At 40.7% G+C, this 72089-nt stretch overlaps 3 protein-coding genes across 7 annotated transcripts in view; 1 reads left to right on the forward strand and 2 right to left on the reverse strand.

The window, feature by feature from the left end:
• The first annotated feature begins 10669 nt into the window (after positions 1–10669).
• COMTD1 (catechol-O-methyltransferase domain containing 1) lies at positions 10670–18710 on the forward strand. The gene is made up of 7 exons (XM_048059991.2): positions 10670–10933; positions 11715–11848; positions 13324–13429; positions 14340–14458; positions 14736–14790; positions 16242–16375; positions 17134–18710. Exons 1-7 carry the CDS (start codon positions 10852–10854, stop codon positions 17284–17286), a joined length of 783 nt encoding a protein of 260 aa, XP_047915948.1. The 5' UTR covers positions 10670–10851; the 3' UTR covers positions 17287–18710.
• Positions 18711–32710: 14000 nt separating this feature from the next.
• On the reverse strand, positions 32711–47817 carry VDAC2 (voltage dependent anion channel 2). 3 transcript variants are annotated; one of them, XM_048059981.2, is made up of 10 exons: positions 43432–43572; positions 42918–42972; positions 39568–39639; positions 38427–38476; positions 37093–37245; positions 36957–37009; positions 36294–36521; positions 34982–35132; positions 34093–34150; positions 32711–33260 (listed from the first exon to the last, which is right to left on the reverse strand). In XM_048059981.2, the coding sequence occupies exons 2-10, from the start codon at positions 42949–42951 to the stop codon at positions 33169–33171; spliced, it is 891 nt and encodes a 296-aa protein (XP_047915938.1). In that variant the 5' UTR covers positions 42952–42972; positions 43432–43572; the 3' UTR covers positions 32711–33168. The 3 variants fall into 3 exon arrangements, with proteins under 3 accessions (XP_047915938.1, XP_013031609.1, XP_047915939.1); XM_013176155.3 differs by lacking the exons at positions 42918–42972; positions 43432–43572 and adding an exon at positions 47706–47817; XM_048059982.2 differs by lacking the exon at positions 42918–42972 and having other exon boundaries at positions 43432–43611.
• Positions 47818–62891: 15074 nt separating this feature from the next.
• SAMD8 (sterile alpha motif domain containing 8) overlaps positions 62892–72089 on the reverse strand; it is a 14809-nt gene continuing 5611 nt past the window's right edge. For all 3 annotated transcript variants that reach the window (XM_048060111.2, XM_013176303.3, XM_013176296.3), the window contains exons 2-6: positions 71384–71991; positions 69436–69531; positions 69071–69188; positions 68110–68260; positions 62892–67035 (exon numbers count right to left, since the gene is read on the reverse strand). In XM_048060111.2, coding sequence (XP_047916068.1) covers positions 66731–67035; positions 68110–68260; positions 69071–69188; positions 69436–69531; positions 71384–71961 — 1248 coding nt within the window. In that variant the 5' untranslated portion in view covers positions 71962–71991 and the 3' untranslated portion in view covers positions 62892–66730. The remainder of the gene's footprint in view (positions 67036–68109; positions 68261–69070; positions 69189–69435; positions 69532–71383; positions 71992–72089) is intronic.

Consider the following 72089-nt stretch of genomic DNA (forward strand, 5'->3'; position numbering starts at 1 on the left):
ACAATGCTGACGCTGTGCACTGACTTAACAGATTAAATTCCTTTATAACGGAGGAAAGTAGCAAGGGGAAACATTTTTCACTTCTCTTCCTACCATTACTACTTATATTGCTCAGATTCTGGCTTGTGCTGGGGATACACGCAATACTTCACTCAGAGAAACTACTGTCCTTTAGAATGGACTCCCAAGAATGATTTTGCTACCTCAGGGATTCAAGGCTCTAAAAATCTCTGTTACACTTCAGAGAACAGAAGCAAAGGTTGACTGGTTGTAATTCTACCAAACGCTGGAAAGGGAAAGGAGTGGCTTTGTTTGGGTTTGATGTACTTTAAAGAACGAAACCAGAAAAACGTTTGGCGTTATCCTGAAACACCAGCAAGCAGTAGGCTTTGCCAATGGTTCAGGAATATCCAACATGTCGCGTCAAGTGCTTTCTGTGTCTTGATGCCTAACAGGAGCTCTTGGCATCCTGCAGACAGAACCAAACTTCCCAAGGCTTCAGAGAATCCCCAAGTACTCCTAGATTCCCAAATGCCATCAGAGTCTACATGGAGACAAAGAAAGCAGTTCTCAAATTCTTGCACGCCTTACAGCCTTGTAGCTTTCTCCTGTAAGCTCTTTCACATGTGGCCTCAGGGAGGGGAGGAAAAAAAAAATAAAAACTTCTTTTGAAGTATCTAAACTGCTCCTCTGTTTTCTCTGACTGTATTCATCTGTCCATTAAGAGCAGATGAGTTGGCACTTTTGTGCTTTAAGACAGGAAATAAGTCTGATTTAACAGACCAGAGCCAGGTTTTCAAGCATGGTGAATATTTGGTTCTGCTAGTTTATTTTGGCACCAGAACTACTACAACTTCTAAGGATGTACAAATACAGAAACTCACAGAAAAAGTACAGAATTAGGAAGGAGCAATCAGCCTCATATTTCCAAGGATTATGGGACACACAATACTCAGTCCATTATGCCAGTTGACCTTTTTAAACCCAAGCCAAATGCACAATGAACATCACATCCACATTTCATGCCTTATTTTAAGCATACAACAACCCTGCAGATATATAAACATCAAGAAGCTAAACACTCCATGAATGACACCGCAGCTAGGGTGGAAGAGTTACTAAACCCCATTTGGTCAGAGAAACTGTCTCTGCCCTGGCATCAAACAGCTTTGATTTTCCATAAGGCATTTCATCAGGAAGGTGTATGGCATGCAGCAATTACCTATGTTCTCAAAAGTGGTGAGACAGATGACCAGCTGCATACCTATCCTCCTCCTGGCCTAGCTCCCAAGCACTCTGGCATTTTCCACTGTTGCCTACATGAATTAGAAGACAAAGGCAAACTACATTAAGGTTCCTGCCAGTTGGGTAGTGCTTCAGGTTTTAAGGACTGCAGCCTGGGATTCAGTTACAACAGTTACTGTTTACAACATGCTACAAATACCCTGTTAGGAAACATAACAGTTCACTAACTATAGAGCTGCTCTGCACTGTGAAATATTTCAGCATGGCCTTGCCAGGGTACAGCATTGTTAAATATTCTGCATGCCCTTGAAATCCAGATATTCACACCAAGTCCGACTAACTTTTCACATACGTTCCCTGGATGGAAAATTACAGGTGCCCAGATTAATTCCCTGCTTTCTGTATCAGAACTGGGGCTTTGCTTGTTTAGTTTTTCAACCAGAACACTGTTTCTATTGTTCTCCATCATCTTCTCTCCCTATAAAACAACACACATGAAAATCCAGAGGCAGCAAGAGCAGCTTCTCTTCAGAAATACGACAGCATCAGAACTTCACAGAATCGTCTAGGTTGGAAGAGACCTCCAAGATCATCTAGTCCAACCTCAGCCCTAACACTAACAAGTCCTCCACTAAACCATATCACTAAGGGCTACATCCAAATGTCTTTTAAAGACCTCCAGGGATGGTGACTCAACCACTTCCCTGGGCAGCCCGTTCCAATGCCTCAAAACCCTTTCAGTAAAGAAGTTCTTCCTAACATCCAACCTAAACCTCCCCTGGCACAACTTTAGCCCATTCCCCCTCGTCCTGTCACCAGGCACGTGGGAGAATAGAACAACCCCCACCTCGCTACAGCCTCCTTTAAGGTACCTATAGAGAGCGACGAGGTCTCCTCTGAGCCTCCTCTTCTCCAGGCTAAACAACCCCAGCTCCCTCAGCCGCTCCTCGTAAGACTTGTTCTCCAGACCCCTCACCTTCACCTAAACTTCAGTTTATCTTCTCCAAATGACCCATTACCTCTGAAGCCTCATTCAGAAACACGTTTGCCTCTTTCTGAGGGAAAAACCCTTAAGATAACAAGAAGGTGCTAACTCACTAGCACCACCATAGCTGCTCTCATTTTCACATGAGACTATACTGTTTCACGTATTCCTTTACTGACATCATGAAGGTACAGTCTAACTTATTTCTGATAAAGAAGATAGAGCAAAAGTAAAGTTCCCAGGAAATAACATAGTACCACTGCATTTCTCCTCTGTAGCAAACTGCAGTTACTTCAAAAACAAGATGGCACCAGAAACTGACTGGAAAAAAAAAAAAAAGTACAATATGGCAAGGGGGAGACTAAAAGTCTAGGAATTCTACAGCTATGTATCTGTTTGCTTAGGTAAGGAATAAAGAATAAGGGACTACCTGCAGAAGACATGCAGAACATGAGGTACAAAGGACTAAGGGAATGCAAAGTGTAAAGGAAAGACTAAAGTAAATCTCTCTCAGGCATTTCTTCAAAGAGCTTGGCAAATTCAGGAAAGGATTCCATACTGACTGTGCAATGTAACCCAAAGAGCCAAATATTGTCCAGGGATATTTATGATGCTTTATACAGAGGCTATTATCCCTTGGAATGGGCTAAAGAATCATTTTGCTACTTCCCAGGTCCAAGGCTCTAAAAATCTGTGTTACACTTAGGAGAGTAAAAGTGAGGTATGCAGAAGTGATCAAAGGAGAACAGGCTGGTTTTATAGCCTGCAGGGGAAACAACTGATCATATATTCTTCCTATGACAAACAACCGAGAAAGTAATTGAGAGCCTAGTAGAAACCAATGTTGTTACCTCAGCATTATTGATTTTAGGCAGACATCTTAATCTAACACATGACAAAACTTTGGTCATTGCAGTAAGATATAGCTTTCAAGGAAAAATGATATTTATAAAGCTAGTTTGTGGTTCAGTTAGAGATTCTTATGAAGTCAAGCCCAGACAATAAACAAGTGGAAAGACAGGGACTTCTTAAAAACAAAATGGACAGAAAATTCAATTAAAAAGTGAAAATATAATTCAAGTGTACTAAATCTAAAGGATCTTCAAAAGACTAAAACAAAGCAGCAAAAACGTAACTCTAAAATACTGTACTGAGAAAGCCTAATTCTTCTTAGAGAGATGACTAGCACTGAAAAGCTCCAAGTTCATCTAGCTGGGGGCTCCATTAAAAAAAAAAAAAAACACACTGAATTTAACAAAACCATTCCAACTCCTTATATTAACCGAAACTTTTTTTAAACCAAAATTTTATTACAAAATGAAGTCAGAACAGAATTTTTAACAAAACTTATATAGTCCTGTGTTAACATTCAAACTCAAATAAATACACCAGTAAAGAAATAAAAAAGAATTAACAGTGAAGAGCACAATTACATAAAATTCTAACAATCATATTTCAGGAACATACTAAAAGAATAAATGTGAATTTGGTTCGTACCAATTACTAAGAGCTGATCTTCAATTTGTTTTTTAAAAAAATAAGACAAATAGGGGACAATAGAGACAACACTAAACACAAATCAAAAATTCTTTCCTACCTTCCATCTGTTTTTTCTCCTCCAATAAATAGTGAGCAACCATATCTACTCTTGCCCTTTGCAAGGTTAGGCTAAGCTCTCTGCACCTCTCACACTCCTCTGTTTCCCAAGGGACCTGAGCCATCCCACCTGCACCTTTTCAGCTAGAAGGAAGGAATGCACCCCACAAGGAGTTACAGATGATGACACTAATTGTGCCCTCTCTCCAGCAGATGTTTTTCACCTGCTACATCCAGTACCGCCTTCTTCACATCTACATCACATTAGCCAAACACAACTGACTGATATTAGTAGTCCCTTCTCTATTTCCAAATGATGAATTCTCAGTCCACCAGAAATTCTTGGGTTTAGTCCCAGCGTGAATAACCTAGCACAGTTTTCACATGCTTGTGATAAATTCTCACTCTTGAAATGGCAATCTGTCCTACCATTCCGTACGAATCAGATCTGGTGAGATGAACGTTCATCATTGCTTTGCATGCTTGGAGAACACTATATAAGGACACCCCTAATGCTGCGCCTCTCCCGTTGTCAGGCTGCTGCTGTTGCTTTTGTTCACTGGAGACTCTGGGACAAATGCTCTTCAAGGAAGGGAGAAACCACTGGGCTTCCAAAAGGCCTTTATCTTTGGCATCTGCTCACACAGATAATATGAAACAAATGCAGTCCGCTGGCCTTTAACACACATCTCTTTTGATATCAAATATATATATATATATGCTGTAGTAGAGCCTTCTTGATGAGGTGTTATGGCTACGGTTGATTTGTTCGTCGCTTGTTTCACGTTATCACACGTATCAAGGTGATAACGAACAAAAATTCTCACATTTTGTTCATGCACTCTACAGTTTAAGGCTTACCTGGAACAACATATTGAGACTTACGGTGCAATTTGTAAGTAAAGCAGAATGCTCCACTAAAGTTGTACCTGTTTCAATCACATGGGGACCATTTGCAGGAGCAAATTAATACCAAGTTTTATTCCTCTGTAACAAGCATCCATTGCACCACTATCCATGCAATTGTTCCAAGGGTGAGGCTAGGCCATGACCTGGAAGGAGATCATTCAGAACAGTCTGTCACCTATTTTGGGAAATTCAAAGTGCCTGTGAACGACATCCTTCAATGACAAACCCTCTTTGTCAGGAGAACTGCTTCTATCATTGGATCTGTCAAGCTGAGCCACTGAATGAGCTATTTTACTGGGTCTCCCCCAGTCAAGCTCAATTTGAGTTTTATAGTCCTTGATACTTGTGGGATATTTCCATAGAAGCCATTAACTTACTTTGCACTGGGAATTATGCTGCTTGGCAGGAGCTCTCTCTCCTCACGATACCTGCATGTCCAAAGTTGAACCTAGTCTTGTAATGAGATAGCAAAAAGTAGTCATATATATTCAAAATGTTGGCCTGTAAGCCAGTAAGACCTGAAAATATTTACCAATATGTCAAAATGCTTCTGGCTGAAAACCATTTCTAAACCATTCGCTGTTTGCAAGTTTAATGGCTTAAGGCTTATGGGCTCATGAATCACCAGCTTTCTTAGCAGCAGCATTTGAAATGTTGATACCTTAGCCTTGAAATAGATGTGAAGGTACCACAGCCTTTACAAGCTGTTATCGAAAGACATACTTTAAAAGCTCCCACAGAAGACTGAACGCAATAGAAGTCGCTGAGCAGAATGAAAGTAACCAAACCAACTTAAAGTCATTGTTCATGTCTGCATTCCACTTTAGTGATTACCCTCCAGCTGGGCAATGAATCATATTAAAGGAAGCTTTGATACTTACAGTTTGTCTGATAAAAAATCCAGATGACTTTAGAAGCAATGATGAGTATTTGGGAAACTATTAGTCTTATTTCAAATTACTGAATTCAACTATCAGAAGAAAATTTTGGAGAGCAATTCCATTTATCACAGCTTTTAAAAAAAAAAAAAAAGCTTTGTACCATTTTTACTATTCCAAGATTTTCAGTTGAGAAGACATATGAACAGTCATGGCAAAAAATTGCTACAACAGATCCCTGTGGAATGAGCATCTCTAAGGTCAAGGAGGTTATGCCAGTAAATGGTAAATGCTGCATTACAGAACTGTAAAATGAAATTTTAAGTGTACACGATACTAGAGGAATAACAGGGATGGAATAGACAAATACAATAGCAAATCCAACTGGAAGAAAAAAGAAACCCCAATTGTAAATAAAAATAATAATAATTCCATATACAATCCTCTAAAATATGTCACCATAAATTGTTCTACCTAGGTCTTTCAAAGGGATATACACTGTGGAGTGTAAAATGATAACACATATACATGTTTTATCTACAACAGTTACGACAGATAGATGAACGAACACAAAAACATAGCAAAGAAAGTTCTCTTTCAGTTTTAATCAAAGAGATTAAGAAACCCCACTAAATAAAAAACAAAACAACAACAAATTTATGCAATAGAATGATTATGGGTTTATCTGTGCATAGTTTAAAGGCATGGGAATTCACAGCTTTCTGTTTTTTTCTGAGTAATTGTCCCTATCTATACACACATTCATCTACCATGATGATGCTGACAATTTGCAGGTCTCCCTCTTCCCTCCTATCTCCTTGCAGCCAGATTAAAATCCCAATCTGTTTCCAACACTTCTCTGAGGATGTCTAAGATCAGCTCAGCTTCAGCTTTCCAACTTTTCTCCTCTATCAATACAGATAAAAATGACATTTTGCCTACCACTCAACTCATAACACTTCATTTTCAACTCTGATTTCCCTCCAGACCCTCACGCTGAAACCATACAAAAATAATCAGAAAGATTTTGATATATTTCCAAGATGATTTCCTTTATGTTCATCGACACACCTAAAAAATTCTGTCCAAGCTCACATCACCTTGATTACTGTAAATTCTTTCCACAGATTTAATCTCATTCAAGTTCCATCTATCCAGAATGCCATCTCAAAGAGCATTTTCAGCAATTAGTCAATGTGAATGCTTTTTCAAAGCATTCTTCTTTAGATTCTCCTTGTGTTTGGGCTTTTACTCATTCCGCACTCATACAAGGAGGTAAGTTCCTTGTAAAGAGCTTCAAATCTCATTCTCCTTCCTTCTGAATTCTCCTTAAAACTTATTTGCTCTGATTTCTTCTGAGAATCTTGTCAATTAGGCTATTGCCAAGCACTCTGACGAGTCCACTCTAACACCTTATTCTTTCTTTCTATTACCATTGTTCTTCCATTCATATTCTAAGCTTTTGGAGGCAAAGAGCACTGCCTTCTCTTCTTTTAGCTGTACAGAAGCTCACAGCACACTTCTACTTCACTCACTGAACTAAATCCATGTAGTATTTAAACTTGCTTCTCAGCATTTTATGCAAGTGCTGCTGTGCTTTAAGAGACCATAACTGCTATCCTCATCATGAACACAGGAAAACAATGTGTGGGTAGCTGAGGACTGAAGCAAACACCATTTAAATTATGCTTGAAGCCATGCCAACAACATCTCAGCATGAATGAACCAGACACAATATGTAGCTCCACTGAATTCTTTTCGGTGCCATAGGTCTTCAACAGCTTCAACATAAGCACAGGAATTATTTCTGGTGAGTTATGCTGTTCAAACAAGTCCACACATACTTCCCTTAAGTATGTAGTATACAATGTAGTATACAATGTACTATGCTTCCAGTATACTATACAGTATACTTCCCTGTAGCAATGATTTTTCATCATTGGTGAACGTGATTCTCAGAAGAATCATCTGTACCCACCCTCTCATAGTAAAACCATTTTAGCAATCACTATGGTTTAGAACGTGTGTTGCCAATAGGTTTAGTAAAACCATGTCAGGAGCAGCTATAGTTTAGTGCACATGTTGCAGGTAGGCTCTCAATCACAGTGCAGACAACCACAGGGTGAGCCACCTTCAGATTTTAGTTCTTTATTGTTCAGCAACAAGACAAAGTGGTTACATTTTGGCCTTTAACACCACCTTGATGCAAACCACAGAACAACTCCTATGTTCCAGAAGGTACAGTCTGGCAGAAAGCATGGTTGTGAGCTCCAGTAGCTGGTGCATGGAAGGGTGAAGAGGGAAAGAAACACACAAAAAGAAGAAAAGAAAGAGAGAGAGAGAGAGAATGCTCAGACATCAATTACCCAGTGACACAGAAGCTGTGGGATATAGAATCACAGAATCATTAAGGTTAGAAAAGACCTCCAAGATCATCTGGTCCAACCATCCCCCTACCACCAATGTCACCCACTAAACCATGTCCCTAAGCACCATATCCAACCTTTCCTTAAAGACCCCCAGGGATGGTGACTCCACCATCTCCCTGGGCAACCCATTCCCATGCCTGACTACTCTTTCTGATATATTATCAGTGTGAAAAACTGAGGATTTGGCAACCTGAGGTCAGCCACTCATTAGACAGCCTGAATCCTATCTATCTTACTCCTTATGCTTCACAAAAGTGACCATGGTCTGGGTCCAGTCCGAAGAAGCTGCCCAAATCCTGCCCTTTCAGGATGTAGTTCCAGGTATAAGGCAGTGTCAGGCACAGCAAATATGCTGAGTACAACACTGGTAACAACCCCATTCTCACATGAAATCTGTGCAAATGGATTGGCCTTACAGATAACAGGGCACAACTGGGTTTGCATCCAAGCTCACTTCACACGTACTTTTCTGTCTCTAGGCAGCCTTCATCTACCCAGCACAAGACATGGGCAGATATCTACCAAAGTCTTTAAGTGCTTAAATAGCCACAGCACACTGCAGCATGTGTCTGAATTAGAGGGCAGCCAAAGTTTCCTGTTCACTAATATATCACAGAGCTACGTAAAATTAGAACCACAATAGTTCAAAGAAAAGCAGCTGTCTCCTTTCTATTTATTTGGAGAACTTGAACTCTTTTGCCTCTCTGAGGGAGACCTTAAAGGATAACTGTTTTACCTTGACTTAAGTATCTGTAGATCAGCTTCCTTAGCTAACGTGAATAAGTCCAGTGCACCAACATAGTAAAGGTCCTGTAACTGCCAGTGCAGGTGTATTACTATTACTGTGTAAGAACTTGGGGCCAAAAAATGTTTCAAACATGTTTATTAGCGCATATTAGCAATTCTGTTCACTAATTCTCTTTGTCATTTCAGAAACCTTGAAGTTCCCAGAGAGGTTCTAGGAAGGCAGCTAGTTGAGTTGTCAGTCCACAGGCCAATACAGTGTTCTCATTCGAAGGTATTCACAGGAAGCATATAGGTTCAGAGCATTTGTGAAAAAGGCAGAGAGAATCCCCTAGTTGCTCTCTCCCTTCTACTGCAGTTATAGAGAAAAATCACTAGATGGAGCTGCATAGTCACAAATCTGATTTATAGCCACTAAAAGAGTTTGTCGTCTCCTACAGTTCTATTTGGCCTAAAACTGACATATTCCAGTGCGACCTGATAACTCATCTTCTGAAAGATGGGATGAAATGCTTTCATTTACAAAAGCAAAATGTACACAGAGAAAATGATGAGATACTGAAGGAAAAAAAAAAAAGAAACCAACAACATTCACAGCCTTCAAAATCAAATACATTTCAAAAGTGAACTGAGAAATATTTTATCTGCCAAGACAGATCAGATTTCTCGCTTTGTTCTGCAAGTCAGAAAGCACAGCAGACTCCTTAGTGCTTGACATGATTAGCTGCTGCAAGAGAAATACAAGAGCTCTGCGCTCAAGCCTTTGTAAATAAGGTCTAGCACACAGTAAAAATGCAGTGATAGGCAAAACCATGTCCCATAAATACAGCTTCTGCCTTGGCTGATATACTTAATCCTGCACTTAAGATGTACTTAAAGAGAATCCTTTTCAGCTAAATGCATTGACACTAGACAGTTTTGCTAGTTTAGGAACACAGTTGAAAAGTTATCGTCCTAACCAACTGATGCACAGTTCATCTGGCTTTATAGAGATTAACTATGTGCCAAAAGGGAAGCTGTACCTGCTTTCATCCTACATCTGCAGATGCCAATTTGCAGCCAGCTCCATGCCCGCATAGTTCTGGTCTGTGTCCAAGGTCGTCAATTTCTTTTCACCTAGAGCAACAGAATAACAGACCTTTGCATCTTGCTGGGGTTTTGCAAAATCAAGGCACTGCCAAGACTTCACAAAATGACAACCAACTCCCTCCTCCAAATGGCCCTGCAGGGTCCTTTCAGCATATATCTATGAATTCTGTAATGAAACAAACACACAGAAACACTTTTTACCCTGATTTCTAAGAAAACGAGATAGCACAGTCACCGTTGGTCAATTTCCTCAGACAGTGACCAGGGCAGGAGGGAGATGTTTGAACAACCAAGGCAGCAGTAGGAGCTGAAGTGACAGCAGGGGAAAACAGGGGCCGTTTTCTCTCTTTCCCCACACCTTGGCTCGGTCCTTTTCACCGGGAACCATCAGGTCTTTTGGGCACAGGGTTCAAGCCCCACAACCTAACGTGCTTTGTGACCGGGAACCTGCTCACACCTCAGCTGCGAGTCCACCGATGCCGGAGAAGGTGAAGGCACACCTCCAGGGCCGGGGGCAGCCCCAGCGAGGACATGACTGCTAGGAGCTCCTCCACCACAGCCCACCACCAGCTCAGGCATGCTTTAACACGAAGACGGCAGCCGAGCCAGGCTCAGAGGAAGCGAGGGCACAGCTCCCTCCTCTCAGCCGCCCAGCGCCCTCACGGGGTGGACGCGGCCTCCCTCACCGTTCCCACCCTCGCTGCGCAGATGGCGTAAAGTACGCAAAGATCCCCACGCCGGTAGCGTGGGCAGCCGCCGCCCGGCGGGCAGGAGGAGGAGCAGGAGCAACAGGAGGAGGAGCAGCAGCAGCAGGAGGAGGAGCAGCAGCAGCAGGAGGAGGAGCAGCAGGAGGAGGAGCAGCAGCAGCAGGAGGAGGCCCGGCCCCACCACATGGCGGGCAGCTCCGCCCCGCCCCGTGCCCCTCTGTGCCTGTGACAGCCCAGGCCGCGCCGCTAGCCGCCGCCGCCGCTCCGCGATGCCGCTCTTCAGCGTGCCCAAGGAGGTGGCCGTGGGGACGGCCATGCTGGGGGTCGCCTTCGCCACGGGGCTGCTGGCAGGTAAGTGGCGACCCCGCCAGCACCCGCGGGCAGGACATGGCCGCGCAGCAGCCGCTGCCGGGGAGCGACGCGCTTTAACGGCAGGCTGCTGGCAGGGGGTGGCGGGCTGGGGCTTGGTTTGGTTTTATTTTGTTGAACTGTTGGGGAGAAGGAGCCGCGGACGTCAAAGCCGGGATCAGGTTTGTATTTGACCCTTCAGGGTTATGTCTGCAGAGGTAGCTTCCAGCGCTGCCCCCCTCACCCGAACGAGGCACGGAGCAGCGCTGGGTGCCTCGGCTGGGAGCCGCCCGCTGCCCCGGGGCGATCCCTCTGCCGATGGCCCTAAAGGGCACCAGCTGCTGTCATCTCCACAGCGAGGTCCCCAGGGTAAGGAAAGGCATCAGTGTGCTGCACAACCGCCATTCGCAGCCTCAGGCCTCGTTCAGCCATGAGTTTTGATGCAGTTACTTATCCTGCAAGAATACAACGGGAACCTTCACATCATCTAAGGAACATCACAGTACCCCAGCCTTTCACTTTCAGTTTTTGCAGACTTCAGCTATGCAGTTTAGAGGTTAAAAAAAATATATATATATAGTCCACTGAGCTGTCCAGCTACTTTGCATCATCATTATTCACTGGATCTTTCAGAGCAAAGAGCCCTTTAAGTTTTAGTAGTACCAAAAGGTACTTTAAGCAACCTATAATTTCTTTTTATGTATTTTATTTATTTAAGCAGCCTATAATTGAGAATCGCAAAATTTCATCAGCGGAGCTTAAAGTTGTCCCTTATTTTTTGCAGGTAAAAGATACCCATCCTTAGTTTTTGGGATACCCAAATCACCCAGGAGTATTATTGGAAAAAGCAGTCCTCTGTGGCAATACATACTGGATCACTCTTTGCGGGAACACCCAATTCTAAAGAAGCTGCGACTGGTCAGTATTTTATCTCCCACCCTACGTTTTCTGTTTAGTTACTGTTCCACTAGGCCCTTTTGGTCTCATCCATGTCTGGTCCCAAATTGCTAGACTCCTGATTATATTGCTTATAATCCTTATATTCCTTTATATTGCTTACATTCCTTCTTCCATCTTACTTGCACATACAAATTTATAGGTACACAGAATTAATAAGCCCTTTAGGAAGCACTACAGGCAGCCTCAAAAGTATAACTCTCTGTTCCTCACAGAGATACCCAGTAGCCCAACCTCTTAAGGTTGGTCTTTTAGTTTTATAATCCCAGACATTGCAGCAGAGACCAGAATCCTGCTTCCTGATAAAGAAAGACCCTTACTCCACGTAAGTAGAAAGCTGCCTTAAATCCTCTTCCTTCCCTACTCTTTATACTTCCTGGGATTTCCAATCCTTAGAGGTCATTCTGTATACAAATTTATACTTAATGATGATATCTGGTGCAGAAGAAATCCTGGTCATATCTGTTTACCTTGGATACACTTCCTACACAAAAGAAGCAAACGCAAATATGTCCAGTGTTTTCAGTTCTAAAATATATGCAAGAGAAATGATTTTGAACTGGTAGCGCCCAGAGTTTTCAGTGTTCAGGGCTCCCCAATGAGTATTTAATAGTATTGGCATACACATTAAACACGTCTTGTATCTTAGAAGAGTGATGTCTTTAAGTCTGCTGTAATGTTGGAGCTCAGAACAGCCCTCCCAGCTCAGGCCTGGCTCTTAGCAAATGAGACAAACTACTCCTGTATAAAAGCAATTAAATGTTAAATAGCGGAGCTGTTTGGTTGGAATGAGCCCTAGTAGAGGACAGGAAAGGGGAGGGCTGTCTTCTTCACTGAACTGCAGTGGCATAGCCCTGCTTCTCCTGCTGCTCTTCCTCAGTGCTTGAGGCCCTCACACCCTGCCGCCTCTAGCTAGGTGCTATGTAGCTAGAATCATGTGGTCCGACCTTTGGCAACAGACTTTGACCTGAGAGTTTAAAAAAAAAAAACAATACAACACACAAAACCACATGCTACATGTCGTGGAGGTATAAGGGCATAAATACAAAGGTTGTCATTAAAAAAAACCACACATCTGTTTATGTATATATACAGAAATAAAGGACTTTCGCAGTCAAGATTCCCTTTAAGGTTCTTCATCCGTTACAACTTTATTGCTGAGTTTGCTACAGCCACGGGGTAACTTTGGATCATACCACTGTTTTGCATGATTAGCAACTGCTTATGACTTCACCCCTTCCCACCTCAGTTACTGTTAAACTCAAAACAAATTTCTGTCTCATACATGGAGCACAAAGCCATCTAGAATAAGAAAGGTAAGAGCATCTCTGTTTTTCCTGGGATTTTTCTGCCTTAGGACATAGTTTTGGAAGCTTTGGCTTTTGTTGTTGTTCTTAGTATTGTTATTGTTTCATTGTATTATTTCGCCTCTTCAGCTCACTGCAGATCATCCCTGGGGTAGAATGATGGTGTCCTGTGACCAGGCTCAGCTTATGGCAAATTTGGTCAAACTCATTAAAGCCAAGAAAGTTATAGAAATAGGTAAGACCATCACTTCATCTTCTCTGTAGATAAATAAATCTCCTGGCTGTGCTTCTCCAAATCCAGCCATGTTTATGTAAGGTAAGATTTCCCAGTGTAGTAAAGTACTGCATCTCTGTCTCAGCAATCACGTGGGTGAACTACAGCATGATAGTAGCATCTGATTTGCACGTTCTTGCCTGTTTGTCTGTTTGTGCATCCAGTAATTTTAGCATCAGCAGGAATGTCTCATCAACTCAGAAGCAACCTGAAAAATTAGGACCAATAGCTCACTTGGGTCTCCAGTGTTGGCTAGCAATTGCAGGGCAGGGTGTATTCCTTCCTTTCTGTATCAGTTTCTTGCCAAAAGGAATTGGTTTGCTGCACGGGCCCTGAATCCAATCCACTTTCTTTGAAACGCCTATGTTAGGAGGATGTCCCAAAGCCAGAGTGATGCTGAGCAGCCAGGTATGGGTTCCCACCATCTTTATCTTTGGCCTCTCTTATGATGCCCTGGTATTTTGCTCCTGGACAGATCCCGTCCTTTTAGCACAGGATTTAGCTCCACTTTTAAGTGAGTGTGTTCCTTAGGTGCAGGACCAGATCCTGCCCTCTGTGTCCTGGAGAATTTTTTTTGGGGGGAGGAGGACAAACAAACAAACAAACAAACAAAAAAACACACATGCAACTTCAAGATTGATTAAAGGGGAGGAAAAAATATCTTACCAACCCCTGTAACATTGGAATGAAATAGAAAGCCTTTTGAGTCCATTAACAGATTGCCATCTTCGACCCTCCTGGGTTTCTGTTGGTTTTACTTTTTATTATTATTATTGGTTTTATTATCATTCCAGATGGGAGTCCTCTAGTTCACTATTTATAAATTTTTCAAAACAGTAATTTTTGATGACTTCTGTGATTTTCTTCCTAGGTGTTTTCACAGGATATAATACCTTGAATATGGCACTTGTCCTGCCAGATAATGGAAGAGTTGTTGCCTGTGACATAAATGAGGACTATGTCAAAATCGGAAAGCCACTGTGGAAGGAGGTAAGGAGCATCTTTTCAGTTAGATGGTTAGGACAGCTGCATTTGCTTGTTATTATTGCTTGATGGTTTTTGTATCTTAGATCTGCACATTCACACGCAAGCATTTCTGTCATTAGGGCAGGAGTTGCAACAACTTAATTTGAGAAGACAAATAATTGCTGACTGGATCCTAGAAACAACAGAAAAAAAAATCTGTTGACTAGTCACTCCGAGTGCAAACTACAAACAGATTACTTTTTGACCACTTGGATCACTTCTATGCTCTTTTTCACTCTAGGCAGGAGTAGAGCATAAAATTGACCTACGGATAAAGCCAGCTATTCAAACACTTGGTAAGTAACCTAAAATATGTATATATTTTCTCCCTTAGAAGCCAAAAGATGAATATAATGCTGATGAAATCCAGAAAATACAGTGGCAAATCTGATCCCGTTAGTAACAGTGAAACAAATTTTCTTATCTAAAGAGGTCTTAAAAATAAATTTAAAAACACATGGCTTTAAAAGTTCGGTTTTCTTACGTGCTAACAGAAAGGTGAAAATGCTCATCCTGTGGAGTGGGCTGTGCTGGTCACTCACCTGTCCTGTCCATTGCCTTAATCTATGAAGTACTATTGTCAGCTCCTTCTGGGAAAGCTGATTAAAACAGATTAATTAGACAAAGCCCAACTTTTCTTATCCAGAGTCCTTTCTAAGCAAGTATTTCTTTGTTGTAGAGAGGAAGAGCTTTCCAAAAGGGTCAAGGTGCAGGAAAAAAAAATAATACAGAAGCCAATATGAAACTTAGGGTATAACAGTTAATTTTGGCTCAGAGAAGTTCAGATTCAGAATGCAGCAAAACCATGCAAGGGCATAAGAAGAGCAGTGACTTCTCTGTCAAGAAGAGAGACAATATGGAGCAGAGAGGATATTCATAAATATTCTGAAATGCAAGAAATTTGTTAGGAATGGAGGTGGTATTGGAAGAATATAGGTTTCCAGCAGAGGTGTTTGAGGGACCCATATAGATCCATCCTTCCTTTCAACAGAGGATGCAGTGTTCTTAAAGACTGATGGACAGCTCTGTCTAGGCAATGCTTCAGATGAAGAAACATTCGCAGTTGACAGAGGATAAGGGTGGGTGAGAGCAGATGGCAGAGATCCTTAGGAAGACAGCAGTCAGCCCCTTTCCAACTGGCAGCCTGGAGTTCTCAGTCAAGAAGGCAATTTACAAAACCTTAAATGACACTTGCCCAGAGAAAAAATACTTAAGGCAATCATTTGCTGTACTGAAGATTTTTGACAGCGTTTGTTCAAACCCTGTCAAACCCTATGACATAGGGAACCACCCTATGTGCATCATGGCACTTGGTCATCAACTTGAGATTAGCATTTAGGACCTGCTTATAAACATGAGTGAAAAAAAACATAATCCACTTAAGAATACAGTTCTTAATCAGCTCAAAACATAGCTGAAGGTTTTGAGTGAGTGTCGTTTCGAAACTGCTTGACTTGTTCTTGCTACACCACTCAGCAGCCCCAGCTGTATCCTGCAGGTTTTTAGAACTCCCCCATGAGCTTATTCCACATTGGCAAAGCTCAGTAACTGAGTGTTTTATGACATACATTGTATCTAGATTGGTTTCTCTGCATTAAGCTTTTCTAGTAATTAGCTGTAGAGGAACAGGCTGCCTGGTCAAAGCACCAAAACTGTTATTTATTGAGAATTTTGACACAGCTGGTTGACTTTCTCCTTCTACACAGCATTAACCAGGGCATAATGACTCACTCTGTTGCCCATCTAGATGAACTGTTGGCCGGTGGAGAAGCAGAAACCTTTGACTTTGCTTTCATTGATGCGGATAAAGAAAGCTGCAATGAGTACTATGAAAAATGTTTGCGCCTCGTAAAGAAAGGGGGAATAATAGCTATTGATAATGTAAGTACTGTTAGTTGTAGTGGTGGTAGCACAGGCAGTTACTGATTTGCTTCTAGGAAAGAAAAAATAAAGTCACAGCGGGATTCTAATAACTTGATTTCTGACCTGCAACTCCATTGCTAATTGCAACATCTTGTTCCATATCATACAAAGGAGACTTTAAAATTCAGCATAAATTACCAAAGTACGCTTTATGCAACAATATAGCACTAATAACACTAATATGGGCAAGAAGCCCTATATAAGAAGTAATATGTTAAATTTATGTTTCTACATAAACAGGCTGAGATGAGAGGCTTATCATATCTTTTCTAATTCATTACAGAGGATGTTGTCTTAGTCTGCTCTGTCTTGTAGCATTTTCTACTATATATAGTATTTATGCAAGATCTAGGGTAGCATTTGTAATCAGTAGTTACTAATAAGTTATTCATTAATGACTTTTACTAGTAACAAAGAATGGTGTTACACTTCAGGTACGTTCAGGGTTACTGTGGCAGCTGAACAGGGGCTTTTAAAAATACGTTTGCAGTTTTTTTGTTTTGGCTTCTAATCTGCGATAGAAGTACAATTAGCCAATTCTGTGGACTCCCAATCCTGTTTCATTATGAGAGCTCCATGTTGGGAACCACTAGGAATTTGAAATACAGTACAATACCAATTTCTAGAAAACATGCAGGATCTTTTCCCAAGCTTCCTTTGTGGTCCAAGGAACTTATTGGAACAAATGAGGTGCATGACATTGCTTTTTTCAATAGGTCCTTTGGAGTGGAAAGGTGCTAAAACCAAGAAAAGATGACTTGGCAACACAGAGCATCCACCACCTCAATGAGAAGCTTCTCAGAGATGCACGAGTCAATATCAGCATGCTCCCAATGGGGGACGGAGTGACATTAGCATTCAAGTTATAACTGGAGGAAGCCTAGCACATGGGAAACAGCAAGCATCAAATTACCAAGAAAAACATAGGTGGAACACTGTCAAAAATGATTATTTAACCTATACCTCCACTGGATTTTGTAGCATGGGAAAGTAGACTTTAGAAGCAGCAGGACCCTAAGGGCAGCTAAATTGATGACAGAAACTTACATGGAGATCTACTGTGGCTTCTTATTTTAATAAAGAAGATTAATAAATTTAATTATAATAAAGGAAGAAAACGTACAAGAGGTTGTCCTTTTAAAACAGTTTAAAAAAAATTCCCTGTGTATGACTGAGTTCCAGCTGTGTTTGTACAAAGACTTTTTGCTGTCCTAAAAGAGGCTATTGAGTCTGAGGAGGGGAAAAAGCCTGGGGGCACAGGGAATAAAAATAGGGAAACATTAAGTAATTGGCACAAGATCTTGGAAAGAGGGGGAGTTGTCACTTTTCACAAATACACCGGAGGACACTGTTTAATTGGACAACTCCACAAACAAGCATATATTTTGGTGACTAGTTTTTCCTGTGACAAGACTAAGTAAAAATTACAGTCCTTCTCTAGAAGGCTATTTAGTATTATCTTGACATTAATGTATTTGCTAGGGACCATGAAGCACCAAGTACTTTGGTCTTTATCCCCTTGAAATAAATGGGTAACTGAAGCTTTTTTTTTTTTAATGCAGAAAAAAATAACACGTTGCTGGCATTCTGCAGGACTTGGAGACTGAGTTTTCTGCAGTCTCAGACAGCAGGTGATTGTAGCTGTGCTCACAAACCTTATTCTCAGTAGCAGAACAATCTGTTCTATTGTCAAAAGGAAAAGAAACAGAGTTTAATGTTAAAAGCCATAATAGAAGATTTATTTTTAAAGAAATATATATGGCATCAAGGAGATTACTAGCCTTCTCAAGCCAGCAATTGAAAGTTGCTGGTAATCCTTGAAGGGTACTAAACTGAGAAGCCTCAAATATGCGTCATCTGAAAAGTCCCTTTAAAAGCATGTTGAAGGACAAACAGGATTTCCAGCACCAATTGCTCCCTAAATCTTGTGTGTGCAAGGACTGTTTTTTGTTGTTGTTTTTTTTTAAACCTAGGTAACACTGCAGGTAGATTTTTTTTGAAGTCAGAATGAGGAAGAGCAGATCAGCAAGAAGAGAACCAAAAGAACTTTCTCCTTCTTCCCTTCCTCAAAAGCAGCAACTTACAGAGTGCTCATTTCCTAGAAAGTTGCTTGCAAGCATGGAGCATTAGTTGCAAGTCCACAGAAGGAAAATGATGATTGTTTAAGGACGCAATACAGCTGTTAACTGGCTATTCAAGTAATTACTACAAGCATGGATTACGTTCCCTAGACAGCATGTAAAACAATGCTTTTTCACATCCTAATAAAGTATTTTTCCTATAGTATTCTTAATGCTTAGTTAACTTCATTTGCTGCTGTCATTCATTACTCATTTCATCCTGCTGTGTTCTATGAAACTTTTGGTCAAGAAACAGTAGCTGAAAGAGCTCACCTTACCTGGGAATAATAAAAAAGATTTAAGTGGGGGAAGCATATTCTGTTCAAGTTCGAGAAGGAGAATCTACCTGATGACTTCCTTCCATGCTGAATTAGCAATACTAACTAGTTTTACTAAAGCTTTCAATTTCAGCCTCAGATTCTTATTTTAGAGAAAACCCAATTAAACACAAAACCTAAATTAGCATTTTACAGGCAAATACTCCACTGACTACTGGTTTGGGAGGTGTAGCTGGTGCACTGAAGAAGTATCACATGCATATTGAAAAAAAGGTAACTTGACATTTGTTGGCCTTCTATAGGGAGGAGGCCAACATTTGCTTAAATAATGCACTCAAGGCACTGGGATACAAGATTTCAAGCCTCAGAATAATTGTTGGAGCTGGCTACATGGTTTATATTTGTGAAATTTTAACTGGGTGGCTGGAGTTCTGGTAAGGGGCAGATATTCAGGGCACGGGTGTTAACCTGTCTCATGGCAATATGCTACAATGGGAAAATTATGAGAAAAGGAAGCATTGCCTGGTGGTGTCAGAGTGGAGCTGTGACTGAAAAGATCTCAGTTCTATTTCTGTCACTTCCAGTTAAAACCCTGATTTGGCAGAGCATGTCAGGATGTGCTTAAGTACTTAACTGAATTGAGGGCTGGCTGCTGTGAAGTAAAATCCATGCCTGGGAAGAGGCCAGTACAAGGTGTATATGGCCCATAAAAGAGATTTTAAATAGGACATAAAGCTTGCCTAATTTATTTTTCAGGGTACAGTTTTACCCAGAGAGCTTCCAACCTGTGTCTCAGTGTTCTTATCTGCATAACAGAAATAACACTTTACTCAAGTCTTAATGACTGCAGTAGTTCTCAGATGGAGTGGCTAAAGGAATATACAAGGTCATTGTGTTTTCATGCAAAGCTCCTGGCTATGTTCCACATACAGTTTTACTTTTTAAGTAGATAACAAAATCAGACAGGGTTACAAGCAGTACTGGACACCAACAGGATAAATACTCTCCATGTTTTGGCCCCAAAAGGCTGTGTGACATGATGTTCCTCTTCTGCTTTTGAGAAAGCTCAGTTTTCCTAGATTAGCTGCAAGATCATCCATGCCATTATTAGGTTCACTGATTTTTTATTATAGGGGTGATTACCTGAAGCCCAATCGGTATTCAGAGCCTTAGATGAGAAAAAACCTTCCTGATGGAGCTTCCAACCCAAACTAGCAGCTGCCAGGCTCCTACTCTGTAGCAGCACAAAGCCCCTCCAATTTCACCGAAGTACTGCATAAGTGAAGGCTCTGCCCTAGCAAAAAGGATGGAAACAAGCGAATCTATTCACACCTTCCCCATCTAAGTAGTTCAATATTGTTAACATTTGCTAGAGATTATAGCATTGTTTATAACATCTACAGTGTCAAGAGAATAAAACCAAGCTGGATGTTCTCATCACCACACAATGGGAGGGAGAAAAGGGATACCTAATTTTACAAAGGTATGTTTTTAAAGAGAACATCTCTACTGAAAAGAAGGATCCTCTTCACAGTCACAGACACTGGTCACAAGCATTTCACAAAGTCAGGGATGTGCAGGCAGTGAGGGTTTCACTGGCAACCCACTGAAATTGCAGATGCACCTAATAATAGATTTTTTCACACAAGAACATTCAAATAAAAGACAGTTCTGTTTTACTCAGACCAGTATGAAGGCAAAGTGAAATGGGTTAAAGCTTACTAGAGACCACTAAGTAAAGTAAAGACACCAAGCATCTGGTTACTATTTCATCATTTTTGGATGCTGCTTAGTGGAAGTCAAACCACAACAACACACAAAAAACAGCATATACGAAATAAGCACAGAGCATTCAAGGATGTTGGTTTCTTGTACGGGAGACCAGGTTTGGTTACTGAGAGATCATCTAACAAGGAGAATGAGACAGAAGACGAAGTGAGATTTCAAACTTTATGGCATCATTCTCTACATCTATTGTAAGGTAGATCTGCTGTAGAGTGAGCTGCAAGCTGGTAAAAACACATGCCTTGGTCTACAAGTACTATTACAGCCTTTCCCAAGCCTGTTGAAGTCATTGGAAGATTGATCACAGTAGCTGTTTTGCTAGCAATTTCCAAGTTGCAAGAATCTTCTCTGTAAAGCCAATCCAAAAAAAAAAAAAATCAGCAAGCACCATGAGAATTTTTGGAAGAAAAAAATCGAACAACAATTTAGCAAAATTCAAAACCAGTCACGATCATAGTTTGTGACTCCATGAACTTCTGCTCCTTGAATGGTGGGAACTATGAAAATCCCCATTGCCTATGCTAGCAGAAGACACAAGTTTTGCTTAGAGGGCTCTATCAAGCGGCTGAGGTTCAATCTGCATGCAGTGGGCTAGCACATTACCTCTGCTTTGGATTCTGCTCCATTTTAAATATGCAGAGTGTAGTGCAGGCATTTAATCAAACCTGTCTCCATCCTGATCACGTAATTACCATTAGAAAGAATAGCAATGTGTCCCTAAACTATAGATTGATGAGCCATCTGTAAGCTGAAACAAAGAGCAGAAGGAAGCTTAATTGAATCAAATATTTAGAATACATTACACTTCATTTTGTAGTTACTCAGAAGCTGGCCTTCTCTTCTGGCTCCTGCCCTGCGCGTCTGGAATTCATCACCACTAACTGCATTTAATCCTTCAACCTTACTATAAAGTGACTGCTGATAATATATAATTATGGTTTAATTCAACTGGTGAATCAGCCTTGGGGAATTTGTGGGGACAATGGGAATTTAGGCTTTCATGAGGTGGCAAGAGTGGACCATACAATAATGCCTCACAAGTCTTTGTCTCTAACAGCAAGATCATGTATGAAAGCTTATGGATCTTCTCCTGATGCCCAGATATCACACCTGCCTGAGCTATTGCTCATAGTAGAGGCTCCTCATTTCCCATCCCAAGAGAGAAGCTGGCCTAGGTGCACAGCGGCTGCCCAGCCCTCCCACCCATACGTTTGTGCAACACTGGCATCTCCTCCAGTTGTGAGGGTTGGCCCCAAAGTGGCCAACACAAGTGATAAACATACATTTGGGACATGCTCAGAAGCAAATGGGGCTGAAGAACAGTATAAAAAAAGAAATTTCTTTAAAAAAGAAATCTGCCGCCCCCCCCCCCGTAACTCCCCAAAACCATCATGAGAATGAGAGCACGTAACAGTAGCTGCTGGTCAGGTATCTCAGCCCTTGCTCTTCAGATGTTATGTTAGAAGTGGTGGTGTGGTATTGGATAGATCATGGGGAAAGGAACAGAAGACTCTTGCAGATCATATTTGGCATTTCTACTAGCTCACTAAACAAGCAGCCAATGCTCACTCAGCACTGCTGCCACACTCCCACTTTGCACTAGCCCTGTCCGATAAAACCAAAGGGAAGACAGCAAGAGTTTGGAGTTATGTACAGCTTGGAAAACACTCAGGACTCAAAGGTGCTCAGATCAAAATAGAGGATATTCCCTCCTTCCAAGGGCAGACACAGCGCTTCCTGAACTCTCAAGGCTTGCTTCTGCACGTTCAATGCTGCAGCTTTTGATCCTGCTGGGTCATGCAGTGGATGAAGTGGGGAACATTGCCTGTCTGTCACGTCACAGCAGGCCTAAAGGAGAGCTGGACTGATGGGTGTAGCCCAAGTTAGAGGCATTTGTTTGAACCTCTGCTATTGCCACCTCCTTTATTCAACAAGCTGATGAAGTGTTTTTAATCTGTTCGAGTCTAGCCATGTTACACACAGACCGTGCTTTCTGTAAACTGCTGCTTCTTGAAGACAGTTAGCATGCTTCTTGTGATAAAGCCCTTAAGATACAGGGAAGAAACATGACTTCAAGCCTCATCCAAGTCCCCTCCTTTCAAGCATGAGCAGCTCCCCGGCCCCCTCAGAAACTCTGCAGCTGGGACCCAGAGCACACCACATCTCAGGCACCACATGTGGTGGCACATGCCACCCCTTGCAGCTGGACCGTGGCCATGCTGAGAAGTTCCAGCTGTCCTTCCAAAAGGGACATGCCAACGTGTTCAGATAACTTATGAGCTCCCCACACATGAAAGACCTGGACCAATTGCCAGGTGGTTTGCATCACATTTGATTTGGCTGCTTATTTGCACTTCAGCAGCTCCACTATCTTCTGCTTCCCAGAATCAACATGTGGAAAACCCAAAACACAACCAACAGGTCTTGTGGGGACCTGCGTTTCTGACCAGATCCCAGGCAAAAAGTACCGGGCAGCAAGCAACCGAGCCTGTTGCTGCAGGCTCTGCACCGTAGTTTGCACCAGGATGAAGGGCTCTGCCTGAGGATAAAGCATTACCCCTGCCTAAGTCTAATCACACGCAAATTGGTCTCATGCATTTGCAGCTACTCATGGTTTCTAAGTCACCTGGTTTATAATAATAATTTTAAAGGCAATGTTTTTGTAAAAGGAAATGAACAAACATAAAACCTGTAAAAGAGGGAAATTAATGTGGGATTTCAGACGTGTTATTTATCTTCCTTTCTGCCTCTGTGCAATACTGTAGGGATAAGCACATAACTAGCTGCTTTAATATTTATTCCTATTATAGGAAAAGTAAACATTGCTGATAAGTCACTGCTTTCCAGGATTAGATTTCGTATTTTAGAGACTGCTTTAAATTAAAGCAAAAGCAAACATCTTTTCTTCTTATTCATATATTTCCCTAATGAGTTCCAAGCAAATTATGCCTACTTATATTTTATGATTTTAAATAATTAAAACATTTTATGGAGGCAACTAAAATTCTCCCCAGAGTTAGCAGAAAGATTATTGATTGAACAGATCTCAAGCTACAAGGAAAAAATTATTATTTAGTTTAAAGGCTCGTAATTCTATTCCTATTAAACCTACTGAAAAAACAAGAACTGTACATTTTTACAGCAACCTTTTGAGTTACGCTGGGGCAGGGACATGGGGTTTGTTGGTAAACTGAAAGCAGTAACTTTCTGACACTGTGAAATTAGGTATGCAGGAGAGTTAATGATTGTTATTGTTGCTGTCAAAAGTAAATGCAAATGCCCAGCTACTGTGTACACGCACAGCACCACAGTGTTTTTTACTCAGGATCTTTTAACATGCTTTTTTCTTTTTCTATTTTTAGGAAGCAAACATTAGGACTCAACTTTTAAAAGCTCACAAAACATGTATCTCTTTGGACCAAGCTCAGAGATTAAAAAAGGGGGGAGGATCAAAACTTAAGAGTACACAAATAGACTGATCCAAAATACTGTTTTGTTTGTTTGTTTTTAAAGGCATTGTTGTTTACCCTGCAGGTCCTACCATTTTCCCTCCGACAGGTAAATTCACATAGGCTGTGCCTCACAGCACTCAATGCATACTTCATTTCTGTGCAAGGTGTGTATTTGTGAGCTGCCTACTATAAGCAGGCATTGCTGTTGCCTGCCATAGGTGAAAACCTGAAGGCAGGAGGAGCACTGCAATGAGAGGACCTAGAAAGCTTTATCAGGAAGCAATGGATGCCCTTGACCCCATGCAGAGCCATGAGGGCAGGAAGGAGGCATCAAGACCTTCCTGCTGCTCTGCATGCAGGGATCTGTGTCTGCCTCCAGCCCCACACACAAGGTGGGAAAAGTGCCTTCACCCACAGCTTCCACCCAGCCACCCATCTCCTCAGCCCCCGGGTGCACCAGCAGGACGCTGGTATACTGTTTCAGCAGGGTCATCTTTGACATCCCCTAGCCACCTAAATGTCAGCTGCTATAGAATGCTCTCCCAAGCTACTTAATCCATCTTTTCAATGAGGAGTAATTAGCGGGGTTGTTCCAAAGCAGAAAGCCACAGTTAATTGTGTAACTACTCTGCTGTCTAATGTATTATATCAAAGAGATTAATACAGCCTGAAAGAAATCACAGGGCCTTCCTCGGTTCCCTGTGAACAGCTGAGCTAGGTGGTATTCCAGCAAGCCTCAAAAGCATCCCCAGTGCAGAAAAACATGAATTCACTATCAAGGTGCAATTACAAAATGATACTAGGTCAAACCCTTGACAAGGTTGTTCACATACCAAAAGCTGCAGTTGCATAGAGCCTGTTTCTATGGGGCCTCTGGGTCTCCATGTGGCAGTTTGCCCGGAAGAAAACCCCTGCCCACACTTTTACTGTGGTGGGTTTGACTGAATGCTGAAGACAAAAGAGGCAAAAAGCACAGCTGCATTTAATCACACAGAGAAGCAAGACCCCAGATTCCCTCCTGTGTGAGGGAAAGGGACCCAGGTGCCACCAAGGGCCCTCTTACTCCTTTCTCTCACCCAGTTTTAGTTACTCTGTTGGGTGCTGCCACATTTTCCTTCCTTAATTTCCAGCACAGTCACTCACATGCCAGATATGCTGCCATGCCCTTAGCACAAGCTTAACTTCAAGTGTAAGTTTAAACCTCCGACCACAGGTATGCCCTTAATGAGAACTGCAGACCTGCAGCTGGGGCCTGTCTGCTGAGCTTACAAAGCATTTAGGGCTACATTCACAGACTGCATTAACGGCACGTGGTTAAAGCTGCAAAGCTAAGCGCCCAGAAGGTTACAAAGGACTAAATTTGCACAAGCAATCCTAATTTTGACCATCCCCATTACACATGGGCATTATATAGATCTTAATTTTATGATCAAGCATTTATGTATTTTACCTCTAAGGTGCTTCTTCCTGACCTTCTTAGAGCTTATTTTACTTCTTTTGCCTTCAGGCTAATACACTGAGAACCTATAAACAGGGAAATAGCCAGCCCAAACTGGTAGAGGTTTCCTAGGTCCCAGAAGGACCAAGGAGCCTCGTGCTAAGGTCACATTTCTCCAGCAGAAGAGGTTAGGGAGACAGACTCACCAACAGAAGGTATAATTGTTTCTTCAATGTTTAATTATCTTCTTTTTTCCACCTTGTGTTTGATTTCATATCCATAAAAGGAAATTAGACCACAACAGCTACAGCAGCACCAAATCATTTTAGTGACTCCCTTTAACTTTCCTCAAAGGGATTCAAAGGCATCAAGTAAAAGGGAAGGAAAACAGAGAGCAAGTAAGAATGAGTTTTCCTATGCAACAGGAAACCTATCCTACAAAAGGAAAGCAGTGAAATGAACTCCTTTCTTTTCCTGGAAAGTTCACTTTTCAGATGCTTTCCCCTCTTCCCTCACTCCCTTGCTATAAAACAGGCCGAGCTCCCTGTGCCCACAGGCCTGTTTCCCAGGTACCTGCGGAGGCCTGAGGCTGGCTGGCTGAATGTGCCACTAGGCCAGGGCAGGCACGTTGACAGCTTGTGCCCCTGCCCTGCCAAACTACTTATAGCAGTACTCCCTATTTCTAAATCCCGGAATCCCAGGCAGAACTTTGGGAACGATCTCGTTTCAAGAAGAAGACCCTGAAGTGGCCTAAAGTACAAACCTCTCAAGGTAGTGGCTCTTGCTTCCTGCAGAACATCACTCTCTACTCATGAGGCAAGCTATGTTTTGTCTCATATAAGTGACCAAATAACCTCACTCCATGGCACGACAGCACCTCTTGGGACATAGGTGTGCTGCTGGGAGAGACTGCTACAAGCAGCCACAGCACACTTCTCTGCTACTGCTTCAGGCAAAGAGGAAACGGGGATGTTGGGCCAGAGTGTTTAAACAGCCCCCAGGAGGAAGAAAAATTGAAGAAGGGATGTAAGTAGATCCAATAGCACACTCATATACCCTGATAGAGAGAAGACCTTTCCTATAAAGTGTTAGGTTTCATCAGAAAACCCACCAGTCTTGCACCAGACTCAATGTCGTAGCACATTTCACAATGAACTCCAAAAAAATAAAAGAAAAATAAAGTGTTTGAGCAAACATAGGAAGAGATCAGCCTTCTTTTACAAAGGCTGCAGTGCAAACCTGCAGCCAGGCTAAATAACAGCACCCTAACAAGTTGCTTGTGAACTACAGTTTACTTAAAAACATTTCATGAAACACTGGCTCCCAAAACACCAGACATTGCCTCACACCTACCTGGTGCTGTCTTCTAGTAGGAAAGACTCTCAAAACCCCCAAAAAGACAACCAGGCAGAACTGACCCCACTGGCTGAACACCCCAGGTGCAACCAGCATCCACATACTCACTCTCAAAAGCAGATGCTGATAAATTAGAGAAGTGGCAATCACACCAGGTGATCCTCATGATCATAACCCACCAAATCCACTCAAAAAGGTAGAGACAAAGAAATTCACAAAACCTGTAAATTTGGCCTTCACAACACCATCACAGAAAAATAATAATAATAAAAAGATAATAAAAAAAATCTGAGAAATCATCATGATGCTAAAACAGCTTATCCCTCTGCTGCCCTCCAGCCCACCATCAGCTGCTGATTACCTCCCAGGGCAGCCATCTGAGCCGCCACAGACCCTGCAGCCTTCACCCAGGGGCCTGCGAACAGCCACCCCAACCCCTGCCCCTGTCAGTGGGACTCTGCTCAGGCCCAGGCAGCCACCCCAGCAGGTGGTCCTGGCAGGGCAGAGGGGCTCAAAACGCCTAGAGAAGGGGTTTTGACACACTGCACTGGGGCTGGGGAATGAGGCCTGAAGACTAATGAGAGCCAAGGGGAGAGGGGTGAGGCGAGGCAGCCCCCAGCAGCAGGCAGTGGTAGCCCTGGGACAGCAGTGCTGGCTGCGCAGTCACGGCCCAGCCCCATGGGCACGCTGGCCTTCTGGTTTTGTCCAAGACACGGACTTTGTACGTTCATGAAAGTAAACAAAACAGCCCTGACAAAACCTACCTCATCTTCCGCCCTTAACTGGAATATCCTGTGAGACAGCTTTCAACCGATCGCTCGGTGTGGCAGGGATCACGGTGCAATTGTTCGTCACAGCAGTGGGGAACAACCAGCGACAGCTTCCTAGTGTGGGACTGCTGCCTCATGAAAGTATACATGTGCTTTATGACAGGACAGGCTCTGGTCGTGGATTTGCTTGGCTCTTTCCCCTGTTCCTGCTTGATTGGGACTTAAGTTAACTGTAGAAAGACGGTGTAGGGAGATTTTGCGAACGACCTGTGTGTCCCTGTGGTGCATTGCCACCACAGTCTGTCCTGCCGCACCGCGGGGCCTGGTGCCACCAGCTGCCTGATACAGAAAAACCCCAGGTCAGGCAATGCTTCGAATTCCTCCCCTTTGCCTCCTGGCCTCTGACACAGGGCACACTCTGCCCTTCTGTTGGCATGAGCAGCCAGATCTTCTTGGTGGAAACCGAGGGCCCTCGAGCCATTTTGAGGCTGCCAGACAAGGAGATAACCTGCCTCTTCAACCCGTGTTTTTAGGGCGGGGATGAGCCCAGGCAGTGGCTGCAGGCTGCTGGTGTTGGAGAGCCAGACCAAGGCTCCACAAGCGTCAACGCACACTGTCCTGCTTGCACACACGCGGGTGCGGGTGACAGCTGGGTGCTGTGGCCTAAGGTTTCCCTCCCCTCCAGCTCTGTTTCTTTATCTAAGAACCAGGCTTAGGCATACGGCAAATATTATGTCCCTATTCGGTCAATGAGCTAATCAAAGGTATGAGAGAAATATTAAATAAAGAAGCTCTGGTTTTATTTCGTTCCCCAGAGAGATCAGAAAGGAAAGCAGTGGCCACCAGGTGGCACACCCGCCCCACAGGCCAGCCTGGTGGCGCACGGCCCCTGCCCAGCCCGGGTAGTCCCGACCGGGCTATGGGGACAGCCACCCCCTCCTAGCTCCTACCGGGACGTTTAAGAGATTGTGGGAACAGCAGACAGTAAATTATGACAACGCTGTTTCAACTGCTGCAGGAGAAAACTCCTTGATCTCATCCCTACCAAAAAAGTACCCCTCCTCAAAATTCTTACCTGGATAACATCCAAGCCCTAAACACAGCACAACTTTTGATTTCTCAAATGAAAAATGTAAGCATGCCTAACACAGATTTGGTTAAGGTGTGTTTTCAATAACACCACCATGGATAAAATAAAATGTCTAGGGACAAATGCCATTAGTTACTTGTGAGCTACGCCTTCCACTCTCCTCACCACACCAGGCTGGGGTTCAGATAGAGCACTTGTACCCATGACTCACATAGCACACCCAGACTAGCTCCATGAAGCACACCAGATAAGATTAATGAAAGTTAGTAATAGCTGTTTAAATTTTAATGCTTCTGGCAGAGGTTAAGTAAACATGAAAGATTCTCTGAGTCACCAACAATGCGGAATTAAATAGGCAGAGTCCTTACTTCAGCATCAGGGTCTTCCCCCACAGACCCAGGACAAAGAACAACCCACAACACCCACGGACTGTTGAAAGATTTCTGCTGTATGCGCTACAGTTAACCGGCAGGAATTGTACTGCAAGTATTTCGGTAGAATTGAATTCAGCAGAAAATGCTAAAGGTCAAACAGCTGGAGCTGAGACGAAGTCTGATTGCTTGCCATCTTTAAAGCTCTGCCAGTGCTTTTCCTAACACTAGAAGTTAAATATGAGTGTACATAAGAAATCTGGATGATCTTACTGAATCTGTAAGAAACACCCCACATTCTAACAGTATTTTTTAGAAGTGCATATTATTTTTCCAGAAATTGCTGTGCATGACATTTTTGCCTCTTTTATATGAGTGTTAGTATCATACTCACAGCTAAAGCAAAAGCTAGTTACACACTAAGCTCACAAAAAATGAATTTAGTTGTTTTTTGCTTTCCATTTTACCGAACCTGTATAAAGACTGACAACCCTAAGGCAGGCCCAGGAACTTTGTAATAAGGGAAACATCACTACAACACAACGAACACACACACACTACAGTAACTGATGCGCTTTATGTTTTTATTCCTATTCCAGATCAGGAACAAAAATATTCCATGGCAAAGGGAGGCTGACGAACACATTAGAACAGCTTGCAACAAATACAGCCTTTTCATGCCACAGAAGAACCCAACCAGATTTTTTCTTTGGGTTTTCCTTTTTGGTAGTTCACAGGAAGCATTTGTACCTGCTGTTAAATCACTGCTGCCACAGGTGAGACCCAGGATGTTTTTTTTTTTAATCAACAATTAGTGGCTTACCTTGCATAGAATTGCTCCTGTCTTCGCTGACTGATATAAGGAAGCAAGGACCTTTTACGTAAACAGGGTTGAATCATTTGCACATTGCAGTCTTATCTGTTCAGTTCTACTTCCTGTAAAAGTGCAGTCACTGTAGGTTCAAACACAGCACCCTGTGCCAGCACACAGAGCACTGCCAGTAGCAAGCCAAGCGCCAGAACAGGACATTAGAGGGCAGTATGCGCACTCTGTTGCTACCTGGCTTTATTCCAGCAATACCCAAGGGAAAGTTAAAAACCTAGGCCCCAGTGTTTGGGTGTGAAAGGCTTCCACGCCCAAAGGAATTCCAAACAAGTTTCCTGGTTTCTTAAGACTGTAGTGCACAAAAAGCAGATTTAAGAATATATTACACCAAGCTGATCTGTGAGTGCAATGTTAGTTGATAAAACCTGGAAAATTTCTGCAAAATAGGAAGAATAAACGTTTGAGTCACTCAGTAAGTTGTGGGGAGGATGTAATTTCATATGCAAGGAGTTTTACTTAGCAAAGTTGATTACATCTCCTTGCAATGTGCACACAGACAACCACTATTCCAGCTGTACCAGGGAAGAATGCAATGCTATAGTTCACACAAACAAGATGCACATCCATCTTCAGGTCACTATCTCAAGTGCTTTATTTTGCTCAGAACAACAGCTGCGGAAAGTCTGGCTAGTACTGAAAGTTATCATTAAGGCTTTTCACATTTTCTAATAAAGTGAAGCTATTTAAACTACCACCATTCCTTACCACAAAACTCCAGTTACACCACTAGCTTCTGTAACATACTTGAAAAGAAAGTTTGAAAGCCATTTCTATAAGCCTTACTTGTGAGATGCCAAGAGATAAGACACCAAACTTCTTTTTCTTACTTAAGGTAGCAATTTATGACAATATTTTAGGAAGCTCAACATTTTCACAGTTAACTACTGCAGAGCTCTTGTAATTCTCCCATTGCCTATCAGCATTGTAACAAAGGGAACTGCTTAAGGTTTCTAGGCTAACGACCAGTGAAGTGATGCACATGGAAACAGTAAAATAAATGTGTTCAGGCTTTCCATACCTAATTTGTAGGAAGAAGCAAAGAGAAACTCGGAAGATCTGCTTTTGTTTCATTTGGCTGTTACGTAACCTCAAGAACAATGGATAGAGATGAGCGAACAGTGAAAAAAGGGCTAGGGTAGTTGGTTCCTGAAAGACCAAGTGTCAGACCACTACAGCCTTATCAAAACCCTCCAAAAAACAGAGCAACAACAGTACCGTAGCCATCGTTGGTTTAAGGATGCAAGGCATCGCTCATAAGCAAAAGACAGTCCTTTATTTGCCCAAGTGCTACAGTTGGATGATGCATGCAGGCACACACCTTTTTTTATTTCTGGGAGAAGCCTGCAGATGCTTTGTGTTACACTGAAAAGAGAACCTGGAATAAAACTCAATTGTCTGGCCACACGATCTCTAGCTTAAGAAGAGCTTGTGTATAAATACTTCGAAGTGTATCAGCTCAAACATTTACATGCAATAACAGAGCAACAAATTCCATCTTACGTGCTGCTTCTTCCATCACCAAGTGGTAGAAGTGTCCCAAGGAAAGGGTATTCAAGTGAGAATGGCACTAAAGGTTCTCCGAAGCATAAGTCTAGTGACCTATGCTGCGAAGCCTTCTCTTTTCCATGTAAGAAAACTGGTCAAAGACACTACCAAGCCTGCTCAAGATGCTGAGATGACAGCGTAAGCTTGGTTCTACCTTCTGCAAAGAAAGTGACTCAATTATTCCATAGCTAAAGCCTGGACACAGGCAGTTCGCTATAGTACTTAACTCAAGAATGAGTATGAGGGCAACAATACAAGATGGACCAAGATCTCACGTAAATCACTCAGATGTTTAGGGGAGTTAAGTAACCTAGCACAAACCAAACAGTTTGCAAAACAAACATTCCCAACCATAACCTAGCCTCCTTCCTTTTAAAGGTATGTGAACTACAGGCTGCAAGACCAACTATAAAGAGCTTCTTCTCAGCTATGAGACGAAGAAACAGGCTCCAAGCAATTCCCTGAATAGAATAAAACCTCACTCTTAAATTAAGAACTGTGACTGCATGTAAAATATTCCACATTAAAAGCAACTACAGCTACTTATGCTTGACCTTAACAGTGTGATTTTAAGAGATGCCACCCTGGAAAAAATACAAGTTTTTCTATTAGTCCACATTTCTGATCATATCTACCAAGATTTATTAGTCAATGGGAAAGCAAAATTGGTTATGTTTTCCTCCATTTCCATTTAAAATTAAGCCTTTATTTCATTTATTTTAAGCAGAAACCTTCAAAGCAGTTGGGCTAAGCAGGCTGTTGTACCATGACACTATTACATTCAGTTGCAGAGAAGTCTCACTTCACACAATTATAAGCAAAACGAGTGTTTGTGAGTTTTCTCCCCCCGCTGTTGGGCAAAGCATCAAGGAACAGTTTTTAAATGTCTCAATGTGGCAAGCACGTCTTTCTGCATTCTCTACATCAGCAGGCCAACTAGTAATGCAGTAAAGTCTTGCCCATGGAACAACAGAGGGAATTCAACCATCTGATATGACAAACCTTACCTGACAAAAAAAACATTCGACTTGCTTGAGGAATTTTAACTGTTTGGTGAAAACCAGCTATATTCAATGTTCACAAGGGAGGGGTGGGTCCTTAATTGCACAGAGATACAGAGCACTACATCTTGGGTTATTTTAGTTAAAACTTAACTGAGCACTACCCTATTATCTTGACTCTTAAAATATCTGAGGCACAAGTATGTGTGTGTACTTGATTTATTCATAATTTGAGTTGTCTCGGGATACCAAATGTATCTATTTAAGGTGATTTAACAAAACTGTTGACCTCATTTCAAGACATCCACTGATCCATTTTTCATTCAATGGCAATATCAAATGTTAAAAGGAACATAAAAACAAACATGCACGCAATTGTACAGTTTTCATAAATGTCTATTTCATTATTTGTGGGTAGCGCATTAAACAGTTAAATACATTTAAATAATGTTTAAGTGACTGCACTAATGCAGAATTGTAACTAGATGGGTAACCAATTTAACTAGAAACCAGCTAACAAGTAACTGTCTAAATGCTTCAAATACAGCTCTTGTTCTAGGTCATCCTTCTTGGGAAAAAAGCCTGCTGGTCACATTGAAAATACATTTTAAGGCCAAATTCTTCTGATATCCCTTCTCTGCAGCAGTTTCTTCACCTTTTTAAGCCTCCAATTCCAGGCCAAGGCCAAGTTTATGGCCACCAGCATTGATGCTCTTTCCGTCTATCAGGGCAGACAGAGTAAGCTTCACACCTGTAAAATTTTAAAGAGCATGTTTACAACATATAATCAGAGTAGCTTTCATTGCAACTCAACCTCTGTCATTACAAGTACAAGCTGTAGCTCTCAGTTTGTTACTTTGCTCCCAATTACTCTATGGAAGAATTCATTTACACATGAAATATACTGAAAGCTAGTCATGTGAATCAAGCAAACTGGATGCTTTTTTAAAATACCATTTTATAAACCACATATCCAAAGACTCCACTTGATAAGTGCACAGAAAGTTTGTTCTTCTACATTAAGGAATGCATGAAAGAGAAACTATGCATAGAACGACAGACACTTGTGCCAAGGAAGGGAGGGAATGAAAACTATGTATTTTACTAGGTTTCAAATGAATAACTAACCAATAGTAATGTAGCATTAACAGGTGTTTTCATATTTAAACAGAAAAAGTTCAGTTCCTCAGATTTTTTCTGAACATGTAGATCAGAAAGTGTGCTGTTTTGATTATTAATCATTTTTCAAGATCTGCTATTGTTCTGTACAATAGGACTGGAAAAAGCAAAGCTAGAAAAGACTGCTTGCACAGCCTTAAAGCTAAGTTTTCAAACACAATAGTGAACTGCTAAACAAATCAATGAGTAATATTATACAGAAATACCATTAGGTACAGTGTTATGTCTTGTTTATCTAAATGTTAATGTGCACCATAACCTGCTGTCAAACACTTACTTTGTTTTACAGACAAAGATATTCTGAAGAATCAAAGTAGTTGCATATCAATACATAGATCTCAAAATTTTTCTATGTGATGCACGGAAGATATGTATACAGAAGTCATGCATGTGAAAGTCCTTACCTGGCCTCAGGGTCTGGGTGTAACCCACTCCAACTAGACTAGAATTGTTGACTTTTGCCTGGAGAAAAATAAACAAACCAACAATTGAAACATAACTGAAGAGTTCTTCATTACCATTCAGGAGCCAGAGCTTACTAACCAAACCCAGTATTACTTTTTTCATTATCTCTGTGCTTACTAAACTGTCTCTCCAGCTATGCCTATGCCCCACAACTTAGGCTGAAAAACTGAAACCTATTCAAGTGTAGACAGGTCGCAGGAACAGGGAGAACTGTTACTGGAAGGTAGTTTGGCAGGTGAACTTACACCCATTTTTTTCAGAAGGCCGTAATAACTCACCACCAGTTTCCCAAAACAAGACACATTTAAAGAAACCTCCATTAGTATTTTGCAGGACCAGTCAGTCAAGCAGAGGTCACTTCATAACATCATAAACATTATGTGCAAAAATTCTCTCAGTCAGCATCACTTCCTCTACAGAGTGATTCCAACCTCATAACGAGCAAAGCTGTTCTGCAATATAGTCTTTTCAACCAGCATCTCTTACAAGTTCTCACCATGAGAACTGGAGTGTTTCCAAAAAACCGTTCAAAAGAATCTGTAAGCTTAGGGTCAGATATGCAGGTTGCGTTGTTTGTAGGTTGGCTTTTTTTTTTTATATATACATGTGAAATCCTGCAGAGCAGGGCAACATTTGAGATTCTGAAAGAGATGTTGCTATATGCAAAGTAACATGATTTAAATACTGCTTAATTACAACCATCTGGATTGTAACAGTAGCTCTTACTAGACTTTTTGACCAATTATCTTTTGTACTAATAATGCACATATGCTCAGGAACTGAAAAGCTGCTGTTTAGAATAACCCTTTTGGTTAGAGACATACTTACAGAGATAGAAGCAGTGGAATCCAACTTGTATTTAGCTGCAATACCAAAGCGAGTGCTGTTGCTACCTGCTGTCCAAGCCAGGTTTACAGCAGTTTCAAGATTGTCACTCACTTTCTGGTAAATTGACCCACCAAATTCAGAACCATCATTGCTGCACAAATATAAAAAAAAAAAGTTAGCTCCTTATATCTACTTAATCCCAACTTTAAAAAAACAGTTTGTCCTATTCAAAACAAGAGTCAGAAAGTTTGAATTGTTTCACACTTTTAGATCGGGTTAAGGGAGATGAAAAAAGTTTCATGGCAAAATTAAACTGCAATAATCCGTGAAAATATTTTTCAGTTTGTCACAGCTAGTTCTCCAATTAATTTTAAGTACTTGAACAAAAATCCAGTTTACATCCTTAACCTAATATATAAATGTTAGTTATGAGGAAACAAGCATTCTGAATTTGATTACTAAACATACCTGATTCTTCTAATGAATTCAAAGATCTTTATAAAATTTGTCACACTATTTGAGATTACTGAACTGAAATGGAATTCTTACAGCTTAGACTAACGTATTTTGTAGCTTCCCCTGCCTCACCTTCCACAAACCCAGACTGAACAATCCCTCTGATCTCTTTCCAAAATAGCTTGATTTTGAAATAGAAGCGTTATGTCCTACATAAACACACTGAAACAATGGCAGTTGGTATTAGATTGAGAACATCATATTCTTCAGTAGATTATGATCAGCTTGCTCTGAAGGACATCCAGGATCTCTAAACGCAGCAATTTGAATGAAGTTCAAAACCAAGATGCCATACACTTCAGTTGCACTCTAAGCATTTCACACACTCATCCCATATATGCAAGATGAAGAAGCTACTCAAAATGTCCAACAGCAAAGCTCTGTTCTTGCTCCAGAAACTAATTCTGACCTACTTAAATAGCCCAAGGCTAACTGCTACCTCTAACAAATCTACTACCTTTATATTATAGTCAGATACGGTTCAATGTATTGGGAAAACTAGAAGCAGCATTATGATCAATTAGACGTATCTGGGAGTTATGCGTACTGCACTTCAAATTTTGATTTCAGCATCTGGAAAACTGTAGCATATATTATGCTTTAAACTATAAGCTATGAGTACTTACTATTTTGAAAAGAGACAAACTAACATTTATTTAAGTTTGCTATTCAAAAAAGCACACTGCTTAATTGCTTGAAATACCAAGAGGTGCTTGAAAGGCATTTGTATTCTGACTAGAAGAAAGGGTAAAGAAAGCCTGCTTCTGTAAAACTGGACACAATTTTAAGTACTTACACATTAGTGTGCAGTTGGAAATCTCCAGTCTTGTAACCCACAGAGAAGTTGTTCCTTGTCAATTTCGATTTGGCACTATCAAAAGTCATCTGATAACCAGCCAGCCAGCCTTCATAACCAAAGACAGCTGAACCATGGATTGCAGGCCCAGCAAAGTCAAAGTCAACATCACAACCTAGGTTTAGGCATTCACGTTTATATGCTGACTTAATTTTACCACTCTTCTTTCTGAAACAGAGAAAAGATTATCTTAAGATAGGGCTTGATCTTTCCTCAATGAACTGCCAAATTTGAGCCATATGCCTCAACAGAATGCATCTAAATACCATGCACGTGCTTCCTCTAGACAGGGTCAAAGCATAGGTAACCCACCAAAAATCCAGAAAAATCATCAAAACATGCATTGTTATAAAGACAAACATCTTCATCCCTCCTGTAATATTCCAACTAAGTATTCCTATCCCAGAAAATGAGGAAAGCAGGCTGTTGTGAAGTGTACAATGTTAAGCCTGTAGAACAAGATGTGATGCTGAAGAACAGAAGCCTTTATTAGCATTGGGATTTGCTAATTTGGATCCATAACGATTGATTTGACACACCAGATGGCTATTTACCAGCCATGGGTGTAGGTAGTCACAAAGTAAAAGTGTTAAAAATTCTTACCCTGTATTTGGTGAGAAAGTTGTATCAAACGTCAACTTCAAGCCTTTGGCAATCTAATTGAAGAGAGAGAAGACAAAGCTATAAGTTCAGTTCTGCCACTTATGTAAATGAACTGAATACTTTCCTAATCTATTACCTGATCTTCAATTGCAATTTCTGTTCCCAGAGTGTTATCTGTGTTCCATTTTTCTGTGAAAGTCAGCCCATACTCAGCCCACTTGTATTTGGTCTCCAAGCTCCCATTCACTTTTCCAGTGTCTGTGTTCGAAGAACCAGATGTTGTGAATTCCTAGAAAAGGACAGTGTCTATGTTACACTGAAGATACACGTGATCATGAAAGCCTTACACAGTGACAAAAGAGAAAAGACCCTTCTTCACCAAACATTAAGATCTTGTTATGCCACATAACAAGTTGAACAACAACAGACAACTTGGGGGACAGACATAACATGAACTAATAGCCAGGTGATTCACGTCCACATAGAGGACTCCCCCCTTCCTTGCCCCCATTTCAACTGCAACGTTTGTATCAGCATTACAAAACATATTGATTTATAAAGTAACTCAAAAGCAAGCCTGTAGTTACCATAAGCATTCTCCTCAAAAGGAAAAGAGTTCCTGAAATATAAGGTTACGTTTGATACTCTTAACAAGCAAACCAAAAGCCAAACCAAGAATCTTTAATAGTTGACAGCACATTCCCCTGCTGGGAATGATGACTTGCAATTGATATGGGATTCACATGGGAGCCTGTATTCTGCAGAAAGTTTTAGCACTTATTACTGGTAGTCCTTTACAGAAAGGAGCTGAAATAAGAAACATTACAACTATAACAGGATCATAGGGCTCTGCAAACACAGCATGTAACACACACACCTCTGACAGCTACGTATTGTTAAAACTTCCTGTTCTGATAGGCACCAGGGATCTACCTTTACACCTTGCGAAGTCTGCTCTAGAAATAGATAAAAGTAATAGAAGGCACTGCTTGCACGACCAAGTCATCTTGCACGGAACATCACTGCAGCCCTTTACTACCTTTAAAGAAAAGCCACAGATTCGAAGTGCTATTTCACTGCCAACTATTTCATACAAGCATTAAGATGCCAAAAATTTCAAAAAACAAACAGTACCACAAACAACTTCTTTGTACTGCAGTTGATACATGTATATATATATACATATATATATGTCTGCTATTTGTTAGCCTTCAGGCATAAGATGAAGGACAGCTAACAAGCCGTTTTACAAAGATTACTAGACAACTGATTTTATTTATTGGCCCATACTGCAATACCAGTGTTATATTCAGAATGAAGTCTGAGCTTTAGATGCTTCTGAAATTATTTTACACTAAACATTTATCATTAATATAACCTAATCTACTTAATAGCATCTGGGAGTTGCCCTTCCGTAATTAAAAAATCATCAGAACATCCCCCCGAAATACAATGAATAAGTAAACTCACCACTCCACTTGCAGATTTTGTTTTCACATCCAGTTTCACCAACCCAAACCCTTAATAAACAGAAGTCAAAGTTAAAAAGTTGTGCTTTAACTAAGACAAGGTACATTTTCCAAGAAGCTGTTTTCCCAACCTCACTGCTGAGACTGCTGTGTATATACATATACAAAAACCACCATAGACTGACTTCCATAACACTCAAATTTCAGATACTACTCCAGCTAGAGGAGGCTTAAGAAGCAGCCAGTTCTGTTCTGTCATCACCAAACAGTAAACAGGGAGTAGCTGCTCAATTGTACATTGCATATCTAACTAACAAGATAATATCCAAGAGTAAACGTATTTACTGACAAGATGCATTCTCCTGTGTTCCCTCAATAGCATCTACTCTGTACTCAACACCATTTGAAGAGCTATCCTAATGCATAAAATTGTGTCTGAGCACTAAGAGGAAGAAAGATCTCAAAGGAAAATCACTAGGAAACGCACAGCTATTGGACTTGAAATGTAAGTAGGTTTATACAAGTGTCATTTCACATTCTTACCCTCAGACCCGAGTGGTGATCTTGGTGAAAAAGACCCTGCCCGAATTCCTAAAGACTAGAAATACACAGCACTGCATAGTTAAAATCTGCTTACTTGCAACTGCCTATTAAGCATTTACGAATTTTGAAGAATTTTATTATCCTGATAGCTACTCCTCTTGCTATTCCAAAAGCACCACAATATTACAGTGGTAACATTACTTACATATATATATATATATAATATATATATATATATATATATATATATATATATATATATATATCTCCTTTCTATACCAACAAATGCTGTGGCACAAGGATCAGTAGAGGAAATGTGCTCCTAAGCTAAGTAACAGTGGATGCTCAGTCTCACATACTTGTATACCTCTTTCCTGACCTATGTGGCTAAGGCAGTGAGGTTTAACAGACTTCACATCGAAACAGCCCACAAAAAGACTCCAGTGATCTGTTATTAGCTGACAGTAATGACACAAAAGCAACATACCCTCCTCAGAAACACAGGTCTATTAACATTCAGCTTTACATGCAAGATAAAATAGTCAATTCACTGCTGCAACACAGACCATGCTGTATTTCGTAAGAGGCACTATTCTTACCATATCCTTTATTGAAGATATCTCTGGCAGATTTGCCAAGGTCTGCATATGACGGAGGAATTGCCATTGGAGCTGAAAGGTAATAATGGTAATTAATAGTCAATCTTTCACCATACACAAAGCGCTACTACAACTCTTAAAGATGCTTTCTTCAAGGCAGATTTATCCACGAAGGCAGTTAGCAGACAAATGGTTCAAACAATTACAATGTTCTGTGAAACACACACAGATTTTCAGTGATGTTCACCATGAACATTGTGTTTTCTGGGCAGATGCAACCTGATTATTGATGAGAAATTGTCACTTTTCAAGTCGACTTCACCACACACCTTTAATTACCACAAGCTAATAGCTCACATTTCCAGAGTTGGCAGTAACCAGTGAAAACCAGGAAACCAGAAATAAGTCTGAATAAGTTTTTCATATTTCTGCAAGTCCTACAAAGCCCAATTTAACAGATGCTTATGAAAGTTATCTGAGAAGACCTACAAGGTTTCACTTTCAAAATGTGAAAGCATGAGTGTCTGCTTTGCCCCGTATTTTAAATAGTACACCTAAGATTTGGAAGGGATCTTTGAGGGACGTTACCTAGCCATCACTCAGATGAAGGTCTTCCACACTACAAAGTACAACACTTTATGTTGGGGGGGGGGGGCTCTTGTTAGCCTAAAACAAACAGTACTAGGAGTGCTGGGTCAGTGAGAAAATGACTTTTAAGGAGAGCTTCTCAGACAGGGAGCCTCTGGCAATCTCACTGTTAAAGAACCCATCATTCAAGACTAGCCATGACCCAGTCCCCCAGCCTTCTGGATACCAGCCTAAAGTCCCACACAGGCTGTATGTATGGTGCTCCTCCTCCCCATGAAGATGCTCTCTATCTGTATCTTCCTTAGGTGACTGCTTTCCCCCCACTTCAACAGCAAAAGGTCTTAAGTAAGGGCATTGTATTTTAAAGTCTTAAAACACAGAAAATGGAGCATATTTCAAAGAGTTAGTAATTTTCTCCAAAGGGCCAAATAACAAAGGGGAAAACACTAACTAGACAAACACAATAAAAAGCCTTAATGCAGAAACAAAATGAGAAGTCTTATCTTTTAAAATTAGTCAGTCATTTGTTTTGCTGAAAGCCAGATGAACGTAATTCACTGTTCATCCTGCTCTTGCATGGGTTTTGTTTTAAAGTAAACAGAAAAACATCTTTAGAACCTAAAAAAATAACAAGGGCAGTACTCATATATATTAACTTTTAACTGAAAGCTGAAAAGATGACTTCCAGTTTTAAAAGTAATTTTAAATAAGATTTATATTTTCTTCTGCACATCGTTATGAATGTATTAAATAATAGGGGATTTGAGGCAGGTTTTTTATTCTTCTTTTAAAGTCACCTTTCATCTTTTTTTGTCTTATCTGCATAAAAGGAAACTTGCCTGAATCAGGCAAGGTATTCCTGATTTGGAATAATTTCCTTTAGGGCATCATTCCACTAAACAGACTGTTTTAGAATAGTATCCACAAAAAAAAAAACAAACAACTGATTATTCTACCTGCCAGCTATAGCCTAACTGTAATCAACTGCTACTATTTAAAAAGCTTTTTAGCATGTAAGAAAGAGCCTTGTGCCTAAACATCGTTTCTCCAAAATTTCTTCGCTAGTTGTCCGGAGTACCTCTCTCCATCTTCCTAAAACACAAGAGGAAGACTTGAACTGCATCATCGCAAAATCATATACATTTACAGTTTAGCTAAAAATAAATAAATAAAAAAATCTTTAGTAAGGAAAGCTAAGCTCTACATCCAAGCCAGTAGAGAAAGACATCCAGCACTTACTGGAGAGTATAAAGAAAATCAACTTCTTAACAGAGTAATTTGTCTGTTAAAAAAATTACTTGAACATGATTGAATCTTGAAAAGGCTTAGCCCAAGTTAAAGTCCACGGTAACTAAGATAAGCTTCAGGAAAAGATTCAACAGCAGAACAGATATGAGTCCCAGTGTCATCACAGAAAATGGTTTCTATAATCTATTCAATAAAAGCTAGGAGATGTAGGACCAAATTACAAGAAATTATGGGAACAGTAGTCTTCCCACACTCTAAATCCCTGCTGTACAATTCATTAGTAGTTTAAAATAACATAGAGAAGGTTTAGCTGTGCACTTTTCCTCTGAATAGGTCTCTAGCCTTTATCATAGGCATACTTTGACAGCACAAATGAGCTTTTCTTTCTTGCCTTAAATACTTCCAATCTGACTAGACAATCATTACAGAGAAGATATTTATATTAAGCCATAAAGGCCTGCAAGGTTAACAAACTGGTATCTGTCTAAATTTAAAGAAATACTGCAGTGAAAGGATGTTGCTGTTTTATCCAGCCAAGTTAAGCTTCCTCCCTATGCGAGGAAGCTGACCAATATTTGTCAGACATTCCAGTTTACAGATCCAAGTTTTATGATTAAAAGTTAAAACAGCTTATGACCTTCACACCACTGTCCTACTTCTTTACTAACAGCGGTGCAAGAGGAAAAAAGGAAAAAGCACAAGTTAGTTTTTGGTATACTAAACACTTGATAAGCTAGTGTCATCATGAGAAAGCTCATTAAATGAAAACAGGGCCAAAAAAATCATTCCTGTTTCCTCTAGAATTGGTAAGTTAGCTAGGTCTGCAAACTCTTACAACCAGAAGTACTTTTCTTCAATCCTGTTTTAAACTGCCTTTCATGTAAACTACTAATTAGAAGTGCCTAAAATATAGGTAACACTTAACGACAATATGTTGGTTGTGAAAGCAACTGTCAGATCTTATTCCTCATTTCATAAACACAGAATGCACTGGTATCAAGCAAGAGCTCCACCATAATCTTTGTTTCATTTTATCCTTCTTTAAAAAAATCATTAAAAAATCATTAAAGAATCCGTTACTCAAGATGCACAAATATGCCTTCTACTAACGTAAAAGGACAAAAAAAAAGAACAGAAAAAAATGTATAAATGTTGTCAGAATGATTACATGACAACTTTCCTTCGAGGTAGTATTTCGAAATTGTGTCGCACCCTGTAATTAAAGGAACGCCAAGGACTTCTATAAAGATTTCTAGACCTCGGGATATTGAAGATCAAGCTAAAGGTCACGTAATGAAAAAAAAAATTAGCACTCATCCCATTTTGTAAATGGCAGCAACTACACTAAAATTGTATTCCAATATTGCAAATAGTAACAGATAAGTAGATATTCTTTGAAATATTCTTGTTAAAAATACATCGGATACACTAACCTTTAAACTTACACTGCTTCTAACGCTTAAAGAACAAAAAAAAACCCTCATTACCCTTGCTTCAACTGTCTGCCTACTTACTTCTCAGAGGCTGGCACACTACTGGCATAACCATAGCTAGGCCAATTTAGAGGCTCTACGGAGAGGGGAGAGAAGATTAAACATCTGCAGGTTAACTACGTGCTCAGAAACCGAAAGCAAGAGTACAGCAAAGCCCCCCCCCCCCCCCCCCCCCCCCCCCCCCCCCCCCCGAAGGAGAGGGCACGGCCCGGGCCCCCCTCCTCTCCCTTCCCCAGGCAGCGCCGGCCCCGCTCGGGCCCCTCCGCGCCCTGCCTGGCCCAGCCGCAAGGTGAACTCCTCGGCGCGGCCATCTTGGGCATCCCGGCCTGACCCCCGCCCCTTATGTAACCGCCGCCCGGGCACAGCCGCAGGTCCGCGGCGCCGCGCCCGCGGCTGGGCGAGTGGCTTCGTGGCGACCCCTCGCACCCGTACGGCCGATCCTGCCCCGCCGCCGGGGAACGAGCCCGAGCCCCTGCCCCGCGTCCCTGCCCCGCGTCCCAGCCCCGCTCGCCGCCCCCTCGGCCCCGGGCGGCACCTGGCTGGCGCAGGAGGGCGGCGGAGCCGGGCGGAGCGGGGCCGGGGGCGCGGGCGGGTGTCGCCGTGAGGAGGCCGCGCTGCTGCAGGCGCTGGCACTGGAGGGCGAAGTGAAGGAGACACCGATCCGCCCGCCCGCCGCCGCCCCACAGGACCCCAACGAGCCGGGGCCGCCCCGCACGACGCCTCCCCACCGCACGACGCCGCGAGCCTCCCCCCGCCCGGCCGCGGTCGCCGCCGCCCGGGAAAACGCTCCCGGTACGGCGGGGGAGGACGCGGCACCCAGCAGGGAGCCCCGCGGGGGGCGGCGCGGGCCGCAGGCGCTCGGCCGGGCAGCCCCGGAGGCCGCGAGGGACCTGTGGGAGGGCGGGGCCTGCGGCGGGAGGGCGGCAACGGCCGCGCCCGGCGCCTCACGTACTCCGCTTCCTGCGGGGGGGGGGGTGAGGACCCTTGGGGGGGGCGAGGCCCTTCCGCATCGCACAGCCGAGCACGGCGTAGCTCGAGGCGGGCTGCGGCCCTCGGGAGGCTTCTTCACACAGTGCTGGGCCGTCATGGGGACCACCGGCAGTGACATGGCAGATCTGCCGCAACCCCGGTCGCCGGCACGGGTCACTGCTGGCTAGGCCCCGGAGCCCTGCTCTCCCGTGCTTGCTTGGGGTATGCCCTCATCAAAACATCAAAAAGTCAAAGTGATTCAGAACTGCACGTTTCATTTGTGTAGTATGAACACTATATACTAACAAACACTACTGATTTACCATAACACATGGTACAACAGCAACTTCCCAGCTTATTAAAAAAAAGCATATTAACTTTAAGGCCCAGCATAATGTCAATCAGCATCTTTTAGTTGTATCAAAAGATAAGCAACTGATTCACTTCTGTTTAAATCCAATACTTTCACAGCAGGAGACCCGAGAGGCTAGTACACTTAATTCTGATGTTTTTAAAGATGCCAGCTTGGCAGGCCTGCGAGGGAATGTATTGATGAATCAAGAAAGAAAACCACATGCTGAGAGAATAACAGTAGACAACTAGCCTGTCTTACTGTGCACTGGAACAGAGGTTGGGAATAGAGAGAGATCTCATGAAGTAAAAATATATTGTGGCATACATTGTTCATTATTTAAAAGCAGACGTTTATTATTCATACCTATAATAGAAAAATCCATTCAGAATAAAAGTTAAGTTACATCAGGCAGCTGGATTTGTTTTTAGTATTAATACTTTAGTCATGGTTTGGCTTAATGTTATTTTTTAAGCAACACAGGAAAATGACTACTGCCCCACCCTAAGGGAAAAAGTACTGAATCACTTGCTTTATGAAACAAAACAGACATAATCCAAGACAGCAGTGCATGAACTCCTCTGTATGAACACTGCAAGCTTCTGTAGCTAGAGTCTGTTGCCCTGTCTTTCCCATGTTCACTATGTATCTCACAGCATATCTTCTGCACCTCACAGCACCAAGAAGGAATGCCTTCAAGCCTGGCATAATTTATCAGTTTTATCCTGGACCTTTCTTCCTACAGCCTGGCCCTCACCCTCATCCCCCAGCACACATACATCCAATGCAGGTGTGCTTGCTCTTAAATGAGCTTGCTTCCACTTGTAACTCAACAGGTCTCGCATACATGCCACTCAGCTGTTTCCTTCCGCTTGCAGTTTACCTATCACTGCTTTGAATGAGTACAAACATACACGTATGCACGACTGACACGAGTGAATCATATGCTTTACTGGCATTGCTTGAAAAAAAAAAAACACTCTACTGCAAGAACATACTATTTGAACACAAACCCTGCTTATCTTTCCATACATTATAATCACGATTACTTGATTAAGTAATATATGTGATCATCAAAAAAAGAGCAAGTATCTAGTGTGCGTATCAAAACATCTTGGATAATTTTATGTTCACTTCTAGCCCAAGCCTGAAGTCATTGTCTGCCCTCCCCACAAGATGCAGGCCTTCAAGCGTTAGAAATTCAGTAGAGAGCAAGCCTTAACAAAAGCCTAACAATGATCAACTGGGTAAACTAGAACTCCTCATTCAGAAAACAAATTGACCAAAGGGATACAGCAGAGATTATAAAATTATAAACAGCAGGGAAAGGGAGGGAAATAAGTGAAGCTAGCAGGAAACAAGTTGAGAACCAGCAAAGCAGGGCATGTTTTATTGTTTTTTGTTTTTGTTTTTTTCTCCCCACCAAAGGAGTGTCATTCAGTGAAAATTCTTGCCACAAGATGTTTAATGTTTATTTGGGCTCCAGGGGGATGTAGACTGGTTCGTGGAAGAGAAATCCTGTGAGGATTACTAATTACTAATCCATTAGATATAGCTGTATGACCTTGTTGGAGTCAGAAAATGCCTGAGCTACAAACAGAGGCATCATTTAAGCTCACTCTGTTCTCACACTCCTTGTTAGGCATGCCTTGCCTAATTCATTGCTTAATTCACTGTCTCAGTGGCAGGAATATTAGGCTAGCTAAACCTTTTGTTTACTAACATACAACTGCCCTTATGCAAGCAGGACATCTGGAAAGCCCTAAGAGGGCAGGCAGACAAGTCCCATACTGCCAGGATCCTTTAGACTGACAAATTGAATGTCTTTTAATTCCCCCACCCCCCAGCAGTTTTAAGTGGCCTTCTTTCAGTTTGGCTTAAACAATTAGGGGGAAGTAACTTAAGCCGGCTTCTAGGATACGGTTAAAACAACAGGTCCACATAAAGGCCGACACTTAAACAAGCTGATAAATATGCACATCCAGATAGTCTCTTACCTCAGAGAAACACCAATGAACAATGGAAAGCCCAGCACTTCAGTGATGAGAGGACAAACAGAAAGCAGATTTGGGAAAGCCAACAATGGTCGGAAATTGGGAAAGCAAAACAGAAAGCAAATTTGGGAAACCAAATGGTGTGCAGGCCCTAGTGAGGCTGACACAGAGCCTCTTGCAGCTACCTACCTAACCAAAGATGATTCCCCACAGCCCTGCAGCCAAAGCAAATCACAGAATCATCTAGGTTGGAAGAGACCTCCAAGATCACCCAGTCCAACCTCTGACCTAACACTGACAAGTCCTCCACTAAACCATATCACTAAGAAGCTCTACATCTAAACATCTTTTAAAGACCTCCAGGGATGGTGACTCAACCACTTCCCTGGGCAGCCTATTCCAATGGCTAACTAACAACCCTTTCAGTAAAGAAGTTCTTCCTAACATTCAACCTAAACCTCCCCTGGCGCAACTTTAGCCCATTCCCCCTCGTCCTGTCACCAGGCATGTGGGAGAATAGACCAACCCCCACCTTGCTACAGCCTCCTTTAAAGTAACTGTAGAGAGCGATAAGGTCTCCCCTGAGCCTCCTCTTCTCCAGGCTAAACAAGCCCAGCTCCTTCAGCCGCTCCTCGTAAGACTTGTTCTCCAGACCCCACACCAGCTTCGTTGCCCTCCTCTGGACTCTCTCGAGCACCTCCATGTCCTTCTTGTAGCGAGGGGCCCAAAACTGAACACAGTACTCGAGGTGCGGCCTCACCAGAGCCGAGCGCAGGGGGACAATCACTTCCCTAGACCTGCTGGCCACACTGTTTCTTATGCAAGCCAGGATGCTGTTGGCCTTCTTGGCCACCTGAGCACACTGCTGGCTCATATTCAGCCGACTATCAACCAGTACTCCCAGATCCTTCTTTGCCGGGCAGGTTTATAACCACTCATCTCCCAGCCTGTAGCTCTGCATGGGGTTGTTGCGCCCCAGGTGCAGGACCCGGCACTTGGCCTTGAACCTCATGCAGTTGGCCTCAGCCCATCAGTCCAGCCTATCCAGATCCTCCTGCAGAGCCTTCCTACCCTCGAGCAGATTGACACACGCACCTAACTCAGTGTCATCTGTAAACTTACTGAGAGTGCACTCGATCCCCTCATCCAGATCATTGATAAAGATATTAAAGAGGACTGGCCCCAGCACTGAGCCCCGGGGGACTCCACTAGTGACTGGGCTCCAACTGGATTTAACTCCATTAACCATGACTCTTTGGGCCTGGCTATCAAGCCAGTTTTTAACCCAACGAAGCGTATGCCAGTCCAAGCCATGAGCAGCCAGTTTCTTGAGAAGAAATGAGAATCTACTCGTTGTTGTGATAGCCTATAGAGATACTGCACACTCTTTTAGCCCATAACCAATGCTAAATCGCCCCATTCCCAAGTAAACAGAAAGAGGGATAGGAAAAAGGTTCTGTTAAAGAGCAAGAAGGAATTGAAATGAAAACCAACCCATGCAGATATGCCTGTACTTATTCCTTTTTCTGGGTTTTTCTTTGGTCAATCGTAAATTTTTTTCCATCTTTGTTCTTCGTGTTGCAGCTTCCATTTCATCAGATATTCTTTTTTCGTAGTATCCAGTAGCTCAAGAAATAAGCAACTTTTTAACAAAACTAACTTCTACTACCTGCTAGATCTCAAACCATCAGATTTCCTGACACTCTAAAATGAGTAAATTAATAGAGTTCTCTCCTCTGGGGAAGACACCTCCTGGAAAGGGAGGGGCAATTAAACAATCAGAATCAGATGATGATCTGTAAACAAACCACAATCATTCTTGCAAAACACATTGAGAAACTCAAAAAGAGATGCCCAGTACTCTTAAATGACTTATGTGGAGTGATTGGCACATGATTTGAGTGATCGGCACAACAGTTCTCACCTCCTGTAAATACGAGACTGACTACTCATTTCTGCTGTTATTGATGTTTCTCTTTAATTTCTGCTCAAGGTTTTTGTCCCCTGACCCCCATCTCATGTTTCCCTTGGGTGTTTTTCTCCATTTTATATATACCAACAGAGAAGACTGGAATCAAAGAGAGGACAGAAGCACCGAGTTTCTTGGTTCTCAATCCTATATGTAGACCATATCTCTCATATGCCATTACACTTAGCCATACAAACCATCTGTATATAATGGAAGATTATTGCTTTTTGTAGGTCTACACCCTATTACCACATGATATTAACAGCTCAACAGTTAGAGCTAATTTGCTAATTAACTTTGATTGGGGTTTGACTTATATGCTGGATAATGCCCGTAATTAGATAAAATAAAATAAAATAAAATAAAATAAAATAAAATAAAATAAAATAAAATAAATAAAATAAAAAAGAGAGAGAGAGAAAGGAAAGTAGCCTATAACATCTTTTTTAAAGACTTAGGCCAGGCTATTTTTGATGTGGAAAATACATATGCTGTGAAAATATTCATGTGAGTAAAATTACACCAAAAATAATTCTATGACCTGAAGAGCAAGAGCTTCTTCTGTGGAAGACCTTCAGTATCAGCAGGTGTAAAGCACTGAAACTTAAGCTAATCCAAGATAATAATTTTTCATAAATCATCGCATTTATTTTGTTACATTGCCATGAATTAAAGACAAAATCAACAAACAAACATTGGAGCCTATGGGAGATTGTAAGCAAACAACAGATGCCTAAAAAATAATGGATTATCTTTACCATCTTGTGCTGCAATCCTGCAAACAGTAGTGCATGCATGCACACACACACGCGCACACGTGATTGCTTCAATTCATGTACCTGCCAGGTGAAGACCTGCAGCTGGAAGCAAATGGCATCCCTGTAAATCCCCAGCAAGTACAGACCAGAAGGGGGGATTTGTCACATGCCCAGCACTGCATGCATAGAATCATAGAATCATTAAGGTTGGAAATGACCTCCAAGATCATCTGGTCCAACCATTGCCCTACTACCAATGTCACCCACTAAACCATGTCCCTAAGCACCATGTCCAACCTTTCCTTGAACACCCCCAGGGACAGTGACTCCACCACTTCCCTGGGTAACCTGTTCCAGTGTCTGACTACTCTTTCTGAGAAGAAATATCTCCTAATTTCCAACCTAAACCTCCCCTGACACAACTTGAGGCCATTCCCTCTAGTCCTATCGCTAGTTATCTGCGAGAAGAGCTCGACCCCCAGCTTCCCACCACTTCTTTCAGGTAGTTGTAGAAAGCAGTAAGGCCTGCCCTGAGCCTTCTCTTCCCCAGACTAAACAACCCCAGTTCCCTCAGCTGCTCCTCACAGGACTTGTGTTCCAGGCCCTTCACCAGCTTTGTGGCCCTTCTCTGGACACGCTCCAGGGCCTTGATGTCCTTCTTGTACTGAGGGGCCCAAAACTGAACACAGCACTCAAGGTGCAGCCTCACCAGAGCAGAGTACAAGGGGACGATCGCCTCCCTGGTCCTTCTGGCTACACTATTCCTGATAGAAGCCAGGATGCCGTTAGGTCACTAATATTTCAATCACCTCAAGTTTTCTGCAACGAGTTGAATGAGAATTACATGCCCCAGAAAATTCAATGTGTTTTTTGTCTAAGAAATTACACCACAGATCAACAGGCCCCCAAGATTTGACTCGTAGGTGAAAACATCTCATTTGCCTGCATGAAACTGATAGCTTGTCTCATTGTAAGACATGACCCAGTGAGGGAAACAAGCGCGCAGGAAGCTGATCAATGTTTTTGTGGAAGTCCTTCTTTCTTGCTGAAGCAATGCCAGGGTGAAGCCTAAATTCTGTAAATACCACCCTGAAGGTGGGGAGAAACAAGGTACAGCCATACCATGGTTGAGGAAAAGTGTTGAGCACCTGGAGGTGGGTGCAGAACAGTGCAGGCCGTGTACTGTACAGAAAGTGTTAAGGAAGGGGGCTTGACAGCGGTTTATCTCCAGGCAAATTCTTCCCTAAGAAAAGCGATGTGCTTTCCTGATATCACACTATTCTACATTATTTACAGGCTGTCCTTTTTGTGATAGTCACTTTATGGTTTTTATCATAGTAATTTTAGTGATGATAGTCTTGGCTGTAAGCAGCTCTCAGTGTGCATCCTCAAACCTGAAGGCATCTCGACAGCAACAGCACTTGCTGGCCATTTGATTTTGGAGGGACTACTAGTAATACTAAGAAATCTTACTATTTATTGAAGTATTTACTGTCATGCCAGCCTGCACCTCAATGAAATTCTCTGTGAGGATACAACTTTTCCTCAGGTCACCTCTCTTTCTAGGGGGCCTGTCAGCAGCAGGGATATGAACATAGCAGGTGGTGTTCCACAGCCTGGCTGCTGCAACCTGAGCTGCTGCCCCAAAAGGCCTTGGACTTCGAGGAAGCGGTAGCCATGGACCTGGATGTGCTCTGGCTCCTGGAGGACAAATGCCACTGTCCCCTCTGCCTTGGTGAGGCAGGGGGACTGGGGGTAGGGCCATTCTGTGGGACCTCAGTCTTTCTTCAGTCCTGTGGGGGTGATCTATTCTCAGTCCATGGCCGATTTTTCCTCTTTAACAGAAATATAACTACAGATATGTATGGTCACACTCTAGCTAGTTGCTGGTTGCTCAGTGCTGGCGTCAGTGCAGCAGAACTGATGATACTGATTCTTATAATTAGTTTTGCCTAACAACCCCCAGTAAAATGTCATATTTTAGTTATATACACTTCAGCTGACTCCTTTTTATTTACTCAGTCCAGAAATTTGTTAGCCTAAATGCTTTTTCAAAAGTTTTAAAATGTTCCGTGCTTTATAAGGTAAAAATGCTGTTTACCCAACTGAACTAGTTCTTATAATGATTTGAGACATTATTTTTATTTTTATTTTTTTTATGTTGAAATGGGTATTTTAGTCCATAGAAAGATAGGCCTCTTCTGTCTAGTAAAACTCACCCATCTGAGCACTAATACAAAGGAATAATGAAACGTGACAGGAACAAAGGCAAAGGTGTCTGTTGACAAGAATTAAGAGATCTAAGGTTTACTGCAGATTTACCTGCAGCAATTACTTCCATTAATTTGAATAATGATCTTGACCTTTTTTGTAAAGCCCAACAGAAAGTGAATGTTGAAAAAAAGACGTGTCGTGCTTTCCAGCCATTACATAACTGCAACTTTTTAATGTCACATTGAAATACTTGCACACCCAGGTATAAAACTAACAGAGCATGTAGTAGAAAGACAGATAAGATATTGCTTAAAAATCTACACAAAGGTCCTCCACATTCAGAGGTGACAAGATAGCTATAACAAATGTGGCCAAATAATGGGGAAAAATCATGCACCATCTGAAATAAAACAGCTCCTTAGCTGTCCCTTTTTCTTCCTATCTGGGATGAAAATGTGTCTAGGCTTAACTACTTCATACCCTCGGAACAGAGTTAGCAAATTCTTAGAAAGCAGGCTTTTAAAAATTTTCGCTTGCACTATGTTTTGGAGAGAAAAGTTTGTCTGGCACTGCTTGCCGGGGAAGCTCTTGCAAATCTGTATTTTGAGGGACAAGCAGAGAGAAATATGGGTGTTTGTATATGAATGTGATTTCAAAAATAGCCTAAGTAGAATGCATCTATCTAGGAAACTATCAAGAACTATTTTAATGACTATAGCGTTGTTGTCCATGGTCATTAACTTAGTTTCAGAATGCTATCTTATACTAACCAGGTATATAACATGATACAGAACTAAGAATGAAAAGTCATTGGTGAAAATGGTTGACTTGCAGATGGATTGTGATGCTGAGACTTAAAAACCTGTGTTGGGGAAGATGGACTGTATGTGTTTGTAGATGGGTTCACTGGTGCAGATTGTGGAAAAATTCAATGTCACTTGCTTCATTGGTGTCAATTACAGCCGGAACCAAATACAAATCTTCAGAGGAGTTACAAAGCCCTAAAAGTAATGATCCACAAAATACATATTTCTTAAAAATAATGTCACCAAGCACTACAAACCAAACAGACCTCCATCACTTGATGGATATTCACAGCAAGACACAGGCCAGCAGTTCAATTAACCTAGCAACAGATTAAGGAAGTCATAAACATTAGGAGACTAGCTAGGGCATATGTAGAGAAATAAATGTGGTTCCTTGATATAAGGAGTCATCATAAGGAAAGAGTCTTTTCAGAGAGAGAAGTGATCCTTTGCTCCATTTTGTCATGTAGAGGTAAGTTTTCTAAAATGCTGGTTCTAGACCCATGAGGAAAGGCTTCTGCATAACTCCTGTGATTCAAGCAGAAAATATAACCTTAAGAAATAGAATATAATGAAGAACTACAAAACAGAGCATGCCTGGATGATACTAATCATTAACAACTTATTTTAAAAGCACATAGAAAGTTAGTATGCTTTTGGGGCAATGTATGGTTAATACTATTTTAAAGCTAGATGATAAAGATAGCATCACAAACAAACAGCCCAGCCAAAAACTGTATTGGACAAGCTCTTGGAACTGAAGTGAAAAGCTTCAGATGGAAAGGACAGAAAATTAAATAAAAGTAAGGCATTCTGACAGCAGCCTGCCATCATTCCCTGGTTCTGAAGATGTACGTGGTTGATTGGAAATAAGGATTTCTATTTTAAAATTAGATTTCGGCATCGGAAACATCTGCCTGGAACACTACATAAAAACGATAGAAGCTTACCTTTAAAACTGTAGCTGGCTAGATGGCAGTGCCTAAAAAACAAACTCAACATATCGTGCCATTTAACAATGAAGTTAATGTAGTGTCGTTGCAGATTTATTTCACTTTCTTAATTCTTAATATAAAAAGTTACTTTGACTGAAAAACATTTCGTATTTCAGTCTTATTCTAACCTTCATGTGCAAATATACATGCCAATAAAAAGTGAGACTCCACGAGGTAGAAGGGCCTCTTTATTTAAGATTATTTCACTGTGGCAGGTTAGATTATATTAAACGCCTTTCTCCCAGGATGCAGTGTGTACCTGAAAGAATTGGCTGAAATGCTGCTTCACACCTTACAAATGTCTTCTTTCAGTTCCATTCCTCCCCCTTCCTTAAACCAGAAAATGAAGGTTTAAATAGGACATCCTGGATTAAGTCCTTGGATTCAACAAAAGTCTCCACTGTAGGCCAGTGCCCATTGTGTTATCCATCATAAAGATCCAAATTAATGTTTATAGATAAGTTTTCCAATTCCTAATAGAAAATAAAGGTGATAATTTATTATTTGTATTATTATGCCTTTTAGAAAACAGAGGTGTTTCAGAAGAGACTGTGCAAATCATGAGAAAAGGAAAATCATCTGTTTAACAAATAATCCCATAATTGGTGACAGAGATAACAACAGTTCGTGTTGTTTTCATGTTTGTGACATTCTGAGAGCCTTGTTTACAAAACATTGTTGAAAATGTATTAAAATGTAGTATTTTATACACATTTAAACTCCACATTTCCAGCTGCATTTTGATTAAAAAGTAACTACACAGTACATATTGTAAGTTCATGCAAGTACTAAAAATTAGTCTTGAAACAAGATGAATATTCTTACTGAAATAACTTCCCACCTTTTAGAAAATTATTGGAACATGTTTTAAACTGTACTGCTTTGTACTGATTGTCTACGAATGTATTATCAAGCTGAACATCAACAGATGAGTAATGCCCGCTGTGGGACATGGGGGCTGGAGGGCCTCAGTCCTCCGCTATGGCCAAGCTTCCGCTTCACAGAGGACTCCAAGGGATCCAACTCTTCTGTCTGAGAGGACCTATGAAATTGAGAAGAAATGTTTTTGATGCCTCTGTTACTAGATATCTGATGGTGCATTTCAGAATTTTACCAAACCATAAGCTTTCCTTTCCATTCTGCCTCTTTAATGGAACTGTCTTCCCATATATCCACTGTTTACACTCAATTAATGCCAAACTGCTTTAAGTTATCCCACTCCAGGTATCCCTGTGGAAAGGATTCAGAAAATTTCTCTTATTTTACCTCAACACTTTTATTCTTCTTGCTGGCAGGCTTGGAGATTCAGCCAACCCAGAATAATTATAGACAGTCTGTCTCTATTTCCCCTGGTAATAGGGATAAAATGTAAATCTTTATATGAATGAAACAAAAACCTAGTGATTAAAATAATCTAGATATATGCCTACAAATGGGGTATGCTAATTCCTCTAGAGATTAAAAAAAAAATGCTGTACCAAGGTCACAACTAATAGCAGTAACAGGGATGTTACCAAGCAGGAAATCTCATGGTTGGTGTTTGCAATCCTGTGTTTCCAGTACAATCACACCATTAAATACCTAAAAGACATCCTTCCACATGATAGATTGATCCACAAAGATGAGATACTCATAGGAGAAAGATGAAATGAGATCAGAAGATAATCACAACATTTATTATACACTACACTATAAAAGAACGTACAAAATCAAAGACAACACTTGCAAGCTGCTTGCATGTAGACACTTCTGTTCTGTAGGACTACAGGAAGCAGCCCCATCAAGCAGCCAGCAGCAGCCTAACATGCCTCAGCCTGATGACATTGTCATCCAGGGTTATGTCATCTCTGAAGACTCACCCAGAAACAGTGAAGTGAAACACCTACATAAAAATCTTTAAAATACTCTTGCATTAATAAAACTGCAGTTTCAGCCTACATATCTGCGAACACAGTCTGACTGATTCAGTGACATGCTGGACTGCTGTACTCCTCAGCGTTACCTTGCTCAGTACTGCAGCATAAGACTAGACGTACAAAGCGCCAAATGTGGCACAGATTGCATCATGTACAGCTTCTCCCCATCTTGGAGCATCCCAGCTAAGCCATGGTCATTCCCACAAAGGATATATACTCTCTCCAGGCTTCCAGCACCATTTTCAAAATGCTTGATGAGTTTCTTCTGACACAGGGACTTCAGTTAAAGCTGTGTAAAGTGGTGCTGTGGATGCTTTCTTATGAATCTCCCTCTTAGCATCACCACCTGTTCTCTGCATTATACAATATGCCAATGAACATACAGCCTCGCCTTCTCCACACATCTACAATTAGCACTGCTAGCAGCTCTTACAGTTTTTGTGAGCTGGCTTGTATAGCTTGCTAGATGGGACCAAGAATAATTATGTACGTATTACTTTTTTTTTTTTTTCCTGTGTAGTTTTACTCAGTTTTTCTTTGCAGGCACAAGCAGTTTTACCAGGAGCACATATTTTCTTTGACCACAGTCCTGATTTCTTACTGCTCAGGGAATTTATATATCAGCAACCACAGTTTGAAGATATTCAAGCTGTTTTAAATAAGCTGTCTGAGAAGCCAGATGCAGTACAATATGTTTGTCTAAGCCCATTGCAATTTTTGGCATGCCTAGTACTACTTTCGTGCTTTCATTTTCACAGGACGATGAATTTCAAATGTGCTTTGACATCTTCAGAACAGGATAGCAATGTCCAAGTGACAAAAGCCAGTGCTCAGTAGTCTGAGCGCACAAGTGGACCTCTTTTTGGCAGGATGCTGGCACTCCAGCTGTTGTTCCGAGCTGCTGCCCGGCTGCTCGCCATTAATCACTTCTGGCAGGTAAAAAAGGCTTTTCAAAGGTCTTTCACCCTTGGTCTGTGTTCAAGGAGCAAAAAGGATGTTGCAGCATATAGTGCTTGTGCCAGAAGGGATCTTCAGTCTAGCAGAGACCACAACGCAGCTCAGGTTTCCATATCTAAATAGGGTGCTAGATCTCAGTTCCCCTGCCTGTGTTTGTACCAAGCTTACAAGTTTGTTCCTGCCTAGCAGAGGTATGGCAAGACAAAAAAATCACAGGGATGATCACTAGAAGGTGGGTAATGCAGCACAAGCTTTTTAAGACTTCTGTGGTTGAGGGGAACAAAGAAGAAAAAAGAATTGAGAGAATACAGGTGCAAATCCAAGTTAACTTCAGCCCTTCCTTTCCTGCTTTTGGGCATATTAACGTATAGAAATCCTTAGACAAAACTAAATCTCTTAGTGACCTAAAAAGGAGAAAATGTTTCAAGAACACTACATTTTACTCAAGATTAAATGTTTAAGAAGGTCTATGCACTCAGTTAAGGAACCCAAACTACCTTTATTCTGCTTCTGATAAATGCCCTCAGAAACACAGGGATGAGATTACTCACCCGTCAGCGCACTCCCATTACTCTCCCTCCCTTTCTTATCAAGGGGGTAACAGAGCCTCCTTTCTAAGCCAGCATCTTTCCTAGCTGTCCCAGGAGGAGCTCTCACAGAGCTTCCATCATGAGACAGCAGTTTGGGATAGCAGGGACCTGCATCCCAGCTGCCCACTACCCCCAGATCCAGCCAGGTTTAAATTCCCACAGCTTACAAATCTGGAGACTGGGGACCAGCATACCCCTCCCAAAAGAGGAAACTAAGAAAGATATTAAAAATAAATATATGCATTTACTCTTATCTGGGGGATTTCTTAAGATTGAGTAAAAGAGCTGAACCATTTTACTTAGGGTTTACTGCATCTGGTGTAGTAACATCTATTAGCACGGGATTAATTGGCATTGGTCTTTGAACACCCAGGCCGGATGTGAATAACTGCAGTTAAGTAGCCATAAGTAAGTTCAGGCTGCTGTAATCTCACAACTAACTCACCATAGCACATGCTGGCAAGGAAGATGCTGTGACTTTACTTGCCCTGCAGTGAACTGGGCCAGTCTGTGGTGCCTTGCCAGCTCCCCCATGCTGTGGGAAAACCAGTGGAGGGATCTGTGCATACAAATAGTAAGTGGAAAAGCAAGGGCAAATCAATAGCGATCAGATGATATAGTGCACATCCATGCTGAAAATCCCCACTGAAAACAACATGAGTTACAGACCACCCATCAACCATGCAAGCTAGCACGGCTTTGAATTTAGCTCAGGTGTGTTTGTACATGGCAGGGATACCCAAGCAGGTACCTGACTATGGATTTAGCTACCAGTGTAACTGTCTTGTAGGCAACTGCTCCTGGAAGAAAATGTCATTTCTGGCATACAAGCTTAATTTGTTCTCGGTCAGTGCGCACCTGCCGGTGGCAGTACCACTGTGGTAACTCCACTCTGCTGGTACAAGGGCCTGTTGTACATGGTACAAGGGCCTGTTGTACATGGACGAGCCGGCTCTGAGGTAGAGCCACAGCACTTCTGAGGCCTGTCACAGAGGGGGTAACCCTGCGGTGTTTCTGTTGCCAGGAGAACTGGCAGAAACTGGCACCAGCCTCCTGTTAAGGCTGCAGTACTCTGTTACTGCAGCCCACTGTTTGGGCAAGCAGCCTGGTGAAGGGCAAACCAGAACTACTGTTGTGAAAGTGTCATCTCAGAGGCCTTCAGCAAGGCCACCATTCAGCAGAGTCTATTGAGAACCGCTCTCCCTCCTCTGCTGTCTCCTCATGCTTATTTAGTGCAGCCTGCAGTAGGCCCAATGCCTTTCTAGGTATTTCCAGTCTCATGATTGACTGCTTGCGGCTATCACATGAGTGACTGGCATGCCCCTCTGCATTAGCCAAGACTATTCTTAGCAGGCAGGAAATAAACAGAGGCAGGGATTTCAACTGCATAGACTACAACCTTCTGTTATTCACAAGTTGAGTCACTTTTTGGCACCCTCATGGAAGAATTTGGCTAAAAACTCTATTCACCTTCCTCGTCAGAAACGCTCGTACCTCATTCCACTGGGACAGGCTGAAGCATGGCTCTGTCAGGGAGCAGCAGAGCACACCTCACAGAGGCACACGCAGCAGCAGCTCTGCATAACGTCCACTCATCTGACATCCCTGATGGTCAAGTTAGCATATAGCAAGAGAAAAACAGAGCTTGCTAAGATGCACTGAAAACTCCTGAGAGGAAAAGTAATCTCATCTAAGTATAATTTGAACATCAAGTACAATTTCATTTGGCATGAGCCAGATCTGTTGCAGAAAAACATTCGCTGTTTCACAGAAGCTATAGATAGTGCTTTACACATTTTTATTTCCTTCTCTCTCAATGACTTTTGCTCTTGTTTCAGTCAAGCTGTCACTTCTCGCAAGCAATTCAAGCACACCTTTGGAGGCCTCTTGGAACAGAGCTGGTATAGCCCTTCTCCTCAGTAGGATCTACCCTCCTTTGCCTTCCATCACAGCTACCTTGGAGCAGCAGGATGGAGGAGAACATCACTTACCTTATTTCTGCAGAAGCACAGAGGCAGCAATATTAGCAGGACCTTTTTGCTTGTACTGCATAATTAGGAAATCGGTATGATAAGAAAAGGTTCACTTTTTTCTCATTCAAGATACACTGGTATTTCCTCCCAATGAAACATGCTTGCAAACATCCTCTCTTCCACATTAAGACTGTCCTTAATTACTATGTCCTTAAACACGTTTTGTGACATGAATTTTTTTCCTCCATATGTAAACAGTACCCACATCAGGTCACTGCTCTGAAATGTTCAGTATTACAAGCCTCTCCCCAGTATAAAAAACAATCAGTAATCTTTTAAAAAGCACCATAAGGATACAGAAGTCTTAACTTTTACTTAAGTTCTGAAAGTGCTCTTTGTGATGAGACTTGCAATGAAGTTACACAAGTCAGCAACAGTGTCATTAATTTTATTAGCTCCCCAAGTTCCTCCAAGTTCCATCCACACACCAGTGTCCACAACCAACTCAGGCACTGAGTTCAGGCACTCTGAACATTTTTGGTAAAAACCTGAGCTTCATTCCCCACTCTCCTTCACAGAATTTGAGAACTGAATTGACATCCCATTTACTGAAGACCCCTCTCAGTGCTACAGTACCAATAGCAATCTTGTTGCCTGTTGCTGTCTCCTGCCCCATTTGTTTTAGGCCAATTGCCCTTAATTACGGTATTTAGAAGTCAACCAGTGACCCAAAGGCACAGGCTCAGTTTTGAGGAGTTCATCTAGCAGAGCAAGTACAAAAAAAAAAAGTTGCTTCTTGTATTTAAATCGAACAATGCTTCTTGGAAAATAAGCATACCCTATCTCCTTCCAAACTGATCTTACTTGCTGTGGTATACCAGAGACTAGAGCTTGAAAAAAAATATATTTGAGAAACTAATGACACTCTTAGAGAAAAAAAAAATAAGAACAAAGCAAACAAAAATATTTACCTGGGTTGATGGTCAATATTTCATAGCAGTCACTTGACTTGTATGAGTCCAGTGAGTTTCTATCGTAACATCAAACTCCAGTACAGTTTTGACAAGAACAGGAATTATTCTAGTATGGAATATTAGCAGCTATTTAGAAATCCAGAAAGACCAGGAAGAAACAGTACTTTTACCAGCATTTCTTAAGGGCCAGCACCAGAATAAAAAGCATATCCATCATACATAGCCACAGACTTAAGGCTGTAGCTGTAATCTTTAAATAATGCATCACCCAGAACAGTTATTTTTCCAGAAAGGGTTTTAAGTATATGCACACTATTATAACAGATTAATGTAGTATGTACCAACTGCATTTTTTTCACATTTACTTCTTTCCATATTGGAGGAAGAGCTCATAACACCAATCTTATTCTCACACCTGTGCTCTAAGAAATAATTCCAATTAGTTCAAAGTTAGTTGTGCAAATATGCTCAGTCTCTGTGCAGTATTTTGGCAGCTCTGGAAGTTGGCAGCTTATGGAAGTCCAAGATTAACAATTCAGTATACATTTTAACTGATGAGCAGTAAATAAGACTGGCACCTACACATTTAAAAAGTAAATATAAACTACTTCCTTGCAGTGAATAAGAAGCTTGCTGAAGAACGAGATAGGATGCAACACGGTAATAAACAGTTTGCAGATATTCAAGATATTTTAATGTCCTCCATTCAATTTATGGGGGTAGTAGTTTCTGTTCCATATCAGATGTCCTTAAGAGACTATTGAAGGTAAATCTGAAAAATAAATAAATAAATAAATAAATAAATAAAAGTAAAATGGTCTCAGAAGGGCAGTCTGGTTACCCTCAAATTCTCTCTAATGAGATTGTAGGCTAGTGAGACCTGCATTGTAACACCAGACTGAATCCCATCTGCGTAGATTGTATTTTATTCCTTCTCATTATTGCAATTCTTTATCCCTTCTAGCTCTGAATGTAGTAGTTACATGGGTAAGTGCAAGTTATGGTGGAGGTGAAAGATTTTTATTCACAATTCACACCTCTAAGCAGTATTATAACATTCTGGGAAGCAGGCAGTAATGTTTTCCGGAAGTTTTCCCGGTCTGTATTTACACCACACAAAGCACATACTTGTTTAAAGTTGCCAGAACACAACTTACTGGTTCCCAGATTATTAGACCAAAGGCTGCAGTAAGCACATTGCTCCTGGTACACACGATCTTACTTCTGTCTTCCCTTCCTCCTTGCAAGCTTTAGTTTTTCAGAAAAGTATATTACCGCATCCATTTCTCTTTTTGAATCTCCTCTTTAACAACTTTCCAATAATAATAATGATACACAGAGGAAGGGCTTCTTATTCAGAATTCTCTCTCTAAATTATCAGGTTGATCAAGATTTTATAATTATGAGGGAAGTAAACGAAAAAGTTTCCAGAAGTTCAGTATATTAAAATTTACCTGGCTCAACCCTAATGAGAGAAAGTTTCAGCTGGATTAAGGTCATAAAATATATTTCAAAATTGCCATTTACAAGTATGATTATACAACTCCAGGGCAGATGGCATACATGATATGCTATTTAAATACCTCCATAGGAATGAGTTTCCTGTTCATCCTTTTACATACTAGATGGCTGAAATCAGTGACTCAAAGTAGTAACAGGTCTAGCATACAAACCTATTAGAAGAGTTTATAAAAATTTCTTAACTCCACTTTTTCATGGTTTTTCCTACTAGTTTGTACACTGACTGTTGATTTACTGTAGCACTGCTCACTACCATACCTAGAGACGTTAATAGCCACCTTCTGCTGAAAAGTCTTCAAAAGCCCTCTTGTCATACTTAACTGAGATCGAACAAAACTTTTTAAACTTTTTAATAGCAAAAATATTTAAATGATTTGTCAAAGCAACATACAGCTTGAAAAACCTCATGCACACCGATATATGTACTAGGCAGCATGCATTCTCACACCAGTAAAACACAGCTGTGAGAAAAATAACACTCTAAACCCTAGATTATTCCAGTTAACTTTTATGGTCACAACACTAACAGAGATAATGAAGCCATCATTTTATGTGTAAAGTAAATTAAACATCTGTCATCTTTCAATCATTTTATTTTGGTACTTTTAAATATGTTTTAATACAACAAAGATAAAAAACAATATATTAATTCAATCTGAGTTTAGAATCAAACAATATTCACTTATTTACAGTACTTGCTTTAAACTTCACTGGCAAACCTTCTAGCCATTAAGTAATACTATTTTATACTGTCAGAGCAAAATTGAAGTAACTACTCAGCGTGACAAGTCCTGTTTCTGCATCCCTACTATGTTAAGTACCATATACAATGCAGTTTGTGGTTACTTGCATTTGACAAAATTTCTCTTAACAAAACTGAATTGAAAAAGACAGCAAAACCAAGTTACAGGTAGTCTTCAACTACATAGTCACTGGACTGACATGTCAGGTTATTGTGCTCCACATTTATCATCTTAAATTCTTATATGCCTATTACAAACTGGCTTTAAAAATGTGCACATCACTGAATTATGTACATAATGCTCACTGCAACTTTCTTAAAATAGAAACAGTAAGTATGCAGGAAACTACTATATGGAAAGTTCAGAGTTCATATTTTAGTGTTCAAAAGGCTGGGAGTTTTTGGGATATCCGTAACACAATGAGAAAGACATCTGCACGTTCATTCCAAAGTACTTTTTCTTTTTTCCTACAAGAAATACCATTTCAATGTCAAACAGTGACATATCAAAGATGCATGAGAAAGAGTAAACTGTATTAATCATCACTGGTCTATCAATTAATCCTTGTTTCATAGTCTACATGTGCAAAATAATTCAGAGGGCAAGCGGCTCACTGCTAGGATTTCTGCCAAATAAATTTCCTACTTAAAGATTATGGTGTTTTTTGTAGTTATAGGTCAAGTTTGCATAAAGGAATCCTACATTATTAAAACAAACAAACCAACCAACAAAAATGGAAAAGTAATACTGCTTGTAAATTCCAGCCAACTTTTCAGTAGAAACTACACCGACTAGACAGAATAAAATACTATCTGTCAGAGTCATTATAGGCGACTTTTCTTTTGTTACACATGCTTCACATCCACAAAACCTACCTTTTGTCCAAGACATCTGCTATTTGTACAAATTCACATTTAACGATTACATTTCAGCTCCACAATACTTTAGATGCTTAAAACCCCCAGTGGACTTTAGCATACCAAAAAAACCTAGCTAAATAGTAATGGACAAGTGTAGCACTGAAATGTGCAAACAGTGCTTAATTAAAAAAAAAAAAAAAAGATTCTGTTACAAAAGACTTGTTTTGACATCTCAGTTCAACCCTTCCCTCTTTCCCTTAGATATTATTTTTGGCACTACACGAGACACCACATATAGATAGCCATACAGAAAAGGTGATTATAGGAACCTGCACTTTTATGTTTGTTGAAGGATTTCAAGTACTTTTTAATAATGTTATTTAACATGCTTACATCAAAAAAACTTTTTCAAATCATTTAACCAACTCTGGCTTCTTAGTACACCTAGCTATCAATTCTATTTTATTGTATTTTTTATTAAGAGTTGTTCTCTCAGAAGAGTATGTAAATGTTGGTAACTTCTTTTAAATTCTACTGGAATGTTTTCTTCTAGGGCAGATGTGAAAAAACGAACACGGAAAACAAAATAAACTGACATTTTCTATTCCCATTACTTATCAGTATGCACCTCTTACATAGCACACACCTCATCTAATCCAAGGAAATGCTTAAACTAAAATGGTAACCCTCACTAAAGCCAGAATATTTAGTTACTTGCTTAAAGTTAAGCCTATAATTTGCTGTACCACAAGCAATACACTTACAGGATCCAATTCTTGTTAGTCTTGGACATCTGAAAATTTCAGGCCTATCTACATTTTCATACTGTCACTTGGTATTAGTGTTACCTTGTTTACCAGAGGACATTAAAATAATTAACATATATGGAAACTTTCTATATCATTATTCAAGAACAGCTGGAGGAACCTTGCTTAAAGATGCTTTCACAAGTTTTTATTAGTACTTGTAGTTTATTAAAAACACTTATATGGAAACCTTACATCTGTACGCAGGTACAGTATCACAGCACCACTAGTTTCACTGACTGCTTAATGGATCTTACAGAGAGGAAAAACTAAAGGCAAAATGTTCAGGAAAATTATTCTAAAAAGGTATGTCATAAGGTACAAGAAAAAAAAAGATGGAGAAGTGGCTGTACCTATCACCATCAGGTCGGTGCACACATATATGTATTTTTTACACACTACCTCCAAGCAGACAGACTTTTCTACTTGATTAGTTTATGCACTTCATAGTCTTGAGTCACACTGTTAGACGCCTGTACCTGCCGACACAACGCAGCAATTCATTCATTTCTCTGAATTCAGATGTGTGCACTCCCACGGACCATGGAAGATGACTGCACACAACAGATGCAGCAAGTTGAAGGAGAGCAAAGAGACTGGTGCGCCAACATAAGGGAGGAGGACAACGCTGAAGATATTTAGCATTAAATCCAAGGCCCAACAATGCTCTGCTGCCTTTACTTAAAAAGGCTTGTCAGCAGCAGTGAAACAGCAAAATGCTTTTAAACCACTGCCTCTTCTGAAAGGAGGTACGGAATTTTAAGCCTGTCAGTCATTTGCAATTTGTTTCCACCTCATTAACAAGAAATCTTACATTATCAGATTTTCAGATCAACTGTGATCTTTTAGCATTTGAAATCAGATTTTCTTTTATCATTATTATTTATTTTTTCTTTTTTCTTTTTCCTCTTGGGTGTTTACAGACAGACAACACTAATTTCCAAAACAGAAAAAGCTCAATTATCCTGACAGTGTTTTAACCCACTTCAGTTCGCACAAGAACTACCTCTTTATATTACTCTCATACGCAGATATCTAGCAGCAAGTGAAACGGCACAGAAGAACACGCTTTCATTAAAAAACACTGATAGGCGACACTGATTTAAAACATGGATTTACTTAAAAGAATTTGAAAAAAAAATAAATTAGAACAAAAAAAGAAGCCTTATGTTTCAAAGTATGTGAACTTCACTAAAAAAAATATTGAAATGGTAGCTTTACTTTACGTAAACATTGTTACACTGTGCCGTAATTGGAAATTCTCCTGTGTGCCTAAGTTGCAAAATATTTTTTTTTCAGTTTAGACACAGCTATGCTGGTCAGTACTGACATGTTTCTTTTTAGAATGAAGAGCTATGTAAGTTTAATTGCATATCCCTCCACATGCCAGAACTCAGAATAAAACCCCCTGCATATCCTGACAACAGAAGTTTTCCTAGAGTTTAAAAAACAGTATTTGTAACTGTGTGCATTGCAAACGCAAATATAAATTAAGAAATAGAGCTCTGATTATAAAGTCTCAAGAGGAATGTTCAAATTGCCTTTCGGAAATCAGAAAGGTAAGGACAGCGAGTGAACAGTCTTTAAGTCTTTGAGTATTTTCTCCTTTTCTTCCCCCTTAAGTGCAAGAACACTCCCCCAGTTTGGATGGCAAGAGCCACTACACTACAGCAGACTGAACAATATAGTAATATACTTGGAATTTTGCTAAAAATTGGAATGTTACAAATATAAAGTATGCAGAATAGTACAATGTGTGTGTGCTCAATACAGTTGGCAGAGACTCTTTAAGATGCACAATTCCTCTGTGGTATAGGAGCTAAATGAAGTTACAAAAGTAATATGAAGAGTGCATGATAGTCAAGTTAGTACAATCCAGGTTTATAAAAGGAACACAACATAGACAACTGCAAAATTCCTCCAAAGAGATCCTTCTCTATTCGAGCTTAAGTACATTGTGGTCATCACGTCAGCCTGTACCAAGCCAGAAAATGCTTCATGCGACTTTCCAAGGCTGACTTAGGCTATGACTTTCGTGCATACTACCTATTCTGAAATTGTAACAACAAATTAAAAAGGCTACACCATTTTTACAATTTGCACCTTTTACCTATCCATTTTCATTTAGCATAAATCTCATTTCAAGCCTCTACAGCCAACATTAGTATTGTCCCCTTACAAAACACTGCATAAGAGGTCACTGCCTGTGATCCTTGCTTATGCATTAGGGAGTGTGTTGTTTGTTTTTAAACAACCAGAAGTCAACTGTTTATGGTACTTTTATCTTTCAGCGTAATAAATGAAGAACTTAAATTAAGAACTAGTCTTTTTCTCTTTTTCATGTTGTTAGAAGAACATATACTGTGTGTATATATATATATACAAATATACTGTGTATATATATCCAGAGATATTCACCATATTGTTGACATCAGAGTGCTAAAACATACATCAATATGAGCACTACTTCAAAAACTCACTATTATTACTTTTCCTGAAAGAATTACTACATGCATTTTCCCCATCCATTTATGGGACAGTAAGATATGTGAAGATAACTGTTCTGTTCCGCCAATGTTAAAGAGCTGCTCCTAAAAAGCATGCATAGGGCTGGGTACAAAGCAATTAAAACCACACAGAAAAAATATGTTGTGGCTTCAAACACACTAAAGCTAAATTAATATTACTTTCAGTGGATGCAGCATTTACTTTAACTCATTTATTTAAAACAAAAGGGAAAACTTTCAAGTGCCAGAACAACCATATAGACAGTTGATAGACTAGACTAAATAACCTCTCATCAAAAAAAAGAAAAACAAAACATCACTCTATAGCCACATGGCAGACTTTCATTTTTGGCAATCCGTACGTAGACCATTTATATTGTCAATTATACTTTAAGACTTACTATTAACAGTTAAGAGACTCTTTTAGCAAGGAACTGTATTGCTTTCCTCATTATGACACTACTCCTCAATCTTTAAGTATACGCAGAGTTTGTTTCAAGAATTAAATTTATGAATGTTTTAAAAGGAAGTCACTGTAAGGTTCTAATTTTTTAGTCAGTGTACATAAAGGCTGGCATGTCAGGTAAAGGTGATTAACTGGACCTGCAAAGGGTGTATTATATTCAGTACAAGCACACATTTGAAGTGACTTGAAGTTACTTAAACATTCACACAGAACCTTACTATTCTGGTTTGTAGTTATGATTCACTGATTGCCTCTACCAGTCCCCATGTTGTCTTCCATTAAAACAGGAACAAAACACATCCCTGCAGACTGTGGCAACCCCATTCTATGGCTAAGAATCTAAGAGGCAAGACAAGGAGGCAGTGGCCATGGAGTGAAAACTGTTACTTCATGTCCCCTCCAGCTAGCCTTGTAGGGTCTTAGTCACAACAGTTCATAAAAATCTGAACTGACATTAACGCTCTTCAGCCAATCAGTCTTTTCATTATCGTAGGTTTTGAGAATGGCCAGCAGTACTCATTGGGAACAGTACCATTAACATTGCATTCAAAAAAAGAAAACATTGGAAACCAGATCCTTGCTCTTCTACTCTGCTGATATGCTCTAGTATTAGCCAACGTGTGGTAATATAAAAAGAGTCTTGTAGTGATGTAAAAGGCAATGAAGACATCAATAGAGTAATGTTCATGTGCAGCCAAAATGAAGAAGATTCCGAAGAGGTTCAGGACCCAGGATAAGGTGTGCAAGAAGTTCCAGCTCCTTGGCGTATCTAGGAGAAAACAGAAAGGGACTGACCTAGAGTGTCTCAAATCGCTGGGCTGAAAAGTGCACAGCTGACAATAAAAAAGCAGAAAACAATTAAATTCCCTTTTTTTACAAATATAAAGTTTCTTGTAAATATATGAAGTTCTCTGAGTTACTTCTATAGCAGGAAGCATTTCACGAACCAGACAGGATATACAATTCAATCCAGGACAAAACTGAGCAAGTTTATGTGCAGTTTTTTCCATCCAAAATGTGATGAAATTATTGTCTTTGTCAGGAAGTTTTGTTTACATTCACACATCCAATAAATTTAGTAAGAACAAGTTACAAATGTCAACCACTTCATTACTGCTTTACTAATACAGCTGGTATAATTCTTTTTCTGGATTAACACAGCATCCTAAAGTTCTTCAGGACCATGTAAATCAGAATTTGGTCCCATTGGCTTTTGTTAATGAAAATCATGCCTTTTTACATGTATAGGGGGAAATATTACAAAGTATACATTATTCTGTTATTCCAGTCATTTGATCAAATGTGAACTCAGGCTAATTACCTTAGCTTGCTATATAATGTATTAAATAACACTTAATATTTACAGAAGAACTCTGTTTCATATAGTCTCACTTATGAGATTTCCTATTTTGGATCTGCGGATTATACTAAAGGTAAATAAACCTAGACTGGGATTTTGTCTGATGGGTCACTGGCAGATACATAGGTAACAGAAAATCATTAATACCTTCCCTAGTATTATTCCCCAGTAGCTAGTTACAAAGCCTTTCTGATTTCCTGGCTCACTTCACTTGTTTTTTCCCATGTGCCCTATTTACCCTCTCATTAATTTACATGGTTCTGCTCCTTTCCTGTCTGCAAGTTAACTGCCACAAACCTGAGAAAAAGCCCATGATGTGAATTTGTTAATTTTAATATTACTCAACATGACTATGGCTGAGGGCAAGTGGCAGAGAATACTTAAGGACATTTAAGTATTTACACTCTTGCACCTGTGGTTGACAGCAAACAGTACAAATTCTTAATACTTAAGGACATTCAAGTATTGACACTGTGTACTTACATTCTGTGACAAAGAAGTTGAGCATGGTCAGGACAACAGTGTGGCCACTGAACATGTAATCGCCACACGTATGTACTCCAGTTAGAGTCATTCCAAAGCCACTCCATATTGCAAATGCCCGCTGGAGTTTTGCCCAAACATTGCCGTACAACTAAAAGACAGTAACATTAACCTTTAGTAAGTTCCTCCCCAGCCCAAACAATACACCCTTAAAGTTATACCACAGACAATTAGAAATTAGCTGTCTAGCACTATGTATGTTTAGTAGCGTCAATCATTTTGTGTCTTTTATTAAAATACACGTTTGCACACCTGCGGATTTTATTGTGGCAGTCAGTCCCATTAGTAACTACAATTAGTACCTCTGATTAATCCTGGCATTTAAAACAAGTATTTTGTTGCAAGTCATTTTCATACGAAGTCTGCCACCTTTTTTTTTCTTCCCCCAAATGCATTCTACCTCCCAATGTGTCACTGGGAATCTTCTAGTATTCAGCTCAAACTTCTTCCAACTAAAAGATCCCATGTTCTATGGAATATTTCTTCTTAGACGGGGTGAAATACTTTGTTCAAAACAAAGCATCCAACAAGACAAAGTGATTATTCCACTTTCATCTTGTCTTTGTTAAGTCAGTGTCTTAAGTGCTTATTTCTCTGATGTATTCTCTTCAATTTATATTGTGAAATATTCTGAATGCCCCCTGCCTCCCTTCACCAAGTCACCATCTCCTCCCCAGTGCAGCACGTGTTTCTAAGACCCCTAAGGATGCATACATGCACAATAGCAACTAATAAAGTTAGGGATGGAGGGGAAGAGAAGAACAACATGCTATTCTAACAAATACACACCTAGCACGATGGTCACAGTAATTGTAACTATAACTTATACAAAATTTAAAAATACATATTTTTTTAAAAAAAGAAATCGTGAGAAAGAATTTAAAGCATTTTAAGTTTTTACCTTTCCAGTACACTGCAAGTGCTGGCCTGGCACGGAAAGTGAGGTAACAAACATTGTAACGCAACGTAGTAAGAATACTGTCCCCATGAGGCTGCACAGCCTCCGCAGAAGTATAGATCTGGGAAAAAATATATAGCAACTGACAGTAAGAATACTAATATATTGTATTTATACATACATATTACTCAGTAATGTTTATAACTCAACATTCTTGATTAAATCATCCCCATACTCCATTTCAACAATAATATAAGTTTATGAGTTTCTTACTAACTGTAGAGTCTTAATTAGTCCTGATAAATTCTTTTTAAGTCCTTCCTCTAAATCAAGGTACCACTTAATTTGAATGTATATATACACTGTACCTGTGTTTGTGAAGCAGAAGAACCAATAGCCAAATGTAGCAAAGAATTACACCACATACTTCAGTCATAGCAAAAGCCCATGGTATCCTTGGGACACTAAAAAAAAAAAAAAAAGGGAAAAAAAAGAGGATGTTAACCTAAAATACAAATACAAAGGCTGGACTTTTTCTTTCTAGTCTCAGTACTTAGAAAAAAGCATATAAGGTTCTAACTACAAAATGAACTTTCGGTAATATCACAATAGTTTATACTACAATCAAAATTATCAACAGACTGAATTAAATAGAATTAATTTTTAATTACATTATCTCCTTTCTAATAACGCACTTTCAGGAAACATTTACACAGAATTCACTAAGTGAAAGAAAATCTCTAGTTTGTTCTCTTAATTTACATGTGATTTACTAATAGATGTTCCTTTACCATTGTTTCCCAACAATCTTCAATCTGACACAAACTTGCACATCAATTATACTGCTTATGCTTATAAGAATGCCATGTCAACACAATGAAATGCTGCACAACTTTAAGTCATAAATACCTGTAAGGAAGCAGAACTACACAGGAAAGTATTAGGAAAAGTATAAACTACTTTTGAAGTTAGATTTCGATAACAATCACTGTATGAAAACAGCTTAGCCTTGCTTGTCAAGATTTAATACTTCCTTGTGTGCACTAGCTACAATTTTCGCCGTGCAACTTCACCAAAATACAGACTGACAATTTTCAGGAGAGGCTGTTTCTAATAGTTGTATTCTCTTTGATACAAAGGGCTAGCAAAGCATTGCTCAAATGCTAGATTTGTAGTAATCCTCTTGCACTGTTTGATGGCTTGCTGCTGTCTGATCTCCTCCATATCCTTCCACCGAGTATTGTGGAATTTGTCCTGGGAACAAAATCCAGCAATGACATAGTTCTCATTCTCTCTCCCCTCCATCACTTTGTTTGATTAGGTCCATTCTTGCTGAGCTGTATCTATACTTATGGGGGATTCTGCACTCTACGTTAAAAGATTAGGCCCCTATTGACTTCATTAAAACCATTAATGAAAATGGAAATTACTGGCAAGAATAAAAAGACCGTGACTTTAGACAGTTTATCTTGTCTTTTGGAACTCTCCAGGCCATAAATTCTCCATGGTACAAGTGAACTTCCTCAAATGGAGCATTTATCTCCTACAGAATTTCTCATCATTGACTAGAATTTCATCTCTGGTGTTGCGCACCCTTTCTGACTGAAACGGAATATATTCTTTAACACTAAAAAAGGCACAGGCACTGTTTAAGGCATTAAAGTATTTTTGTACACAGATACTCTATGGTTTGTAAAGAAGCTGGCGTATTCAGTCTGCTTCAGTTTCCCTAAATCATTTTCAGCAACTTGACATCAAGGAGACAACATATATACAGTATCAATGCTATCCCCGTTCAATTTCATCACCATTGGCACTTTGTTTACCAACTTTCCCAAAGCATAGTGCATCTCTTCTCCAGATCTTCAGCTATCTGTGGGCTGCCAGGACTGTGAAAGAACTTAATTCTTAAGACCAAAATACTTCTTCATCAAAAGTCTTCCTATGTGAAGAATGTTATGCTTCACAGCAGCATCTGAATTTCAGAAAAAGTATACGTCTGCTTACCTATGAGAGCTGACCATCATCCTTTTTACTAGAATGAGAAGATGGAAGAATTAATTCCTGTGTTGTGATTCGCTAAAGACGTAAAATTAAATACAAACGGGGTAAAATAAGAGATTACCTTCCCCTGAGAAGATCAAATCCCTACATCTAACAGAAGCACATTTCAGTCTTAGCAGAGGGTTTACTACACTCATTACAATTTTGCAGAGACATTTTCAAGAGCATAAGAAATGTTGAGAATGAAGAAAAAGCAGCCTATACTTTAAACATGGTTTTATTGTTTTGTTTTTAAAAAAATAAGAATCTTACCTATCTAGAAATATGTCTGGTAGAGGTGGATACGTTTGCATGTCAGGTACTCGTTCGTGTACTATAACCATAACAAATGATGTAAAGCCGAACACTATGAAGACATATACGCAACTCAAAACTGTTTTCCAGTACTCTGGGTCCAGTCTCCTCGTGGAGTGTTTGTTTTTTCCATTTGCATATTGATATTGATCACCATTCAAGTCAGTAATTGGCCCATCATAGTCCCGAGGTACTTCACCATTACAAAACCAATCTGCACCCTGCAGCGAACCAACAGTAGTGCACACTGTGCCAATGTGACTATCGCTGTTGTAACCCAGCTCTTCTAGGACATCAATATGTTGTTTCTGTAGCTTACGTATGGACAACATTAGCCTTTTGATATCCCCCAGGACTTTGATTTCCAATGGAGGGGATCGTAAATCGTATTCTGTAAGTGTCAGCAATGTAATTCCATCTAGCCTATGTCTATTGCACAAAATATCCACGTATTCACAGAAGCCTTCTTCCTTCAGCCACTTGGCCACGTTCTTGGTTGTCCAACGTCGAATGCAAAGCTGGTTATTGCCTGCCATCGTCCTTCTCTATCCACCAATAAAATTGACCTGTTAGATATTGGAGAAAGAGAGAAGACCTCAATGTTTAATGAAGATTACTGAAACATCAGTGTCTTTTGTGCGTCTTTAGATGCTTAATTATGCAA

Source organism: Anser cygnoides, chromosome 7 (assembly GCF_040182565.1).
Source record: "Anser cygnoides isolate HZ-2024a breed goose chromosome 7, Taihu_goose_T2T_genome, whole genome shotgun sequence".
Lineage (NCBI taxonomy): Eukaryota > Metazoa > Chordata > Aves > Anseriformes > Anatidae > Anser > Anser cygnoides.

Bases quoted from the DNA above. Each gene is read 5' to 3' on its own strand.
- COMTD1 (XM_048059991.2), top strand. From the start codon at position 10,852: ATGCCGCTCTTCAGCGTGCCCAAGGAGGTGGCCGTGGGGACGGCCATG. The intron at 13,430-14,339 runs GTAAGACCATCA...TTTTCTTCCTAG, and splicing joins CAAGAAAGTTATAGAAATAG to GTGTTTTCACAGGATATAAT. The intron at 14,791-16,241 runs GTAAGTAACCTA...TTGCCCATCTAG, and splicing joins GCCAGCTATTCAAACACTTG to ATGAACTGTTGGCCGGTGGA.
- VDAC2 (XM_013176155.3), bottom strand. From the start codon at position 47,802: ATGGAAGCTGCAACACGAAGAACAAAGATGGAAAAAAATTTACGATTG. The intron at 39,640-47,705 runs GTTGGTTTTCAT...ATTACCTTTCAG, and splicing joins GTACAGGCATATCTGCATGG to CTCCAATGGCAATTCCTCCG. The intron at 37,246-38,426 runs GTGAGTTTACTT...GTCCTTTTCTAG, and splicing joins CAAAATCTGCAAGTGGAGTG to GAATTCACAACATCTGGTTC.